The sequence below is a fragment of the Sarcophilus harrisii genome, chromosome X (genome assembly GCF_902635505.1).
Source record: "Sarcophilus harrisii chromosome X, mSarHar1.11, whole genome shotgun sequence".
Lineage (NCBI taxonomy): Eukaryota > Metazoa > Chordata > Mammalia > Dasyuromorphia > Dasyuridae > Sarcophilus > Sarcophilus harrisii.
Genome location: NC_045432.1, coordinates 4,666,586 through 4,738,674, shown reverse-complemented (window position 1 = coordinate 4,738,674; position 72,089 = coordinate 4,666,586). Strand labels below are relative to the sequence as shown.

General features: G+C 37.7%; 1 protein-coding gene across 1 annotated transcript; it reads left to right on the top strand.

Annotated features, from left to right (window-relative positions):
• Positions 1–26,261: 26,261 nt before the first annotated feature.
• On the top strand, positions 26,262–44,526 carry LOC116420293 (transcriptional regulator ATRX-like). The gene is made up of 6 exons (XM_031944717.1): positions 26,262–26,302; positions 26,599–26,705; positions 28,513–28,626; positions 34,214–34,320; positions 35,402–35,466; positions 43,731–44,526. The coding sequence occupies exons 2-6, from the start codon at positions 26,609–26,611 to the stop codon at positions 44,524–44,526; spliced, it is 1,179 nt and encodes a 392-aa protein (XP_031800577.1). The 5' UTR covers positions 26,262–26,302; positions 26,599–26,608.
• The last annotated feature ends 27,563 nt before the right edge of the window (positions 44,527–72,089 follow it).

Genomic DNA, 72,089 nt, shown 5'->3' with positions numbered 1-72,089 from the left:
GGTTAGAGAGATGGAGGAAAATAATAAAGAGAAAAGGAGAATGTTTAAAAACATGTTAAAACATGTTTAAAAACATGTTAAAACAAAAAGATTTCTTTGTTAGGATTGGGTAAGAAATATTTCCTTGTTCATAGCTACAATGTGAGGGCACCCGCTCTATCCAACCAGATTTGTTATGTTTGGGTACTTAACCCTCTCTTTGCTTTCTGTACACCACCTCTCATTACTGCCAGTCCCCCCTGGTGGGGCGAGATGCCCAGTTCTCCTGAGATGTGATCAAATAAATGCTTCTGTTTTCTACTTTGAAATACCTCTCTTTTTAATGGAGTTGGTGGACTTGTGACCTACCCGTTTTTAGGGGCTCGTCCGGGAGAACTGGGCAGAGCAGGGAAATCTGATAATCTCAGAAGGTTGTGCATACCTTTGGACAATCTCAGGTAAGGTATGGGTGGGAAATGTCCCTGGGATTGGATTATGGTAGGGATTCTTCTAGGGCGGAAGCAGCAGCCACATGTGCATGGAAAAACTAAAGGGTCCTGTTGGTCCAGTGAAGTTCCTGAGAGAAAGGGACAGGATATCTGGGCTAGGGCAGATGCTGTGACTCCATCATTCCCATCCCAAAGAAGTGAGATTTAAATTCATTTGGGGCTAGAGATGGAGGACTCATCTTCCACAACAGCTTCTGACTGATAAAGGGGGAGATGGATGTGAATTGTCCCCAATTAGCATCCAAAGGTGAGATGGCCCTTGCAGAGGCTGAGGTATGCAATGCTATCCCTCCTGCAAGGCCATGTGAAAAATGATTGAGGTAAGTCTGGAAGACACAAATCTTATGAAATTAAAACTGGGGATGTTGGGGTTACAGTACTACCTCCCCCTGCTGATCAAAGCCATATCGTTTGTAAGGAGAATGTGCTCAGGTTTCACAGTCCCATTAGACATGGTGAGATTGACAGAACCTTTGGCAGCAGTGAAACATCAAGTGGTGTTGATGAAGGGGCTCCAGAGGAGAGTCACCCACCCTGCGAGTGAGGTGGTCTCTGGAGGGTAAGTGGTCACTGTGGGAAACATCTTGGGAGAAAATGAATACCCTAAAAGTCTCTCCTTCAAACCCCACTGAATTCATTTCTTATGTACTGTCAAGAAATAATAGAATAACAGCTAGGTCATAAGGGTGAATAGAACATTATCCATACATATGTTTTGGAAACAAAAAGCTTTAAAAAATAAAAACAAAAACCAAGAAGTGTAATGCAGTTAGTGATACCAGAGAACTCCTCAGACATTTCTGAGACAGCTAATGAAATGCCAGGTAACCAAACGCACAGATGACTTCTAGAAAAGAAACACCTAGGGTGCAATTCCCAAGACAGGTCGTGTTTGAATTTAATAATTCAACTGAGAAACAAGTAATGATGTTGCTCCTGCCAATCGGTGATATTGGTGGGAGCACAAATGGGATGGTAAATGGGAAGGGAACAAAAGGAAGTGTGAGATGCCTGTGGGTCAAACAGCTTTGGCAACAAGGGCAAGTTAAACCTTGTAGTCTCAAGAATTAAAGAGTCTTCAGAGGATGGGAGAGGAGGTGGAGGGAGGAAAGATATAAAAAGGCAATGAGGGAGGCCTTGTTATGGTCTTAGGAGGAGGAATTTACTTGAGGGTGCAAAAGGGGAAGAAGCAGGTAATGTGAAAAAATGAGGCAAAAAAGGAACTAAGAAGCAAACACCTAAAGAGTTCGGGATAACAGGAGGAGGTGGTAAGAATTGAGGATAAAAGAGCTGTTGGGAAAAGGACCATTTCCTTCTCCAAGTTATTTTACAGATGAAGAACTGAAGTAAAAAGTGTTAAGTGATTTGCCCAGGATTCCACAGCTAATACGTGTCTGAGCCCAGATTTGAATTCTTGAAGAGTATTCCTGGGCCCAGTGCTCTATCCACTGAGCCACCCAGCTGCCCATGGTTGTGCTTTCATGTCCCCTTGGGGTCCCTCTGATGCAGAGGTGAGTGTTCCTACAGCAGGTGGATTGCAGGGAACACGCTGGCCTGGCAGAGCTTTCCAAGGTCTTTGGTGCTGAAGCGATAGAGAAAGCCTAGGGTGTAGTCAGGAATTCTGCCAAAGACATGAATTCAGGGCAACAAGTGGCTGTTGGACGTTCATGAGGTGAAACTGGATAGTTTTTTTAGAAATGACACATGAAAAAGAAAGTTTCCCCTCATTCTTCTAGTCCTATAACACCTAGAGAAACAAGGGTACACCAGGGAGATGGAGAATAAGAGTCCCCAATGGCCAAACTGCTCAATTTTGAGTGGGGAAAATCTGGGTTGACATCCTACCATACATGCTGTGGACACTAGCTTGCTGTGTGACTTCAGACAGCTCCCACCACCACTCTGGGGTCTCTGCACCCATTTGGTATCTTGAAGTAAAAACCGGGTGACAAGACAACTGAGGCAGCAGATAGAGCACACACATAAGAGACTTGCAGGGGAGGCTTTGTTTGGGAAGAGACCACAATTTCAGAGGCAAGATTGGTGGATATAGAATTAGAGGAGCCAGCTTGGAGTTCCGCCTCTACAACTGATGCAAAGATACATCTCAGGTCTTCCTCGGTGTCTGATTTTCTGTATACTGTAAGGCTAATTTTTCTGCACGACTAAATCCTTTTTGTTCTTCCTTTCCACCTCTTCATTAATACCCTTCAGATTCTTGCCCTCATTTAAAAATGTTCAAGGATGTTTTCTGTTTTCTTTTCTTTTCTTTTTTTTACATCACATTATTTTACGTATCCCTCCATCTTCCTTTGCTTCCTGAGAATCATTACATGTGACAAGTGGTATTTTGTGTTTTAGGAAGGAAAAAATCAACACAAATATATAGTGAGAGAGGAAAAGATATCTGTGGTGGGAGACAATCTTTCTGGGAACACTCCACTTACTACAGCCTTGCTCTCTATTGAAGCACATCGAATGTCTGAACACTTGGAAGAAAAGGCAATTGTGGTTAGAGACAGACTTTCTGAGAACATTTCACTTACTACAGGCTTACTCTCTGGGGAAGCACATCTAGCATCAGAATACTCTGTGGATGAGATACTTATGTGGGGAGACACCTTCTCTAACAACCTTCCAGTTACTACATGCTCACTCTCTGGGAAAATACATGTACTCTCAGAACATTCAGAGGAAAAGACACTTGTGGCAGGAGAAACTCTCTGGGAACATTTTGGTGTAAGAGAGAGACTGGGAAGGCCTTCTGGGCAAAGAAACCAATCTTTCAGAGAAACAAGGATGGCTCTATTTTCTGTCCAATACGATCTAAGACCTCACCTTGTTTCCCTTAATAAAGGTTGGTTCCTTTGCCCAGAAGACCTTCCCAGTGTCTTTCTTACACCAGTTGCTTCAGGATTGCTCTCTATGGAAACACATCGAGACTCAGAACACTCAGCGGACAAAATCTTTGTGGCAGGAGACACTCTTTCTGGGGACCGTCCACTTACTATGGGCTTCCTCTCTGGGAAAGCCCAGCAAGAGAAAAATAGGACATTTAATGAAACAGAGGCCGCTGAAGCATTCCTGAAGAAAAGACAAGTGGTGACTTTCAAATGAGTCAAGAGAAGCATTCAAAGGTAAATATGATAGAGACATCATAAGTAACTCCATAATGTTAAACTGGGTACTCTTTTGAAAGGGAAGATGATAAACATGTCTCCTACAAATTTTATCAATACTAGAGCAGGTAGAAGGATTGTACCTAGAAAGAGGGCTTCAGAATGAGACATTTAGTTGTGGATAATGTAAAATATATGGACAGGTGAGAAATATCGATGACCTGGGAGATGGTAGAATGGAAAGAAAGAATGGGGGGAAGATCTCATAAACAGGCAAGCAAGGAAGAAGTTTTATCTTAGAGTGGAAAGAGATGGTAGTAAGGGAGGGAAGACACCATTGCTTGAATCTCTTTCTCATCAAAATTTGTTCAAAGAGGGAAAATATCTATATCTATATGGACCATTCAATTGGTCATAAAATGTATTTTGCCCTACAGCAAAGTAGGAAAATTGGAAAAGGGAAAGAAAAAGTATTGGCAAATTTTGGGTAGCTAAAAAATCCAATGGTCATCCAAAACAGAAATTAGAGAGGGGACAGGATAAAAAGAGAGAGAGAACAAGAAACAGAGGTAAATAGCATGGAGGGAAATGCATAATCATGACTGAGTGAATGGGAAGAACTCACTCATAAAATGGAAGGGAGTAGCAAAATGAATTAGAAGCAGGAATTTAACAATGTTTATTTATTCATTGATTTTACAAAAAAAACACAGTTGAACTAAAGAGAGAACCAGAATTAAATTTTAGGGGACTGGAGCAGAAACTATTAGGTCCTACATGAAAAAAATGAAACAGTAGCACACATGATATCAGGGGAAAAAAAAGCCAAAGCAAAAATAGCCATGATTAAAAGAGGTTAGCATAGAATCTAAATCTTGACCAAAGGAGCTCCAGACAATGGAATAAAATTTGGGGATAAAGCAATATGTGCACAATGGCATAGGATTCAAATTCTCCAAGGAAAATTTTAATGAATTACAGGAAGAAGCAGACAGTAAAAGTATAGTAGTGGAAGACCTCATCTTTTCCCTCTGAGAGCTAGATAAATGCAACTATAAAATAAACTAGAAAGAAATCAAGAAGAGTAATAGAATCTTAGAAAATTTAGATATAAAAAACCTCTGGAGAAAACCCAATGGGAACAGAAAGGAGTACAGATACATGTTGTTTTATGTCAGTTCACCTTATGTGAATTTGACTATGTAAGGAATTCTCCAAGAAACCTGCATTGCCAAAACCACATATTTCAACTGTACCAATTAATACTGGGATCTCTTTCTGCTCCTGCCCCTCAGATCGGCACCCTCCTCTCCCCAATCCCCCCCTCCAAACCATCAAAAACATTCTCCAGCAGAAAGCAGAACAGATCTGCAGAGAGATAGCCAGCACCACTGATGGATCTGCATTTGCCTTATGACTTCCAGTGCTGAGGGAGGAGATCTTGGTTTCAGTGGGCCCATCCACCTGAGAGTTTGGTCCTTGCATTTGGGCATTTTGTCCATCCTCATTGGGGCACCATGTCCATCCCATCCCACAGGTTTCCCTGCCCGTGCCTCCTGCCATGGTCTATCTTTCAGCTCTAGCCAAGCTCTCCTGTAACTGGTCCCTGCACAGATGTGCTCCTCCTGCTCTTGATTCCTTGTATCCAGTCCCCATCCTTGACCCATGTGACAGCCCCTCCTCCATGGTAGCATATTCTCCTGCCCTGTTCCACAGTCATGGGTAAATTACATTATATAAAGTATCTGCAGAATGATTCACTTAAAAGAGTTATTGACTATTTAGCTCCCCCCAACTTCTCACTTGTCTTCCAGTTTTAACTGCATTGATTTTACTTGGAGAAAAACTTCTTAATTTTATATAATCAAAATTGCCTGTTTTGTCTCCATTGACACTGTCTTTTGCTTTTTCCTGACTTCCTCCCCTGTTTACACAACTTGCAGTTCATTTTTTCCATGCGCCTCTCTTTATGAAGTTATCCTTTAAGTCCATACACATTTTCAGCCTGATTGTCTTTTCTGGGAAATGTTCCGACCTGAGGTTCTGCTAGGCCACTTGCCAGTTTCCCTAACAATTTTTATTTCATGGTGAATTCTCCCATAGCCAAGATCATTTGGTTTCTCAAACAAGTGGATACTTTGCTCTTTTGCTCCCGATTATTTTGTAGCTAATTAGTTCCAAAGATCAGTGTTTCTGTTTCTTTTCCAGTGATACATTTTTAATGATACTGGCTTTAAAATGGTAGTTTAAGAATCTGCTACTGCTAGGCCCCCTTTCTTCCCATTTTCCCCATTAATTTCCTTGATCTCTTCAGTCTTTATTCATCCAGATGAATTTTGTTACTTTTTTTTTTTAACTATCTCAACAAAACCTTAGGTATTTTGATTTTTATTGCCCTGTGCTAGTTAATTAATTTAGATATTATTATCATCTTTAGGTATGGATTTGGCCTACAAGTGAGCAATTTATATTTCTCCATTTATTTAGATCTGCTCTTATTTGTGAACTGTATTCATTCAGTTCCTTTCCATACTTTGGCAAGTAGACTTCCAGTTATTTTATAGTACCTGTAGTTAGTGTCAATAGAATTCACCATTCTCTCCTGATAACTTACAGAATGCTGTTAACTTTCTTGTGTTGTTTACATCTTCCCTTCTTTCTGTAGTTATTGTGTTTCATTTACATGTTTCGTTAACTCTTTAGAGTACTCTCAGTAAACAATTATATCATCTGCAAAGAGTGACATGTTTTCTATTGTTTGTCTCTTTGCAGATTTTTTTTTTCCTTTACTTTTCTACGGAATTATTTTTATAGCTTGCACTTCTGGTGCAATATTCTTTTGTAATAGTGATCATGAGTATCTATTATATGCAAAGAAGAAACATTTTTTGAGGCTTACTGTTTCTGGGAAATGATGTAATAGCAAGGTCAGCAAATTATCATCAAATCAGGGCAGCTAAACCCTTGGCGATTGGTGACAATTTGGTAGGTTTATAGAACTTTATGTAAAATTGCATGGAGGAAAGAGTCTCTTTCTGTACCTTTCTAGCAGCCTTCCCACGAGGGTTGGGTGGATTGAAAAGGGAAAGAAACAGGCAGTTTTGGGGAGTATTGGGGAGGAAAATTCCAGAGAGAAGGCTACACTCTGAAATAAGGACTGGCATTTAAATCCTTTCCTGCTTAAAAAAATTTCTGAGTGAATTTGGAACCTATCAAAAGGTTTTATTGTAATATTTAGCTAAAATTCAGAAGTTGTATAAATTAAAGATCAGTGCTGGTCACTTGTTCTTTAACCTTTTAAACTGTGTGTGTGTGTGTGTGTGTGTGTGTGTGTGTGTGTGTGTGTGTGTGTTAGAACTGGAAATGTGATTGGAAGTTAGAAGCTCCTTTTCTTTTTTGTGATAGATTATATATTATTTGAATTTTAATGATTGTGTTGTTTTTTTCATCTAAGAAAAGTGATAATTAAGGGAACAGGAGAGGGAAGCCTAAATCTTTCTTAGAACTCCCCAAGCTACAATAACTTGAAGAAAAGAAAAATAAAATCTTGCCTTGGGTCTACTACTGAGTGATGACACTCAGTAAATACAAAATGCTATGGAATGGGTTCTTTCTGAGACTGTAGAATCCTGATTTTGCTTGTCATCCAGCAACCTGAATGTCATGAACTGAATAACTAAAAGAAAACAAAGTTTGCTTGAACCCTCTTACGCTATTTTATCAGTCTTGACAACCCTGTTTTATAATGTTTTATAACTGCAATTTAAGGAATTGGATTTTTTTCACTTTTGCTCATAAGTTTGAAGGAAGTTAGAGATCAGACAAATTTGCCATCACTTATGAAAGTTGTAAGATTCTTAATTCTGTTTTTTGGAATTGTCATAAGGTTAAAAAATAAAATTGGTGATTGCTGCTTACTGAAAGGACTTTACCTTAGGTATGAGAGTATGCAACAGAATTAGTCTATTTAAAGTATCAAAGAGCATAGCCTGTGGGCCACTCTGAGAACACATAGAGTGTGCAGTCAGGAGCAGCAAGTTCATGCATTTGTCTAGGATCATTTTTGATTCCCCTTATTTATAAAGTCGTCAGGCATCTTAAAACCATATTGCAAGATGGTATAGGTAATCAGCCTTGGAAAATGCAATTGTCATGGCTGATTAAATTCCCAAACAAGAATTAGGTTTAATGAGAATCTTGAAGTCTTTTTATTAAATACAAGGGATTTTAATGATTGTTCTTTATATCAGGATTAATTTAAATTAGAAAAGTGTTGGAATCTTTACCTCTAAGTTTAACTTAACTCCAATGTCTTTAACACTTTGTAAAGAAATGTCTTAACACTTTAGTAAAGATTCCAACAGAAAAGAAGGAAAAAAGTGAAAGATGTTAAATGAAATCCCTTATGGGTACGAGTCCTGGTGAAGTTTGTTATTGTGATAACGCCAGTTTAATTACTTCTACTGAGTTATCTTAAAAGATGTTCCCATCTTTAAAAGCATTTTGATAATAGTACTTTATATTTAGCAAAACCATTTGTCTAATATTATAATGTAAAACCATCTACTTAGATATCAAGTATTATCTGTGGGTAATTTCTTACTGTTATCAATGTGAGGTTATGGTCAATACCTATTATTTGGGGTATTATTTAGGATCCTTTAAAGCTGAATCCACGTGAATTTCTAATGATGACATTTACTATTTGAGATAAAATCTCTTAGGACCCCTTGATACTGTTTTGAGTTTTGAATTCAGCTGTGATTGCTTGATGGTTCATGAACTCACCATTTGAGAGAAATACCACAATTAGTCACAAGAATGTGATCCTGAACTATATAACATGTGAAGGTGTGTTATCTGGACAAAAGATGGGAGGACAAATTTTGGCTTGGATTAACACGAGATCCTCCTCATTCAATTTGTCAGTTGTGGTTCTGTGATTAGGCTTATTTCCCACCTGATGATTCCTGAGTCTGGATATGAGGTGGAATTGTTACTGCATGTTTGGTTAACAATTGTGACTCTTATCTGAAGTCAAACAGAGCTGAGTGCTTTATTCTGGCACACATGTGCCTTCGATCTTAAGGCTGCAGGACCAGTTTGATGCTGTTATAATCATGTGCTTCCTTTTCCTTTTATATCTTTTTTTTTCCTATAGTCAGAACCAATTTTCTATAGAAGATATGAGCACAGTATAAGAACTTGCTGTTTTCAGTCTAAAATATATAGTTGTATCTTGAACAAATGAGTACTTGACCTAGTCTTCTGCCTGTTACTATGCGTGTATATGCATATATATGTGTGTATATGTTGATGTGGATGTACATATGCATATGTACACATGCTTGTATGAAATAAGGTCCTTAAATATTTCTAAAATGATGTAAGAATAATTGGGTATTGATACAACTATTTGTGTGATGATAAAGATGCACGGGCTCCAGCAGACAGGTTTTATAACCCATCAGAAGAGCAGTGTCCAATGCGAGCAGCTCCACTATTTTTAGATAATCGCCAGGTGATGTGGAGAGATTTTGGAATCCTAGTGTTAACTCAACTTGAAACAAGGTTCTAAATGGAACTGAGAAACAATGCTTGTGTTCACACCTGTACTCACTGGAGCTCACACGTTTGGGAGATTTCAGAGTTTAGTATGAGATATCCAAATTCACACCTCCCTTGAAGCTCTCAGGGCCAGAGAGCACTCAACCCCCGAGAGAGCCTCTGTCTGTAAACAGACTGTCTGTTTACAGACAGAGGCTCTCTCGGGGGTTGAGTTGAAAACATTGAGAGAAGAGTTCAGCTGAATTAGATTGGAGAAGGGAGCGTCAGTTTAGTGGAGGAGAAGCCCTCTCTTGGAGGCAAGAGAGATTCATTCCATCTGGAGGCTGAAGAAAGCAAAGGCAAAGGACAAAGCTGCAAGAGCTCTTAGAACCAAGGAGAGAGAGCAGAGGTAGAAGCAAGGGACAATCTGCAAGAGCTCTTGGAACCAAGCAGAGAGATAGGCCTCTGAGCTACCCGGGCCTAAGGAAAGAGACAAGACTTGGAAGGAGAAAATAAATGTTTGCATTTTATCAGCTGGATGCATTTTGGGTGATTATTTACTTGTAACTGAAACTACAGCTGCCTCCAGAAAACCTCCCCAAGAAACCTTTCTCCCAGAGAGAACCATTATTATTTTAAAGAACAAGAACACCAACAGTGTGACCTACCTGTTATTCTGTTGATTATTGAAGGTAAATCAGAAATGTTTTCAGTGGAGTTTGGAGAAGAGAAGAGACTTTTAGTGCATTCACTTTTCTTAGAAGAAGGTTCCCACAGATGACCACTCACCCTCCACAGACCACTTCCCTTCCAGTTTTGGTGAGTCTCCTCTCGAGCCCCTTGATCATCACTACCCATTGTTTCCCTTCTGCCAAGGATGCTGTAAATTTCAGTGTGTCTAATGGTATTGTAAAAACTGACCACATTTTTATCATACTTGCTTGGGTTTTGAACATAAATGGACGACACTGCTGTAACCCCAACATCTCCCTTTTTAATTTGAACAATGCTGGAAGTACTTTTTGATATTGATCTACTCATGGTTCCTTATACAACTTGGCTCCTCTAATGCCCACCTGCCAGCCCTTCCTAAGCAATCTACCCTCACTCAGTGTCTGTCTCCCAGATTCAATATCAAGGCTATTTTTATGGCTTTTAGGGAAGTGGGTAGACTATCTTTGTCCCATACCTTGGTTATTTGGAACTTAATGTTGTCTCTGCTAATCTTATCAAAGCACTGGAAGAACTCACTCAGGTCAACTCCCAGTCCCTCAAAGATCTGCAATCCTAGACAACTGCATTGCTTTAGACTATCTCCTTGCCTTTAAAGAGGGTGTCTGTGCTCTGGCCAATAATGGCTATCTTGTTTACACCAACACCTCCCACCAGGTTGAATTACAGCTGACCCATTTCTTAGGAGGCCAATTGCATGACCTGAACTTCATCAGAAGCTCCTTTCAAAGGGTTGGGGACAAGCTCCTGGGGAGCTACTGTCCTCTCTTGTGATACTTTCCTAATTGTTATTTTGCTTTTGATATGTAGACTTTGCATTTTAATAAGATTTGTGTCTTCCAGTCTCACCTCAATCATTTTTCACGTGGCCTTGCAGGAGGGATATCACTGCATACCTCAGCCTCTGCAAGGGGCATCTCCCCTTGGCATACTGCTTGGGTACAATTCACATCCATCTCTACTGTTAACAGTCTGAAGCAGTTGTGGCCCTATCCCTAGCCCCAAAGGAGAAAAAGATGGAGGTACAGCATCTGCCCCAGCCCCATAATCCTGTCCCTTTCTCAAAGGAACTTCACTGCCCCAAAAGGACTCTGTAGCTTTTCCATGCTTCTGTAGCTGCTGCTGCCCCAGCACCAGAATAAAGGGGCTTTTTATATTTTTTCATGCAAATCATAATCCAATCACAGGAAGATTTCTTATGCATACTTTACCTGAGATTTTCCAAAAGTATTCAGAGATCATCAGATTTCCCTGCTCTGTCCAATTCTCTTTAATTTTTTTTTAACTTCCTTTTCTTTCTGTATATGAACCCTCATCTCACTCTGCTGGCTTTCTCCTCTCCTTTAGGTAGGGAGCTTGTAGGGTGCATCACCCCTAAACGAGCAAATGCCCAAATAAATGCTTTGCTTGCTTTAGAGATGGTTTGAGTGTGAATCTTCAGGGACACGACCACACGTCAGGCCCACGACCACACGTCAGGCCCACGACCACACCTCAGGCCCCAGCTCTCCAACATCTTTGGCGTAGCCCCACTTTGAGTTCTTCTGTATAAAAGCCCCACCCTTGTGAAATGTGAATCCCTCTAGGGAACTTTGCCTGCCTTCTGGCATCAATAAAGCTTTTTGCTCCTTGACTCTAAGACAACCTGAGCCTGTGACTTCTTTCTAGCTGACTCCCTACATTTATGACTGCTTTTCCCCATCATTTCCCTGGAATGGGGATAATTTGGGCATGGTCTAAACAAGCGTGCAGAGGCCTTCCCAAAAGAGCAGAAGGCTGGGACAGCATGGAGCCATATAAGAAGTGTAGTCCTGTGCATTGGGGCAGGTCAAAGGCAAAGGCGCTGGTGTAAAAGAACAATTCCCAGAGGGAGGGAGTTAAACTCATGGAGTAGAGTGCTTCCAGGCCTGGGTATTTAGCTGGATCACTGTAAGGAAACAAAGGGCATTCTGGGAATCCTACACTGATGTGGAAATAGAAGACTTGGCAGTGACCTTTCCTGGGGACCAAGGTCAGAGGTGTGATGTTTGGTTTGGTAGGGGAGGGTCTGCACTCCACTTGTTAGAGAAAGCATTGGGAGTGTCCTAGAAAAGCCGGGGCCACAGAAGCTGGCCACATGAGGCCTTTAGGGGAACAACCCACCAGGATTTTAGAATGAAGAAAAAAGTACATTGCATGTGACTTAGGGACTCAGAGTGTCTATGTTGTTTGTTCCCAGGACACAAAGTGGAGCCTGAGTAGATCTGAGAATACCTAGAGAATTTAGCAAGAGAGGTTTCAAATATCCAATGAACTCTTTTCACCCTCCCTGATGACTGGGGGTGGGTAATTGCCTAGTATAAAAGCAGCTGAACTAATGAAACTCTTGTGAAGTGGGTACCTATGTATTTATTTAAGAATCCACCAAAATGGACTACGTTTTTTAAATTGTACCTTTTTATTTTCAAAACATAGGCATGGGTAATTTTTTTTAACATTGACCCTTGCAAAATCTTCTGTTCCAAAAATTTCCCTCCTTCTCCCCTAGATAGCAAGTAGTCCAAAACATGGTAAATATGTTAAATGCATTACATGTATACATACTTATACAGTTATCATGCTACACAAGTAAAATCAGATATAGAAAGGAAAAAAAAATCCTGAGAAGGAAAACAAAAATGCAAGCAAACAATAAAAGAATGTGAAAATGCTGTGTTGTGGTTCACACTCATTTTTCATAGTTCTTTCATTGGATATAGCTGGTTCTATTCATTATTGAACAAATGGAACTGATTTGATTCATCTTATTGTTGAAGAGAGCCACGTCCATCAGAATTTATCATCATATAGTATTGTTGTTGAAGTGTATAATTATCTCCTGTTTCTGCTCATTTCACTCAGTATCAGTTCCTGTAAGTCTCCCCGGGCCTTTCTGAAATCATCCTGCTCGTCATTTCTTACAGAGGAATAATATTCCATAACACTCATATACCACAATTTATCCAACCATTCTCCAATTGATGGGCATCCATTCAGATTCCAGTTCTTTACCACTACAAAAAGGGTTGCCACAAACATTTTTGTACATTGTAGATCCCTTTCCCTCTTTTTATATCTCTTTCCGATATAAGCCCAGTAGAAACACTGCTGGATCTAAGGGAATGCACACTTTGATAACTTTTTGAGCATAGTTCCAAATTGCTCTCTAGAATGGTTGGATCTGTTCACAATTCCACTAACAATGTATCAGTGTCCCAGTTTTCTCACATGGGAAACTCCACTCCAACACTCATCATTATCTTTTCCTATCACCTTAGCCAGTCTGACAGAAGTGTAGTGGTATGTCAGAGTTATCCTAATTTGCATTTCTCTGATCAAGAGTGATTTGGAGCACCTTGTCACATGACTAGAAACAGTTTCAATTTCTTCATCTGTAAATTGTCTGTTCATATCCTTTGACCATTTATCAATTGGGGAATGGCTTTATTTCTTATACATTTGTGTCATTTCCCTATATATTTTAGAAATGGGGCCTTTATCAGGACCTTTGAAAAGTAAAAATGTTTTCCCAGATTATTGCTTCCCTTCTAACCTTATCTGCATTAGTTTTGTTTGTACAAAAATTTTTTAACTTAATCAAAATTATCTATTTTGTGATCAATAATGATATCTAGTTCTTCTTTGGTCACAAATTCCTTCCTGTTCCACAGATTTGAGAGGGACACTATCTTATGTTCTTCTAATTTGTTTATAATATCATTTTTATGTCTAGAACTTGAACCCATTTCGACCCTATTTTGGTATATGGTGTTAGGTGTGGGTCAATGTCTAGTTTCTGCCATACTAGTTTCCAATGTTCCCAGTAATTTTTGTCAGATAATGAATTCTTATCCCAAAAGGTGAGTCTTTGGGTTTGTCAAATACTAGATTGTTATAGTAATTGGCTATTTTGTTCTGTGAACCTAACGTATTCCACTGATCAATTAGTCTTTTTCTTAGACAATACCAAATGGTTTTGGTGACCACTGCTTTATAATACAGTTTTAGATCTGGTACAGATAGGCCAAATTCTTTTGCTTTTTGTTTTTGTTAATTCTCTTGAAATTATTGACCTTTTGTTTTTCCAGATTGTAATGGGCTGAGGTTTGAGTTGATGTACTGAGGTCCCAAGTACGTAAGGCTAAATAGTAATTGGGCTATACTCTATTAATATACATGATTGGATAAAGAATGGTCCCTGCCCACTTTCCGTGCAAGTCCTGATGTGTTATATAGGAAATGACGATTTTGGTGGGTGGAGGCAGAGAGAGACAGGAAGAGAAGCTGGGGGAGATTGGGCCTGGGTTCGATACTCCGAGCTGCTGGTCCTGTGGCTGCTGGTCTAGCTAGCTTCTTGACTCAGCTGCACACATTGCTATCGCCGATTCTCTTCCACCTCCAATCCTTCTTCACTGAGAATAAAGATTGACGATTTTCCCCTAATCTGAATTCCTGACTCTGGCTGATTTTAAAATACGCGATCTTCACACAGATAAATTTTGTCATTAATTTTTGTAGGTCACTAAAATACTTTCTTGGGAGTTTAATTGATAGAGCACTAAATGAATAGATTAGTTTAGGTAATATTGTCATCTTTGTTACATTTGTTCAACCTATCCAATAACACTTGATATTTTTCCAGTTATGTAGATCTGATTTTATTTGTGTGTAAACTGTTTTGTAGTTTTGCTCATATAGTTCCTGACTTTCACTTCGCAGATAGATTCCCAAATATTTTATCCTATCGACAATTATTTTGAATGGAATTTCTCTTTGTATCTATTCTTATTGGATTTTGTTAGTGATATATAAAAATGCTGATAATTTTTGTGGATTTATTATATAACCTGAATCTTTGCTGAAGTTTTGGATTATTTTAATAGTTTTTTTAGTTGATTCTCTAGGGTTCTCTAAGTATACCATCATATCATCTGCAAAGAGTGATAATTTGATTTTCTCTTCACCTACTCTAATTTCTTTAATCACTTTTTCTTTTCTTATTGCCAAAGTAATACAGTATTGAATAGTAGTGTGATAATGGCAACCTTCTTTCACCCCTGATCTTATTGGGAATGGTTCCAGTTTATCCCCATTACATATGATGTTTGCCGATGGTTTTAAATAGATGCTGCTGACTGTTTAAAGGAAATGTCCATTTATTCCTTTACTCTATAGTGTTTTTAATAAGAATGGGTGTTGGATTTTATCAGATTTTTTTCTGCATCTATTGAAGTAATCATATGGTTTGTATTAATTTGGTTATTGTTATAGCCAATTATGCTAATAGTTTTCCTAATATTGAACCAGTCCTGCCTTCCTGGTATAAATCATACTTGGTCATGGTGTATTATCCTGGGGATGATTTTCTGTAATCTCTTTGCTAATATGTTATTTAAGATTTTTGCATTAACATTCATTAGGTAGATTGGTCTATAATTTCCTTTTTCTGTTTGCATCCTACCTGGTTTAGGTATCAGTACCATGTCTGTGTCATAAGAGGAATTTTGTAGGACTCCTTCATTCCTTATTTTTTCAAATAGGTTATTATATTATTTGAGTTAATTGTTTTATAAATGTTTGGTAGAATTCACATGCAAATCCATCTGGTCCTGGGGATTTATTCTTAGGGAAATGATTAATAGCTTGCTCTATTTCTTTTTCTAAATTGGGACTAATTAAGTAACTTATTTCCTCTTCTGTCATTGTGGGCAATCTCTATTTTTGTAGGTAATCCTCCATTTCATTTAAGTTACCCAATTTATTGGCATGAAGTGGGGCAAAGCAATGCCTAATTATTGCTGTAATTGCCTCTTCATTGGTGGAAAGTTCTCCCTTTTCATTTTTGAAACTTACTATTTGATTTTCTTCTTTCCTTTTTCTAATCAAATTAATTAAAGGTTTATCTATTTTGTTTTTTTTTTCATAAAACCAACTCTTAGTTTTATTCAGTAATTTAATAGGTTTTTTCACTTTTGATTTTTATTAATCTCTCTTTTTAATTTTAGAATGTCAAGTTTGGTATTTCACTGGGAATTTTTAATTTGTTCTTTTTCTAGCTTTTGTAGTTGCAAGTCCAAGTCATTAATCTTCTCTTTCCCCATTTTACATAAGTAAGCTTCTAGAGATATAAAATTTCCCCTTATTACCACTTTTGGCTGAATCCCACAAATTTTGATATGTGGTCTTATTATTGTCATTCTCTTGGATGAAATTATTATTTGTGTTTATGATTTGCTGTTTTACCTATTCATTCTTTAGGTTATTTAGTTTCCAATTACTTTTTGGTCCATTTCCCCTGGATTTTTATTGAACGTAATTTTTATTGCATTGTGATCTGAAAAAAATTTATTTCTACATTTGATTTTGAGGTCTTTCTGTCCTAATATATGGTCAATTTTTGTATAGGTTCCATGAACTGCTGGGAGGAAAGTGTATTTCTTTCTGTCTCCATTTGGTTTTCTCCAAAGTCTATTATACCTAAGTTTTCTAGTATTCCATTTACCTCTTTAACTTCTTTCTTATTTATTTCATGGTTTGATTTATCTAGTTCTGAGAGAGCAAGGTTGAGATCTCCCACTATTATAGTTTTCCTGTCTATTTTGCCTTGCAGCTCTCTTAACTTCTCCTTTAGGAATTTTCCATGCTCTACCACTTGTTACATATATATTTAGTATTGATATTGCTTCATTATCTACGTTCTCCATGCTCCAAATAAGTTTCTGAGAGTACAAACTGCAGGCAGAAAATGTGTCAATGCAGAGATTTTCCTACTTTGGGAAGCCCCCTCCCCCACCCCGCCCCAGCTCCCCACATGTTCATTTTATCCCTGCAGCTCTCTGATCAAGATGCTTTCTTCTCAATCCCCAGGAGTTCCTGGCTAGATGCTTGAGCCCCCTCAGAAGTTACAGGTGCTCTATAAGACGCTTCTTCTGGGTAGGGTAGCCTCCTGGAGCCAGGGAAAATGCCCAAGCTTGTGCCTCAACTCTCTTTCATTGGGGGAGGCAAAGGTGGCCAGCAGAGATTGCCTCGTTTCCTCCAGACCAGGCTTGGTCAGGGGCAGACAGGATCGCTGGCCAGATTCTTGATCCCTTTCTAAATTTTTGAATTCATGTTTTCTGTTTCCATTACCAGAATATAGGATATATCCCCCCTCTCCCAGTCCTTGAGAGCCATGTTTTATGACAAATCGCATTCTTTTGTTTTAGGGAGGAAAAGAAAAAAAAGCACAATACCCTTTGATCCAGTAGTGTCTCTACTGGGTCTGTATCTCAAACAGATCATAAAAAAGGCAAAAGGATCTACATGTGCAAAAGTGTTTGTGGCAGCCTTTCTGTAGTGTCAAGGAACTGGTAACTGAGGAGATGCCCATCAGTTGGGGAATGGCTCAATAAATTATGGGATATGCATGTAATGGAACATTACTCTTCAATAAGAACTGATGAGCAGGTAGATTTCAGAAAGGCCTGGAGAGACTTACATGAATTGACGCTCAGTGAAGTTAATAGAACCAAGAGTACATTGTGCAAAGCAACAACAAGATTATATGTGATGATCAACTGTGATGGACCTGGCTCTTTTCAATAATGTGGTGATTCAAGGCAATTCCACCAGACTTGTGATGGAAAGAGCCATTGGCAGCCAGATAGAGGACTATGGAGACTGGATCACAGCACAGTATTTTCACCTTTTTTATTGTTGTTTATTGGCCTGTTTTCTTTTTTTTTTTTCTTTCTCATTTTTTCCCTTTTGATCTGATTTGTTTTTTTCACTATTTCAATCATTTTTATTTAGAAGAAAATTTAAGGCCAAAAAATCAAAATATAACCATGTTATATTGACTACAGATATACTGTCATACCCACAACTGTCTAAACTTTATAATGGGTCTTTAATTAAAATCAAATTTTTATTTTATTAACTCAATTTTAAACTATGCCTAATTGAGAAAGTTGTTTCTGAGTTGAAATTCTTAAAAATAACTTATTAGTTTCTGGGATTGTTAAGGTAAAATAAAAAGTAGATGACTGAAATAAATGCATATTCATTATTTATCTGTTTTTTGTTGCAATCAAAAACCATGAAAGTTCCAAAAAATGCAAACATAATAAATGTTTGTTGTTTAAAAAACCCTGGTATTTTCTGTTCTCTTATCTAGTCCATGCTGAATATTTTAATTCTACAGCTTATCTACTTAGAAGTTTTGAAACATTTGGGGCTGTAAGAAAGGAATGAGGGATAGGAGGAAAGGCAAAAATCTTACAGAAGCAAATAACATTCTCTTGCCTTCAGTAACTTTGCGTAAATGAATTTCTTGCCTTCAGGAATATTTAAATTAGACTAACTTGTTACTACAGTAAACAGATGCATCATATCTGACAAGAAACAGTAAGGCTTAAGTTAATGTTTGCAAGAAAAGGAGTAGAAGAGACATATTTTAGCCAAATAAGGAAGACTGGCTCTGGAACAAGAGCAATAGCATATTATGGGAACTCAAACCCATAGATACGGCACTGAAATATTATTTTTTTTATCATATGAAATACTAGAAAAAAAGAAAGAATAGATTTGGTTTTAAAGTCATTCATGTTTGCCTACTTTATTATGAATAGTAAATGTACTCAACTTCTTGGGAACCTATTCATGGCTTAGATTTTAAGGAAGAGGTACTTTCTTCTTCAAGTTCTTTGGGGGATAGATCCTTGGCTTCTTAAATTTGTCACTCCAATCTTTTTCAACTTTGTGGAAACTTGTTAAGTCTGCTTTCAGATCTCCGCAACCTTGGAGGCCCTTTCTCTTTTTACTTGTGGTGTTTCAGCACTGATTCCTGTAGAATCCTTTATCCCAGCTTGCTCTGTGAAGTTTTGAGCACTTTCTTTCAGTTCCAGCCAGGCTCTCCTGTAACTGGTCCTTGTTGTAATTGTGTTTCTCTTGTTCTTGATTCCTTGTATCCAGTCCCCATCATTGACCCATATGCCAGCTCCTCCTCTGTGGCAGCAGTCTCTTTCTTGCCTCCCTCCTGCCCTTTTCACATTCATGGGTAAATTACATTATATAAAGTATCTGCAGAATGATTCACTTAAAAAAAAAAAGTTATTGACTTTTGCTATTCCCGCCCCCCAAATTGTCATTTCTCTGCCAGTTTTAGCTGCATTGATTTTGGTTGGAGAAAAGCTTTTTAATTTTGTGTAACCAAAACTGTTGATTCTGTCTCCTTTGAACCTCTCTGTCTTTTGCTTGGTCATGACTTCTTCCCTTATTTATACAAGTGACAGTTAATTTCTTCCATGTGCCTCTCTTTATGAAATTAGCTTTTTAGTTCATGAAATATACCCAATTGCAGCCTGATTCTGGTCTTTCCTGTGAAATGTTGTTCTAACCTGAGGTTCTCGTAGACTACTTGCCCATTTTTCCTAGCAGTTTTTATTGAATAGTGAATTCTCCCATAGCTAAGATCATTTGTTTTCTCAAACAGGTAGATACTGTGCTTTTTTGCTCCTGGGTATTTTGTACCTGATTGGTCCCAATAATCAATCTTTCTTTCCCAATGATAAATTGCTTAATGATATCGGCCTTGTAATGTGGTTTTAGGATCTGGTACTGCTAGAGTCTCTTTCTTTCCATTCCCCCCATTAATTTGCTTGCTATTTTCAGTCTTTGTTCCTCCAGATGAATTTTTTTTTTAACTTTCTCAAAAAAATCTGTAGGTATTTTGATATGTATTGCACTGTGTTAGTATATTACTTTACATAGTATTATCATTTTTATGGTTTGGATTTTGCCTTGTAGTGAGCAATTCATATTTCGGCAATTATTTAGATCTGCTTTTATTTGTGAAAAAGTGAACTGTATTCATTCAGTTTCTGTCTATATTTTGGCAAATAAACTTCCAGTTATTTTATACTACCTGTAGTTACTTTCAATGCAATTTATCTTCATTTCTCTTCCTGGTGGATTTTATTGATAATTAACAGAATATTGATAACTTGCTTGGGTTATTTATACCCTCCTGTCTCCCTATAGTTGTATTTCATTTAAGTTTTTAGTTGATTCTTTAGAGTTCTCTAAGTAAACAATCATATCTTCTGTTGTAATCCTGGAGAAACTGAGGCAAGACAGAGATTAGGTTTTAATTCTTTAATAGTGAAGATTTTGGATTAGCCAAAGCCAGCTAGCTGAAAGGGACTCTTGTCTCAAAGCATCCAGCCTCCAGCAATTAACACCAGAGACTTTTATCAGGCTCCAGCTATCAGGGAAACAAAGGGGGGTGGGTGGGAGAAGAACACTGGGTGAGTGGAAAGCCATAATTTCAGGAAAGGATCATAATTCAGTTTTGACAGGATGGGGGTCAGGAGACATTGAATCTAGGGCAAGTGATATGCAGGCATTTGAGGAAAGCCATCTAGATTTTCATGACTCTTTGGAACGTGAGAGTGACCAGAGTTTTGAGGACCCAATTCTCTCAGTCCCAATGGGGCAAGGAATGGGGGTGGCCACAACAATTCCATTCAGGGTATAATAATTTTTATTTAAAGAAATTTTTATTATAGCCTTTTATTTAAAAAACATATGCATGAGTAATTTTTCAACATTGACCCTTGCAAAACCTTGTGTTCCAACTTTTCCCCTCCTTCCCCCCACCCCCTCCCCTAGATGTCAGGTAGTCCAATACATGTTGAATATGTTAAAATATATGTTAAATACCATATTTGTATACATATTTATACAGTTATCTTGCTGCACAAGAAAAATTGGATCTAGAAAGAAAATAAAAAAATCTGAGAAGGAAAACAAAAATGCAAGCAAACAACAGAAAGAGTGGAAATGTTATGTTGTGGTCCACACTCATTTCCCATAATTCTCTCTCTGGGTGTAGCTGATTCTTTTTATTATTGAACAATTGGAACTGGTTTCAATCATCTCATTGTTGACAAGAGCAGGACATAATAATTCAAAGAAACTGAGGCAGAAAAATTCAGGGAAATTGAGGTATTATCATTCGGGGAAACTGAGGCAGGGAAACTGAGGTATTCCACTACAAAAACTGATTTTCTTTTCTATGGAGTTATTGTTATAGTTCGAATTGATAGTACAGTATTCCATTGTAATGATGATCAACAATACCTATTATATGTAATGAAAGAAAATTTTCTGAGCCTTATTATTTCTGGGAAATTATTTAATAGCAAAATCAGCAAATTACCATTAAATCAGGTCAGTTAATCCCTAAGTGATAGATGACAATTTGGCAGGTATATAGAGCTTTCTTTATAAAATTGCATGGAGGAAAGAATCTCTCTAGCAGCACTCCCAGTAAGGAAAGAAATTCAATGGGCACGTTTGGGGAGTACTGTCAGTGAAAATTCCAGGATGAAGGCCACACTCTGAAATAAGAACTGGCACTTAAACCCTTTCCTGGCTCACAAAAAGTTCTGTGTCATTTGGGAAACAATCAAAAGGTTTGATTGGAACATTTAGCTAAAATTTAGAGGTTGTAAAAACGAAAGGTGTGTGCTGGCCAGTTGTACTTTAACCTTTTAAACTGGGTGTCATCCAGCAACTTGAATGCTATGAACTGAACAACTAGAAGAAAAAAAGGTTTTTTTTAAAGATTGTTTAAAACCTGTTATTGCTAAGTTGATGTCTTGCTGTGCTATATGCTCACCTGTTTAAGAGACTTTTGTTTTGGGAGCCAGTGGGTCTTCACAGGTGAATTGCCCAAGGCTTTAATTATTTTTGGCTCCCTGCTGTGAGCTCTCTTTATTCCTCCTCCTTCTCTTCTTCTTCCTCTTCCTCCCCCTCCTCCTTTTTCCTCTCCCCCTGCTCCCTCTCCTCTTCCTTCCTCTCTTCTTCCTCCCTCCCCTTCCTCTTCCCTCTTCCCCTGCTGCCCCTCTTTCTCCTTCTCCTCATCTTCCCCCTCCTCCTTGTCCTGTTCCCTGTCCCCGTGCTCCCCCTGTCCCCCTTCTTCTCCATCTCTTCCTCCTCCTCCTCCTCCTCCTCCTCCTCCTCCTCCTCCTCCTTCTACTACTACTACTACTACTGATAAGGGTGTACTATGAGGAGGTTAGGCAGGAATGGGTGAGGTTCCTTCTCTCCAAGACTCGTGTTCTGAGCGAAAGAATTCGCTAAACCCAGAGGCTATGGTAAAAAAAAAAGCATTATTGGTAAAGAAACACTGAAAAGGATTCTCTTGGTGGGCCTATCATTCTCAAGAGAGAATTGACCTGCAAAGAATCATTTTTGAAGACCCATTTTATGTATGAGTCTAAGGGAAGTTTGATAATTCTCAACTGAATGTGAAATCTTGCCTGGGGTTGTGACTTCCTGACAAGAAAGCTTATCTTGCTCTGAGAGGATGTGAGACCATTTGGGTTTGTAGATCAAAGGGGACATGTTTTGTGGTGATTTTATATAATTTTATAGGGCTCACTCAGGTCATACAGAGTTCACTCTCATCGTGACTACTACTACTAGTACTACTACCACCACCACTGCTACTATTGCTGCTTTGGCAATTACTTCCCTCGCATCCCAGCGAGACAGACGTACTTCAGGTGAATTTTGATGGGAGATAGAAATTTTGAGGCACAAAATAACCATTTTTTCAGATCTGTGCAAAGGTTCAGGGACAGGAAATCGAACATAAGGTATAAAAACTTATTAGAATGTTGCTTTATTACTATCTGAATGATCCTGGCTAAGTCAGGATGGCTAAGGGATGACATGGAACTAAATTTAGCAATTATTTGACTATTTGGAGTAAAGATTCAATGGTGATTTTTAAAAATCAAATTTATTTTGTTATTATAGTATTTTAATTTTCCAAGTATATACAATGATAGTTTTCAACATTCACCTTTGCAAGTTCCAAGTTTTTCTCCCTACCTACCCTACACTCTCTGCTCCCTAGTCAGGAAGTGATCTGATATGGGCTAAATATGTGCAATTCCATGTGCATCAATGATGATTCCGACTAAAGTTTTAAAAGGACCAATAGCATTGCAACGGGGAAAAAAGAGGAAGGATGAAAAGCATAAGGGGGAAATAGGGTTCAAGAGTGAGAGACAGGAAAGGGAGAGGGGAAAATGAGAGACAAGGGGGAGGGAATTAGGAGGGAATCAGAGAGAACAGGAAGAGACAGTGAGAAGGGAGGGGGAAGAGTGAAGAGGAAGCAGAACTCGGTTTCTATGGTAACGACCAATCCCAGAGTCCTGGTGTGTTCTCAAGACTCTCCGGTCTCGATGATTGGCTTATTCGTTGTCCAATCATCTTCGCCCGTTCCGGTTGCTCGGTGGGTGGGTCCCATCTCTCCCAAAGTAAGTTGGCGTCTCCTTAGCTCCAGCCCCTGAGGTAAATATTTCTGCCTTTAGAGACGTGTGTTTTCCTTTTCGTGTTCACGGAGTCTCGTTCCCTTTAGTTAATTAGTGAAAATAAATCCTCTTGATGTTTTCCTGAAGAATTTTCCTTTCATTTTCAGTGCGTCATTTGCGGCTTTTCCCGCTTAGATTCGCCCTCATTTACTTCTTGCTTTTCCTCAACCATTTAGAGTTAGTTTAGTAAGTATCTTTCTTGAAATAGAAAATGCCATATTATTTGATTCTCCTCGACAGTATTTGTTACATTTTTCGGTTTTTATATTATTGGAATCAATTGCTCTTTAACCGTTTCATTGACTTTACTTGTAAAACGTCCTATTTTTATGTTTATTTTCTTTTGTTGAAGTCATTGATAACGGGAATTGATTTATTTTGATCTTACATCTTTTTGCTAGATAAATTCTGCGGAAAATATAGTGATCATTTTCAATGGAAAATCCCAGTGGTGAGGTAAGCATGATTTCTCAGGCTGTAAATGAATTTTAAACATTAAAAAAATCATCATTTCTGATTCTGTGGTAAAATATTTTATGAATCTAAATAAACGACCCAGGCAAGGAAAAGTGGATTTTAATCACTGGTGGGCGTGTTTTTGATTCTTAATTCTTTGGCCACAGGAGAAAAAAAAGGCCTTTTATGACGTGTAACCCACTGAGATTCTATATGACTCGTGCCTAGTTACCATTAAGGCAATATACTATGTGTAATAAAAATCCATGTTTCCTGATAAACGCTTGTTCTGTGTATATTAAAATGTTTATTGACATAAGTTCTCTTTTAAATATATAATTTATAAGTGTAAACATATCCTTTCCTAATTATACCCTGCTTGAGGGTGATTGAGGAAGTTGAAAGGGGAAAAAGAATGAAAAAGGCTCACAGCAGAGAACAAAAGAACAATTAACAAGGCAGTGAAGAAAAGATGGACACTTATTAATATAATTTCTTCTACTAATATATGTGTGTGTATATACATATACATACATATATATATATATATATATATATATATATACATACATACATACACACATACACTTTCTTAAACTGGTAATTTTTTGGATATATTTTGAATCCTCCCTGATGTTCTGCTGGACACATGACAGTGTTCTCTATTGTTTTATTTTGTTTCATATTTCTTTTCTGTTTTTCTTTTTTATCAGTCTGTTTTTTAAAACGAAATAAATTTTTAAAAAATAAAGTATATAAGGCATTAATTATTAACTGACTGAAAAAATGGCGACTCAGGAGTATGATGGTGTCCCTGACGATTATAAGGAATAAATTATTACAAACAATGTAGGTCAAAATATGACAGAAAATATATTAAAATAAAATTTAAAAAAATTTCAAATAAGACATAGGTTAAAGCAGAAATGCTTGTTTTCAGTGCTATAATTCAGCCATTCCAGAAATGCTAACTATATTAGCCAAATTAGTAAGTTGTAGATAAACATATGCATGGACAAAGATGAAACTTTTTTAGATGAGAGAATAGGATACAGGGTAATATTAAAAATTAATGGTTGCTAATTTATTCATAAGTAAACAAAGAACAATAGAAAAGAGAGAGAAAAGTGGGGAGAAGATCTGAAAAGTCCTTTGATCCAAGAAATAATAGATGAGATGTTTAGGGTCCTTGCACTTACTCTGTTAGTTGAAGTTAGTTATTAGTGTAGTTGAAATAGGGAAGAGACTGGGAAATGGACAAAAGAAAAGGGCAAATAATGGGAAGAGCTCAGGCACTCAGCAAAAACATGTCTCCTGACAATAGATTCTATAATGTGACAAAAGTGCAAACTCACTTTCTACCTCCACCTGCCTTTCACATGTCTAGAATTGCGTGTGAAGGAGACATCTTAAACCTAGTATGTGTAAGATTATTTTTCTTATCTTCCCTGTTTCTGACAAGGATACTATCACCTTACTGGCTTACAGACTAGGAAGTCATTCTCACCTTCTCACTGTCTCTTACCCTCCATATCCAAGTTGTTGTCCAGGCATATTGATTTTACCTTCTTAACCCCTCTCAAATACTCCCTTTCTTTCCCCTTGTACAGGCCCTCGTTATAATTTCACACCTAGACTATGGAAGTTTTTACCCACTCCACTCTAATAATCTTTCAATCATTACAGTGACTTTCCTAAAACACAGTTTCAATGATGTCATTTTCTATTCCTTAGCTCCCCCACTCCCCACCCCATATCAATAAACTACAGTGGCAAGACCAACTACAAAATGCTTGGCCATTCAAAACCCATCACCCTCTATAATACAGTTACACTGGCCTCCTGGCCATTCTCTGAACAAGACCCTTTTTCTCTGGCTATTCCAAATTTTCCCCATCCCTGCAATGCCCTCCTTACTCATTTCTAGCCACTGATTCTATTCCTTTAAGTCTGAACTAAAATCCTGCCTTCTCAGGAACCTTCCCTAGTCCCTCATAATCCCATTGTCTCCCTTTGTGAACTTTCCCCATGTATCCAGCATATAGCTTATTTATTATATTTGCTTGTTATCTTGCTATTAGCTTGTCAGCTTCTTGAGTACAGGGACCATCTTTTTGCCTCTTTCTATCTCCTGTGCTTATCTCAATACAATTGGAAAGTCTGTTCTGTAATTTAGTGAAGTAAACTCAGGGATCTGTTAGATAATGTCATGAACAGTCTGACACAATGACTGAACAAGAACACCTTTGGATAGCTAGGTGACTTAGTACAGAATGGCCTGGATTCAGAAAATCTTATCTTCCTGAGTTCAAATCTGACCTCACAAATTTACTCATGGTATAATCCTGGGTGAGTCACTTCACCCTGTTTGTCTTAGTGTCCTCCCATGTAGAATGAGTGGGAGAAGTAATGGCAAAGCACTCCAATATCTTTGCCAAGAAAACCTCACATGAAGGTCACAAAGAGTTGTATACACTTGAAAAACAAAAACCGTGAATTCACTGACACTTGTATTTGGTTTTTCTTTTCAGGGTAGTGGCCATTCTGAAGAACTGAAGCCATCATGCCCTGAGAGGTCAGTTAGTGTTTCTGACCAAAATATGTGGATTTACTTTAAAAGTACAAATATGTCAAGGATGTTGTCCATCTAACTGCTGTCTTTATGTCTCTTTTTTCTACTATTTCTCCTTCTATATCTTTGTGAAAAATGCAAGGTATGAAGTGCTGCAAGTTAGTACTAAGTTGGGTATGAAATATGAATATTGCTTGAAATATTTTCATATCAACTTTATTAACACTCACCAAGGAAGCCAGTTTTCTGAAAACTTTCACTTGTTTTAAGTATAAACATAGATTTTAAATTTTCTTTAGGAAAGAACATATGGACTCTGATGATGGAAAGACGGTACATGAATCTATCAGTCCATTTCATTCAGATGAAAATTCAGATATTCTTGTGACAAAAAGCTTCTCAGAAGGTATGTTGTATCATAATTCTTTACATATTTGAAAGTTAACACTCCTGGTTATGGGTAGAAAATTTGGTCTTATTTGTATAAAACTAATTTTCATTATCATAAAGTTTTAATCATAGAAGAACTAGATTCATAGCCAGAAGGGATTTTAGAATTCATCTAAATCCTTGAAAGTACAGATTAGGAAACAGGTACGAAAAAATAACATGACTTACTCAAAATCATGTCATTATATGACATTCATAGTCTTTTTGGTATATAGGCCTTTAACTTAAACTACCTGGCAAATTAGTCATTTTTGAAATGGCTTTGGAATAGGGAGGTTTTTTAAAGATGATTTTTATGTTTTTTTGTTTGTTTTTTTGTTTTCAAGTTAAAAGCTGCTGGCTTTTATCTTGGGGAACTTTTGACCTTTTTTTGCCACTTCTTGGATTGTCTCCTGACTTTGGGGTCTGCTTCTAATATTCATCTTCATTTTCTACCCACTGTTAACCTAGACACTGACCTTGGAGTGTGTCAGCCATATACGTGAGCTTTGAACTTACCTCAGCAGGGAGGGGCGCCTCACTTCCTGCTCATCTCTTTTTTCCTTCAAGGCTTTGGCCTTCTACTTCATTCAGGTTTTGCCTTATTTTCCTGCAGTTGTAGACCTAGACACCTAAATGCTCTTGCCAAAGTGTCCAAGGGCACTTGAGCTGCCAAATCTAATAGTTGTCCTTCTAACCTCCACCTCAGTCCTAATCCTATTTTTAGCTCTATGCTGCAATTGATACTCCTCTTTTCTTGGACTCATTTTCCTACCTCTCTCTGTTCTTCAGTCTCTTTCATTTTTTGCTTGCTTATTATTTATATTGCACATCTACTTCTCGGCTTTGGGGCCTTTCATTTCTCTTGGTGAGTATTCTGCACTAAAGGGTTTAATTTTCATGTATATACAGATGGCATCTTGAGTTATGTATCAAAAGCCCACTATACCTCTTGAATTTCAGGCCAACATCAGCTGTCTGGCATTATCCCTATTTTCACAAATTAGGAAACTGAGGCAGACAGAGGTTAAGGGACAGGTCAATTCTCCAAGGTCCTCCACAGCTGTTCCATCATATCTGAAGGAGTTGCAAGGAATCCTTTGCTGACACAGGTGTTGCGGACTGGGAATGAGATAAATTGGAAGCCGAGGAAAGAAGAGAGTGGTCAGAGAATAGCAATTGCCTCTCAGTCTCCTTGTATCATCCTCTCACAGGAGGAGATCCATTCTGCAGGTCTGGGTTGGATCTCCAGCAGTCACTGTCACTTGGCTCCTGCATTACAACAGACAGAAGCTAAATGACAGTCTGATTTACAGATCACTCTCCTTTGTGTGCTGTCACTGATGAGAATGAGAGCTTCTTGAGACCTGATTTTCTGTGTTTGTTACCAGTGCTTTGAAGTTAGGCCAGAGGGCAGGGAATATTCTGAACCTTTGGTCTTGGAGAATAAAGCTTAAGGTTCTAAAAGGACGTGGGAAATTCTAAATCTTTGGAGTGGCTTTTCCCACTAAAATCTTAGTTTGGGAAGAAGAACAAAAACAGAATATTACCGCTCCACCTTCCTCCTGTGGCGTTTTTCTCAAGAATTTCATTTTGAATATCACAGTTCTGGTTTTGGAAACTTCCAGATTGTAAGAGGGTGTGATGAAGTCCCTTAGCATCTTGGAACAAACTTGTCATTTTATTTTATCCAGTGGTTTTTAAAACTTTGTTTTTAATTCTGATATTCTGGGTGGATTCAGTGTTTTCACATAATTAGCATCATGATTGTTATTAAATTGTAGGTAATGTGGTTGTACAACCAGAACCAAAGAAGGAGGAAGACAAAGATGATTTCCAAGAGCCCGAAGTTAGACACAAAAGTAGAATGAAAACAAAAAATTCCAAAAGACATGTTGGTAAGTAGTTTAGTTTAAAATTAATTTCAAAGGATATCTTGTATAAAGTATAAAGAATGTTGAAAATCATTGAAAGATATGCACTAATACAAAGAGACTACAATATTGTAATTGGAAAGAACATTGAAAAAGAAATAGAACACTTTCTGTAACCATAAAGAATTGAGGAAAAATATGTTCTTCTTGTGATGGAGATAAAAATGGAGTGACAATTCCTGTGTCTATGATGGAGGTGTAAGGACCCTGGGTGAGAGGTATTTTTCTGCAAGCAAACCAGGAGTGTTCAGGCTAACATTATTCCCTGGGATGGGGGGAGTGGTGGGGGGTTGGTGGCCAGGGTGTAGATGGTGACATTCAGGCATGGGGCCTTTGCTGATGGTGCCTCAGGTCACAGATGTCCATGATTTTGAGGAAAAAGTAGTACAGGAACGTGGAGAATAAAATACTTAGGGAAATGGCCAATGAGCAAAATAGGAGAAATAATGGTAGAGAGATGGGAAACATCTGGAAAGGTACTAAAAGGATTAGGAGTAGGAGAATGATGGCAAAATAATGTGACAGGCAAAAAAGAAGAAATAGGAAGAGGGAGCAATCAAGTGACAAAATTTTTGGAAAATAATGGAAGGATAAAGACTATTGGACTTAAGAAGTGAGGAAACTATCGATAAACTATCAATCAATAAACATTTATTAAGCACCTGTTATTTACCAGGTGTTATGCTGAGCACTAAGAATGCAAGGAAAGGTAAAACAGAATCCTTTTCTCTCAAAAAACAAAACAAAACAAAAAAAAACCAAAAACCAAAACAAAAACATTGTAGTCTAAAGGGGAAGTAACTTGCAATCTACCTTTATTTGAATAGTTTAATACTTCAATATTCTTCTCCCTTTGCTCCCAAACTTCTTCCTTAAAATTTTTAAGTCAAATAAATAAGTACCAGTTTTATTCTATAAGATTTAAAATGTTCCTAAAACCCTTGTTTGTGGCCTACTTCTGATTTCCTTTGATACAAGCAAATTGGCATTAGCAGATGGGCTGTAGCCCAGTCTAGTGTTCTGTCAGGAAATAATCAGCCTGACCTTTCTATCCAAATGTTTCATACAGCACTGTAATCAAATTACTTTGCTATCTTTCTCAAAAGTTGCAGCTCTTTATTCCTAGCAAATATAGTCAATTTTTGGTCACCATGAATCATTTCAGGATGGTTTGTGCTTGGAAAAAGGTTAATTTTTCTTTTCATTGGGAGCTTGCTTCATTCTGAACTAACAGAAATCTTGCCACAATGATGATGAAGTGCTTTTTGGGTTTTATTTGAACCTGTTAGAAAGTAGGTTACATTTTTAAAAAAATCTTTCTGTTTGCTTTGGCTCCTGCTGTTTGGAATTCACCTTTACTTTCTTGTTGATCCCTTTTGTAAATGCATTTTCTTTCTCCCCCATCTAAATTTGCTGATCAGTTGTGTCTGAAACTCTGAGATTCTGCTGTCTGTGAGGTTTTCTTTTTGTTTCTCTTCCTTTTGAAAATATATTAAAAATCACGATTAACATTCCAGTTTTTTCTTATGTAATACATTCTGCTTTTACTCTTTATTTTATCTGTGCATATCTCATTTTTATATGATAGGTATTATGTACACACACACACACACACACACACACATGTCTCCTTTTGCTTGAAAGCAACAAGCTGTTGTAACTGTTGTAAACAACAGTTTAGTCTGTTCTCCCTTTCTGCCTTATGAGTAAATTGATGCTTGTATTTTCCTCCTTCCAATTTCCCAACTCTCCTCCTCCACCCCATTTGCCCTCTCTCTCTTCGTTGCTGTTTTACTTCTTCCTGCCACCTTGCCCTCCTACTCCTTCTCCCTTCTAAGACTTCTTCTTTCCTTCCTGGTAACAACAGTGAGGTTCTTGCACTATCTGACTCCCCCCAGCTTATCAGTTCTTCCTTTTGTTTCTCATTTGTATGAAATATTTGCTCTTTTTTATCTCTCCCTACACAGTTTTATTATTTTAGACTTGATCTCTTCTACTCAGTTCAGTCCAAACCTTTCATTTATTATTATTATTATTATTATAGATTTTTATTGACAAAACATATCCATGGATAATTTTTCAGCATTGACCCTTGCAAAACCTTCTGTTCCACCTTCTCCCCTCCTTCCCCCCACCCTCTCCCCTAGATAGCAGGTAGTCCCATACATGTTAAATATGTTCAAGTGTATCAAATCTTTCTTTAAAAAAAGTTTTTGTTTAAAACTTTAAATATTTAAAAGAAGCTAAAAAAGAAAAAAACTGTCATTTGCATAGCAGAATGGCAGGGAGGGTTCAAAATTCCATTTTAAGAAAACCTATGTAATAATGAAGGACATTATACTCATAACTGTGTGTCTTCTTCCTAGTAGGTTTTCTTTTGTTCTCTGTTGTGTACTTTTTACTTTATCCTTTTCCACCTTTCCTCCCTTGCACATTCAGTCAAGCAGGCTGCAGTAAGTATGTGTGTGTATATGCATATATATATATGTGTGTGTATGTATGTACAGATATATGTATATATAATGTGTATACACATACATATGTACATCTATACATCTAAGACGTTGTTAACATGACTGGCACGTAATGTAGATTTCTGTACTTTGAATCTTTCAAGAAGTTTTGCTCCTGATTACTGTTATTATTTTTGTGTGCATCTCTTATTTCTTATCTTCCAGCTCCCCTGCTTTATTACTATCTGCCCCCTGGCCTTGCTAGTACTTATACTGCCCAAGAATCCCTCCCTTATTCTTCCCCCTACCCATTGTTTTGTCTCTCTTTCTTCCATTATGACTAATCTACAAACCTTCCTATTCCCACTTATTTCTTTATCCCCTTATAGATGTACATGTACCATCCTTTCATTAACCCATTTCTGATATGAGTAGGCTTCCAGAAACATCAGTCCTCCTCACCTGTCTAATTCCCTGCTCTTGCCCCTCATCTGTGAAATGGAGTTATTCCTTTTAACTTGTCCTTCACCATTTTGCTTTTCAGAATCACATCATCTTCTTCTCTGCCTCTGGCTTTCTCTCAAACTAATTACTAATGACAGTCACAGACATAGGGTGTACATCTCCACATAGGAAACACATAGTCTCGCCTGACTGAGTCCCTAGTAATTCATCCCTGATGCTCACTGGATGTTTCTCTTGGATCTTATATGTGTCTTTCCAACAAAAACCTGAAAGCCTGGCAGCTCATGGAATATTCCTTCTCTTAGTTCAGAGTTATCCTTCACTTGCTGGATATGAAAGTTTTGGCTGTAATCCCTTCGTTCCTTGATATATACTGTCCCAGGACCGTAGTCCCTTAGAGCAGCCGCTGTGTGGTTCTCATTATGGCAATGTCATGTTTGGTTTGCCCATCTCATGCCTCTCTCCTGGGCTCATTCAGTTCTGCTTTGTGCAGCCCTGTACCACTGAGTGAACATTCATTCAGTTCTACCATTCCATTTTCTCCAGAGTTCTAACTTTTAAAAATATTGTTCATCTCTTTAACTTCTTTTTTGTTTGTTTTGATTAACTTAGTTCTCAAAATGGAAAGTTGAGGGCCCTCATTTGTATAGTGTTGTTGCTTTTCCCTTATAACTCATTTAACTTTTTCTTAATTAATTTAGATATTGCATCACTTGGTGCATGTGTATAGTGTTGATACTATTTCATTTTTTATGTTACTTCTTAGTGAAAAGTCATTTCCTAATATCTTTTAATTAGACATGTTTTTGCTTATACTTTATCAGAAATCATAATTACTACCCTCTGTTCCAGGCCTTACCTTTACTCTGTGTGTGTCTCTTTGCTTCCAATGTATTTTTTACTTTTTCATCCACTTATGTTTTGTGTTTAGGTTTATCCCATTCATATTTGCAGTTAGGTTACTGTGTAGTTCCCTTCAAATTATCTTTCCCTCACTTACCCTTTTATCCTTCTTTCACCCTGTCCTCTTAGTTTATGCTCCTCTCTTCCACAGACCCTCTTTCCCTTCTTTCTTCCCTACCTGCAGAACTAGATGGGTTCCTATAAGCAATCCGGGCTGTTAGGCTCTCTGATCCACTTCCAGCAGGAGTGACGTTCATGCATTTTTCCTCATTGTAAAAGCTCTTCTTGTTTTCCACTTTTGTGTAAGATAATTTGCTCCATTCCCCTTCTTCCTTGGAGGCAGAGTCTTTCTTGAGTTTTTCAAATTGTCTTAGAACAATTGTTTGACTTGTTTATTTCCTCTACTCTGTGAGGCAATATTCTGTCTTTTCTATGTAAAGGAAATTTGATTTTCTGATGTGCTTTCCTGTCTTCCAGAATTCTCTTTCCATGGTATTTTCTTTATAAAAATACTTTGCATTTGCAGTTTTCTTCCTCTTATTATTGCTTGGACCAGAGCCATACATTTCATACACTCGGCCATTGCTCACAACTCTTGTAATCTGGTGACATGTGGTGATCTATGTTAGAGGGCACTCATTCCTCCACCCAGCAAATGCTCGTGGATCTCCCAGGATCTCTTCTGTCTCGCCTTTTCCTTGGACATTATGATGCTTTTCCCTCAATAAATATTACTTATCACTTTAATACAAAATGCATTTATTATTATGCCCTAGTGCTTTTTAATAGGAACGACTAGGTCTTGTTTGGAAAGGTATTTCCCTGCATCTGTGAAGATAATCATATGACTTCTCTGGGATGTTCTTTCTTTGGAGTCTGCTGTTCCATTACAATTGTCTTATTATGCCCTGTCTTTAATTCCTTATCCATCCTCTTTTTTATACCTCACCATTCTCTTGTGGTGTCCTCATTTTCATTTTTAACTAGCTTAACAGTGCAGAAACTCGATAACTCATTTCTGTCCTAATCTTTTTCAAATATCTGTTTACAACTATTGAGCAATCGCCTACATTGAGCACTCTAATTCAAGTCCTCCACATCTTTGTTGCTATAATAATTTTCCTTAGTGATTGATTTACCTCTGTTATTTCTTTACCTAATTAGTCTCTAGCAAAAAAATATAAACCCATCATTTTGATTTTTAAAGGCCTGCAATATTTTCCATTCTAACTATACTTGCTTTCCTTCCCCAGCTGGCCTTCTATTTCTCCTACTAATGGTTCATCTGTTTCTGTTCCTTCATTGTGGTTATTGTTCCCACTCTCTGTCTTTCTTTTAAAGTTTTTGTCATGTTACTTGTGTCTGACTCTTGATGGCCACATTTGGGGCTTTCTTGACAAGAATTCTGGAGTGGTTTACTGTTTCCTTTTCTAGCCCACTTTAAAGATGAGGAAACTGAGGCAGAAATGAATTGAGGACAATGTATGATGAGATGTCTTCCAGTTACAAAATTTATTAGTTTGTGAAATTTATGAAACTTATCCATAATTTTGAGTAAGTATGCAACAGTAAAATGATGTGAATACATATATCTTTGTAAATTCCTATTGATTAAGCAAATAGGACATTGCATTTTTATAACTCAGTATCTTTTTTTGGCCGTTTCCAGGGTTTGATGGAATTTTAAATTTTATTTGTGAACAGACTATGTTTATAATTTATTTGTTTAGGGGAAAGACTTCATGAGATTGTGTGTTGTACTGCTTGTGGTCAGCAAGTGAACCATTATGAGGATTCAGTATATAGACATCCTGCACTGAATGTTCTTATTTGTAAGGTATGTAGTTATGAAGTGGATGATGATTTTGTTATCTGTAAACTAGTATGCCTTTTGTTTGTGAATAAAGGACAAATTCTCCTGTTAGAGTAAGAAATCTTTTTTATTTATATGAATTCTATAATGATTCATTTCAAAAGTGAAGATTCTCGCTGTAGTAATGAGATGCAATAAGTGCTGAACTTACAAAATCAGACTTGATTAATAAATTGGTTACATTAGATAAACTTCAGTTTTTAGTATACGTGAGGACAAACAAAGACTATCTGTGCCCGACCTGTGAGCTCATACTGTTCGGATCAGTCATAGTGAGCTATAAGGTGTCTTGACCCTATCATAGTGAGGTCATTTTCACCCTTTTTGATTAGTAAGAATATTGTTAATTAAAAAAAAAAACTCAGTCCTATTCATGTTTGACAGTATCTGGTAATTTTTGTAATATTTTGCTCTATTTTTCCTACTTCTGGTGAGAGGAGAACATTTCAAATGACCTCTTTGGGGATCAGTGTTTATTGAAATAATAAAAGTAGTTTTAATAATAGCTTCTTTTCCTTAACCCTTTAAGATTTATAAAGAGTTGTACACATGTAAACTTGTTTGATGCACAATAACCCTGTGAAGCGAATAAGTTATTTGAGAAAGGACTCCATGTAAGCTCTTTCAGACTCTATCACCATATAGAGTGTGTTTGAGTGCAACAAAAGTTGTGTTTTTGTTTGTATTAATAATGTTTTCTGTTGTTCCATGGGTGCTGTTTATTTTCCATTTATCCATTTTTGCTTTTTTTTCCTTTGAACATGTTTTGAATTTTCTTTAAATCAGCTTATCAGTTAACAAAGTGAATTCTTCATAGACATTTTGTTCCTCTGTTCCCCATGATATGTCCTTACTTTGTTGGCAGTTCTTTACTTTTGCAAAATATTTCATTTTTTCAGTGTCACTAAAGTTAACATACCTGTTTTATGTTTAAATGTAGTGTATGCTTAGTGTGGATTTAAGCATTTTAAATTTTATGCTTTGTGAATGTTAATATTTTAACAGATTTAAAACATTTAGAATTGAATGTTAATTCCTTTTTTAGAGCTGCTACATATATACGAGTGATGACATAAGGCATGATTCTACTAGACCTCATAAGCACTGCAGGTAGGAATATATCTCCCAAAATAGAAAGCATTCCTCTTTTGGGGATCTCTTAAATAGTTTTATTTATTTATAATTTATTTTATTTATTCTCTCAGTGAGTCTTCATTGTGTTGTCAAATGTCAGAGATTATAGCATATATTCAAAATGAGAGGTATACTAGTTTTAAATGTATAACTACCGATGTTTTCTCATTGAAGAGAAAGAGGCATTCAACTTGTTATGGTTTCATTTTTCATTTGGATTCAGGTCTTCATGAGCTGCTCATGATTTTACCAGACATTGTTAACCGGGTTCCTTTTAGTGAATTTCAGGGTATCTCTGAACTTAGACGTTGAAGAAATTTATACATTTATTGTAATTGACATTTAAAATTAAATCTTTTTAAGAAGTTAAAAAATTTCATGCTAAAGGCATCATTATACCCTAAAGGTTTCCATAACACAAAAAATACTAACAAAGTCTAGTTCATACTGAATTTCCAACATAACTGCCACAATCATATTCTTTATTATTGAGTCATTTCAGTTGTCTCTGAAATTTTTAAAATAAATTTATTTTTAATACACATTGTTTTATGAATCATGTTGGGAGAGAAGAATCAGAATAAAAGAGAAAAACCATGGGAGAGAAAAAAAACTGAAAAAAGATGTGAACATAGCATGTGTTGATTTACATTCAATCTCCATAGTTCTTTTTCTGGATGCAGATGGCATTTACTGTCCAAAATCTATTGGGATTACTTTGGATCACTGAGCCACAGAAAAGAACCAAGTCTTTCATAGTTGATCATTGCATATTCATGCTGTTACTGTGTACAATGCATTCCTGGTTCTGGTTGTTTCACTCAGCATCAGTTCTTGTAAATCTTTCCAGGTCTTTCTAAAATCAGCTTGATCACCATCTTTTATATCACACCAATATTCCATTACCTTCATATACAACTTTGTTCAGCCTTTCCCCAAATGATGAGCATCTACTCAAAATCTGGCCTGAGATTTCTCGAAAAGTACTGGGGTCTCTACCACTCTTGGGGCCTCTAGTACATCGTGTGCAAGGGCTGCATCATATCAGAGGGACCAGGAAACAGATTTGGGAAGGATGACAGTCTGGTCATCCCAGTTTTTCTGTCTCCCCTTTGGGGATGTACCTAAGTCAAGTGTGTTGGCATTTTTTCACTCTGACCTTGGCTTCCTCTCTTTTCAATAAGTACTTCCTTAATTTCCTCTCAATTTAACCCTTTAGACTTGTTCTCTTCTAGTTTACACTTTTAAAAATACCTTTTAAGCTCTTCCAAGATTTTTTCAGGGATCTGAGAACAAATTACATTTTTTGAGACTCCAAATATAACCACTTTGATACTGTTGTCCTTTTATAAATATACCTCGATCTTCCCTGTTCCTATAATAACTTTTCATTATCTTTAGAAAGTAACTCTTTCCCCCTACTTTTTTTTTATTTTTCCTTGCATTTCCTTTCTTCTTTTTTTGACTCAGATTTTTTTATGTGGTAGTTCTGCTCTGGTCTTGTGCCATCCTAAATTTCGGTGCTGCCTGCTGCTGGCTTTCAGGACTTAGGATGGTGGTGGGGGTCTGCTTTCCCTGATCACCTCCCTGGGGTGTGGAGTTTATTTAGCTCTTAGGCTGCCCCACAGGTGGGGTGGGGTGGGGAAGGCCCTTACTGATGGTTTCTGTGGTAACAGAATCTTGCTGGTGGCTGGTTTTGGAGGAGGGTCCAGATGTTAGTTACAACTAACTGTCTAGCTTTCAATGCCCAAATTGATGGCACTGAGCGCAAGGATCAGGGGGCTTTTGGTATTGATGCCCTTTCAAAGGCTGCAATATGACCTGCCATGTGGTTATGGCTGCAATGACCTGCCCTGTGGCAGTGGAAACAGGCATTATGAACGTGAATTTATTAAATTTTATTTTCAGTAACTTGACAGTTCACCTTAAATTTCCTGTTCCTGCACCTTTGTATTGCTCTGAAATCTTTGTTTATTTGCTTTTCAAAATACCCATCTTCCATTAAAGTTTAGCTGAAGTAGATGTGTCTCACTGGGGTAAGAGGTACACAAGTGTCAAATGTTGTATTAGTAGTAGTATTAGTAGGTGGTAGTAGGAGTAGTAGTACTAGGTAGTAGTAATAGGTAGTGGGTAGTAGTAGTAATTAGTAGTAGGGGTAGATTGTAGTAGTAGTAGTCACACTACACAGCAGGGGGCCAAGAAGAGTTCCAAATTTAGGGCAATTACCTGTGAGGACCCACCTTCTCCCTAAACAACAATCTCTTAGAAGGTGATTGCTCGCCTGCCTTCAAAAGAAGACCTCAGTGTCGGCCCCTCACCCCCAGAACAAGGCACCAGCCAGATCTTGACCCCTTTGCTGATCAACATAGAGACTCCCCCTTGCCACTTGGGTACAGAGAGGCCTTGTTTCCATAGCAACCCAGGAGGAGGGCCCAGCCCAGCAACAAAATATTTGATATTTTATTTATTTTACTTTTGATGGAATTGAATGCTATTTTCTTAGATTTGGAGGAACTATCCTGCTGATCTATCTGTGGAGTTCTTCTTTTTCATTTAGCAGCTTCTGAATTTCCTCCATCATTTGCCTCAAACCAGTCTTTGAAATCAAACATTGCACTCAAAACTTAGGTGTTTCTTGGTAGAGGGCAATCTATTTTACAGTATCTGGATTCTAGTTTCCCCTTCAATATTAGTTCACATTTATTCTGTATTAAAATGTGTGTGTGTGTGTGTGTGTGTGTGTGTGCTTTGTCTCCTCCCTAGGGAATCTATGTTCCTTGAAGGCAAAGCCTGTTATATATGTGTCTTTTGTGTTATTAATAACTAACACAAAGTATTCCCTAAATTCACTAAGTGCTTTTGGTTTTCTTCCTACAAGACACATTTTGCCCTTTGTGCCATTTAGTTTCTTTTTTTTTTTTATTTAATAGCCTTTTATTTACAGGATATATACATGGGTAACTTTACAGCATTAACAATTGCCAAACCTCTTGTTCCAATTTTTCACCTCTTACCCCCCCACCCCCTCCCCTAGATGGCAGGATGACCAGTAGATGTTAAATATATTAAAATATAAATTCGATACACAATAAGTCTACATGAGCAAAACGTTATTTTGCTGTACAAAAAGAATCAGACTCTGAAATATTGTACAATTAGCTTGTGAAGGAAATCAAAAATGCAGGTGTGCATAAATATAGGGATTGGGAAATCAATATAATGGTTTTTAGTCATCTCCCAGAGTTCTTTTTCTGGGCATAGCTAGTTCAGTTCATTACTGCTCCATTAGAAATGATTTGGTTGATCTCGTTGCTGAGGATGGCCTGGTCCATCAGAACTGGTCATCATATAGTATTGTTGTTGAAGTATATAATGATCTCCTGGTCCTGCTCATTTCACTCAGCATCAGTTCGTGTAAGTCTCTCCAGGCCTTTCTGAAATCATCCTGTTGGTCATTTCTTACAGAACAGTAATATTCCATAATATTCATATACCACAATTTATTCAGCCATTCTCCAACTGATGGACATCCATTCAGTTTCCAGTTTTTAGCCACTACAAAAAGGGCTGCCACAAACATTCGTGCACATACAGGTCCCTTTCCCTTCTTTATAATCTCTTTGGGATATAATCCCAGTAGTAACACTGCTGGATCAAAGGGTATGCACAGTTTGATAACTTTTTGAGCATAGTTCCAAACTACTCTCCAAAATGGTTGGATTCGTTCACAACTCCACCAACAATGCATCAATGTCCCAGTTTTCCCACATCCCCTCCAACAATCATCATTATTTTTTCCTGTCATCTTAGCCAATCTGACAGGTGTGTAGTGGTATCTTAGAGTTGTCTTAATTTGCATTTCTCTGATTAATAATGACTTGGAGCATCTTTTCATATGACTAGAAATAGTTTCAATTTCTTCATCTGAGAATTGTCTGTTCATATCCTTTGACCATTTTTCAATTGGAGAATGGCTTGATTTTTTATAAATTAGAGTTAATTCTCTATATATTTTGGAAATGAGGCCTTTATCAGAACCTTTGACTGTAAAAATATTTTCCCAGTTTATTGCTTCCCTTCTAATCTTGTCTGCATTAGTTTTGTTTGTACAAAAACTTTTCAGTTTGGTATAATCGAAATTTTCTATTTTGTGATCAGTAATGATCTCTAGTTCTGCTTTGGTCATAAAGACCTTCCCCTTCCACAGGTCTGAGAGGTAAACTATCCTATGTTCCTCTAATTTATTAATAATTTCATTCTTTATGCCTAGGTCATGAACCCATTTTGACCTTATCTTGGTGTACGGCGTTAAGTATGGATCAATGCCTAGTTTCTGCCATATTAGTTTCCAATTTTCCCAGCAATTTTTATCAAACAGTAAGTTCTTATCCCAAAAGCTGGGATCTTTGGGTTTGTCAAAGACTAGGTTGCTATATTTGTTGACTGTTTTATCCCTTGAACCTAATCTATTCCACTGATCAACTAATCTATTCCTTAGCCAATACCAAATAGTTTTGGTAACTGCTGCTCTATAATATAATTTTAGATCTGGTACAGCTAAGCCACCATCATTTGATTTTTTTTTCATTAATTCCCTTGAAATTCTTGACCTTTTGTTTTTCCATATGAACTTTGTTGTTATTTTTTCTAGGTCATTAAAATAGTTTTTTGGGAGTCTGATTGGTATAGCGCTAAATAAATAGATTAGTTTAGGTAATATTGTCATCTTTATTATATTTGCTCGCCCTATCCAAGAGCATTTAATATTTTTCCAATTGGTTAGATCAGACTTAATTTGTGTGAAAAGTGGTCTGTAATTTTGCTCATAAAGTTTCTGATTTTCCCTTGGCAGATAGATTCCTAAATATTTTATATTATCAGTAGTTACTTTAAATGGAATTTCTCTTTGTAACTCTGACTGTTGGATTTTGTTAGTGATATATAAGAATGCTGATGACTTATGTGGGTTTATTTTATAACCAGCAACTTTGCTAAAGTTGTGGATTATTTCTAATAACTTTTTAGCAGAATCTCTGGGGTTCTCTAAGTATACCATCATGTCATCGGCAAAGAGTGATAATTTGGCTTCCTCATTGCCTATTCTTATTCCTTTAATCTCTTTCTCAGCTCTTATTGCTATAGCTAGCGTTTCTAATACAATATTAAATAGTAACGGTGATAGTGGGCAACCTTGTTTCACTCCAGATCTTATTGGGAATGGTTGCAGTTTGTCTCCATTACATATGATGCTTACTGATGGTTTTAAATAGATGCTGCTGATTATTTTAAGGAAAAGTCCATTTATTCCTATACTCTCAAGTGTTTTTAATAGGAATGGATGTTGGATTTTATCAAATGCTTTTTCTGCATCTATTGAGATGATCATATGGTTTTTGTTAATTTGGTTATTAACATGGCCAATTATATTGATAGTTTTCCTAATATTGAACCAGCCCTGCATTCCTGGTATAAATCCTACTTGATCATAGTGTATTATCTTGGAGATGATTTTCTGTAGTCTTTTTGCTAATATCTTATTTAAGATTTTAGCATCAATATTCATTAGGGAGATTGGTCTATAATTTTCTTTCTCTGTTTTCAGCCTACCTGGTTTAGGTATCAGTACCATGTCTGTGTCATAGAAGGAATTTGGTAGGACTCCTTCATTCCCTATTTTATCAAATAATTTATATAGCATTGGGGCCAATTGTTCTTTAAATGTTTGGTAAAATTCACATGTAAATCCATCTGGTCCTGGGGATTTTTTCTTAGGGAGTTGTTTAATTGCCTGTTCTATTTCTTTTTCTGAAATGGGACTATTCAAGCAATTTACTTCCTCCTCTGTTAGTCTGGGAAGTCTATATTTTTGGAGGTAGTCATCCATTTCACTTAGGTTATCAAATTTATTGGCATAAAGTTGAGCAAAATAAGATAGTGTTTTTGAAAATTTTTAAATTGAAAATATGTTTACTAAACATTTAGTATTTGCAAATATCTTAGAAATTTGGACCCTAGCATCAGTGATCTGGAAAGAAACATTTCGACTAATAATAATAGTATGATAATGATGTTAATGATGATAATGATACCTGATATGTTTAAGGACTGGTTGCTAAGCTAAGTCACACAATCCTGAAACATAGGTGCTATTGTTACAGTTGAGGAAACCAAAGCAAATAGACATTAAGTGGCTTGCCCAAAGTCAAACAGGCAGTGATGAGGTTGTGGTGGCAAAAACAAGTTCAGAAAAAACATGAGAGAAATTCATGATGGCCATTCTCTATCAAAATAAAGTGTTATTTAGGAGAAGAGATTACAAAGCAGAGATAAAATAGGCCCCTGAAGTGGCCAATATGGAATAGAGTTGGGAGAGCATCTAGTTGGAAAGGAATTTGGAAGGATCCGGGAAAGGAACATAGCAGGAGGCCTAAGCGTGCCATTGATGGGTAGGTTAGATTCACAGAGGAGTTTAGTAGAATCACCAGTTAGAGTAAGGACAATGGCACCATTGGAAAGAAGGAGGGAGAAAGAAGAACCTCCTGGTGGGCTTAGTCAGGAAGAAAACTTGGCAAAGGTCTTTATCATAAGCTGATCTTTGATAAAGGAAATATAACCTTGGGGAATATCTCAGGGATAAAGGTAGGAACTCAAGTTGGTGAGGATCAAGGAGGACAGGAAGTGGCGGGGAGCTCAAAGGTGAGGGGTATCCAGGAAGTAGATGGAATATACTTGGCAGACCAGGGCTGGGACCTGTCTAAAGATACGATAATCAGCATCTCTAAAGATTGTATAAAGATGCACAGAGTTTGAGGGATGGACAAAGGAGTTTTATCCTCACAATCATTCTCTAAACAGAATACTCTTAATGAAATTGTTATAACTGATAAGAGTCATATGGGCTTCTTCCTGAGCTTACAACATCCTGTGAGGTAGGTAAAAACTAGCCAGGGAAAGTGCTTGTTCAGGGGTTCATATCTACTTTAAATTTACTGGATTAAAGCTAAAGCTTCATATTCTTTGTCACAAAGGTGCTTGCAAATATCTGCTTCATAATTAACAAACTTACTTTCATCTTCTATTGAGAAATATCACGTTATTTTCATTAAGTTCCATTTGTCCCATTGCAATTATCAAGGCATTGTGTTCTTCAGTGAACTTTTCTTTTTTTAAAGAAGTTTTTTTTAGTGAAATTCCCAATTTTGCTTTCTAAAATATTTTTTCTCATAAATGCATTTTTGCTATCAAGATGTTAACTTTTTTCATGATTTTCTTGCATCACTTTCACTATTTTCCCCAACTTTTCTTCTACCTCTTTCCTTTCCTGTTGGGATCTTTTTTTCAAGCATTTTTCAGTGATTCTTTTTGATGTGTTAGACTAATTCAAATTTTTTTATGACCTTGAATACTTTGACTGTGTTGATATTTTCTGATTTTGTGTTTTGCTCTTCCCTGTCACCAGAGTAATTTTTTATGGTCATGTCCTTTTTAGTTGTTTACTGATAGGCTGGAAAAATCAATCTTAAGTTCTACCTTTATAATAAAATTGGGTCCTGAATGAAGAGAGCTTTGCCCCAAGCTTCAAGTGTTTGTTCTGTTAGTTCAGAGTTGTTCCTGGGCATCTGTAAGTTCTCTGCTTTTCTAGGGTGTTATGATCTAAGGAAAGGTTTAATCCCTGATTTTCTGGTCTGAACTTTAAAAATCTGTGAATGACCATAAGCTCTATTTGCTTAACTGGATCTGTGAACTACCCCTTGGATGCTAGTCTTCGTTCTTGCCTTAGGATGGTAATGTGGATCTCCATATGGCCAATGCAACAGAGTCCTGGACCCAGTGCCAGCTAAGGATCCACTTTCTGACCAGTTTCTCAGTCCTTACTGAGAGCCCTGGAAGCATCAGCTGCTGCTGATTCAGTTGCCTTTCAAGGTCATGTGTGGAAGGCCCAGGAGTGGTTACATAAGTTTGGTTTTATCCTTTTCATTTGTTGGTTCTTTCCATTCCACAATTAATTTGGGGCAATATTTTAAAGTTGTAAAGATGTTTCATTTACAGAAATTGGATAAGTTCCTGCTTTTACTTTTATAATTACATGAATAATTTATAAGAATATATGTTGAAATATATTTAGTTATATTAAATTTTTTTTAATTAGTAAAATTGTTCCTGATTAACCTTTTGAAAAGACTTTAAACAGTTGACTAAGAATGATACTTCAGTGTTTCTGTTTGTTTTTTACATTTCAGATGGTGTGCAGAAGGCAGAGATTTAATTTTTTGTGATTTCTGCCATAATGCTTTTTGTAAGAAATGCATTTGGCGCAATCTAGGGAAAAAGGAGATGTCAAAAGTGATGGATAAGAACACTAAGTGGAGTTGTTACATTTGTCAGCCAGAGCCTTTATTGGATTTGGTTGCCATATGCGACTGTGTATTTGACAATTTATCAGACTTAGAACAGCAGTCTAAAAAGAAAAAGTTAGTATGTGAAAAGACTGATAACACATGTGATCATTCAGAGAAATTAAAGCATGGAAGTTGCGCTGAAGAGACACATCAGGTGTATAACCCTTCCTCTGATACTGCACAACGCCCTTTTCACACATCACTGATTCCAAAAGCCTTGATTGAGAAGACAAAAGCATTGGTTGACAACTTGAGAGAAACAAACGCTACTTTGCTGAAACATATGCAACAAACATTCCATTGCTCAGAACTTAGCCCAAGTGAGAGGGACTGTCAGTATGAAATTATGAAATACATGATAATGGAGATATGTAATGCTCTGGAGGCCTTGGAAGATTGCCTGATTAATGAAGTAATTAAATTGGTTAAAGAGATGGGACGGCACCCGCTCTATCCAACCAGATTTATTATGTTTTGGTACCTAATCCTCTCCTTGATTTCTGTATGCTGCCTCTTGTTACTGTCACTCTGCCCTGGTGGGGGGAGATGCGCAGTTCTCCTGAAATGTGATCAAATACAGGCTTCTGTTGTCTACTTTGAAATACCTCTCTTTTTAATGGAGTTGGTGGACTTGTGACCTACCCGTTTTTAGAGGCTCGTCCGGGAGAACTGGCCCAGGGAAATCTGATAGTCTCAAAAGGTTGTGCATCCCTTTGGACAGTCTCAGGTAAGGTAGGGGTGGGAAATGTCCCTGGGATTGGATTATGGTATGGATTCTTCTAGGGCTGAAGCAGCAGCCACATGTGTATGGAAAAACTAAAGGGTCCTGTTGGTCTAGTGAAGTTCCTGAGAAAAAGGGACAGGATATTTGGGCTGGGGCAGATGCTGTGACTCCATCATTGCCGTCCCAAAGAACTGAGACCCAAATTTATTTGGGGCTAGAGATGGAGGACTCATCTTCCACAACAGCTTCTGACTGATAAGGGTGAAGATGGATGTGAATTGTGCCCAATTAGCATCCAAAGGTGAGATGCCCCTTGCAGAGGCTGAGGTATGCAGTGATATCCCTCCTGCAAGGCCATGTGAAAAATGATTGAGGCAAGTCTGGAAGGCACAAATCTTATTAAATTAAAACCAGGGATGTTGGGGTTACAGTACTACCTCCCCCTGCTGATCAAAATTATATCGTTTGTAATGAGAATGTGCTCAGGTTTCACAGTCCCATTACACATGGCGAGATTGACAGAACCCTTGGCAGCAGTGAAACATCAGGCAGTGTTGATGAAGGGGCTCTAGAGCAGAGTCACCAACCCTGTGAGTGAGGTGGTCTCTGGAGGGTGAGTGGTCACTGTGGGAAGCATCTTGTGAGAAAAATGAGTTCCCTAAAAGTCTCTTCTCCAAACCCCACTGAAATAATTTCTGATGGACCTTCAACAAATAATAGAAAAACAGCTAGGTCCCATAAGGGTGAATAGAACATTATCCATACATATGTTTTGAAAACAAAAAGCTTTAAAAATAAAAACAAAAACCAAGAAGTGTAATGCAGTTAGTGATACCAGAGAACTCTGCAGACATTTCCAAGACAGCTAATGAAATGCCAGGTAAGCAAACGCACAGATGACTTCTAGAAAAGAAACACCAAGGGGGCAATTCCCAAGACACGTCCTGTTTCAATTTACTAATTCAACTGAGAAACAAGCAACGATGTTGCTTGTGCCAATCGCTGATATTGGTGGGAGCACAAATAGGATGGTAAATGTGAAGGGGACAAAAGGGAGTGTGAGATGCCTGTGGGTCAAACAGCTTTGGCAAGGAGATCAAGTTAAGCCTTATAGTCTCAAGAACTGAAGAGTCTTCAGGGGATGGGAGAGGAGATGGAGGGAGGAAAGATATAAAAAGGAATGAGGGAGGCCTTGTTATGGTAGTGGGAGGAGGAATCTACTTGAGTAACTGAGAGGGTGTAAAAGGGAAGAAGCAGATAATGTGAAAAAATGAAGCAAAAAAGGAACTAAGAAGCAAACACCTAAAGAGTAAGGGATAACAGGAGGAGGTGGTAAGAATTATGGATAAAAGAGCTGTTGGGAATAGGCCCATTATGATAGAATGGAAGGCAGCCCAGGACTGGGCCCAGTGGGACACTAGGAATGATCTGCATGGGGATCCAACCAAGGACATTGATAAGGAGTGGCCAAGGTGAGGGGGTACTCAGCCGATGCTGTCTTTTAGCTTTGGTTATGTTTCCAGGGCTTAGCTCAGTACCTGGTACATCATAGGCACTTCCTAAATGTTTGTTAGTGATTAAAAGGAGAAGTTGTAAGGAGTAATTTCAGAAAAACATAGAGAAAAGTATCAAGAGAAGGGCTAATAACAGTTCAAAGGCTGCAAAGTAATGAGGAAAGGTGAAGATCAAGAAAAAGACATGAGATTTGCCATCAAAGAGATCATGAGCAACATGAGAAAAATTTCAGTGGAATGATGAGAGCAGAACATAGATTGTAGAGAACTGAGAGGAGAACAAGTAGAGGTGACTATGATAAATGGGAGGGTAATCACAGGGGAAGGAGAGACCAAGACAGATGTTTTTAAGGATGCTGGAGACAGACATGTTTATAGGCAGGGGAAAGTAGCCAATATCCAGGGAGATACTGAACTGAGAGAATGGACGTGATAGAGGAAGTGCTCTGCTGGAGGAAATGGGTTGGAAGGGACCATCATGCAGGTAGCGAGGAATTTGGATTAGTAAGCCCTAAGCTCATATTTATGTGTGAAAAAGGCATGGAAGAGGAGACAGAGGCAGAGGGCAGCTGAGTGATTTGCAAGGAAGGGGAGGGAACAAGAGGGAGCTCTTAGAGAATGACCTGTGTATTTTCAGGAAAATATGAGACAAGGTTCTCAACTGAAACCATGGGGCGAGTGAGAAGTAGTTATGGGAGATTTCAGGGGAGATGAAAATTTTCTTTTTGTTTATTAAAGCTTTTATGTTTTCAAAACATCTGCATGGATAATTTTTCAACACTGACCCTTGCAACACCTTGTGTTCCAGATTTTCCCCCTACTTCCTCCCCTACATGGTAAGTTATCCAGTATATGGTAAATGTGTTTAAATCTTCTATACATATTTCTACATTTATCGAGCTGGAAAAGAAAAATCAGGTGAAAAAGGGAAAAAAATGAGAAAGAAAATGCAAGCCAACAATAGCAAAAAGAGTGAAAATTGTATGTGGTAATCCGCAGTCCGCGTAGTGCTCTCTAGGTGTAGATGGCTCTCTTCATCACAAGATCATTGGAACTGGCCTGAATCATCTCACTGTTGGAAAAAGTCACGTCCATCAGAATCATACAGTCTTGTTGCCACACATAAATATCCCCTGGTTCTGCTCATTTCACTTAGCATCAGTTCATGTGAATCTCTCCAGGCCTCTCTGAAATCATGTTGCCAATCATTTCCTGTTGAAAAATAATATTCCATAACATTCATATACCACAAATTATTCAGTCATACTCCAACTTATGGGCATCCTCCATTTCCAGCTTCTTGCCGCTACATTTATCTATTTAATTACCCATATCTATGAGAGGCACATGGTTTTTAGTTACATGATGTTTTATATTAGTGATATATCCAATTAGACTATTGTTCTTATGTAAGCCTAATTACTGCCAAGGTGCTTTCCAGTTTTCCTAGTAGTTTCTATCAAGTAGTATATTTCATCTGTGTAACTTAAGGTTCTCAGTGTATCAAACACTATCTTGTTGAGCTCTATTGTTGCCGCTTTTCCCTTTTCTCCTGTACATTTTTCTGTTGCTCTACTCTTTAACCAGTACCGTATAGTTTCGATGACTCCTGTTTTGTAACAAAATATGTGCCCTGGAAATGGTATACACACTCCACCAATATTCTCATCCATTTCTCTTGGTATATTGTATTTGAGTTTTGTTATCCTTATATATAGTATTCTTTTGGGGAATATCTAGATAGGATGAAGAGGATGGTCAATACTCTAAAATTCATGCTATCTGAAGAGGAAGACAACTATGTTGTCTCAATTATTCTTTCAATAAACATCCATAAAGGACCAACTAAGTTTCAGTTACTTAGGAAGAAAAAAAACAAAAAACATTGAAAGACTCCCTTTTCTCAAAGACCTTTCTCAAAGATTCTACTAGGAGAGGCAATATGCAAATTGCTAAAATACCAACAAACCATATAGAGAATAAATTAGAAATAAACAAGAGAACAAGGATCCTAGAAGTAAGAGGCCCAGGAAAGGTTTCATGTAGAAGGTGGGATTCTAATTGGCACCTGAAGGAAATCAAGGAAACCAGGAGGCAGAGATCAGGAGGGAGAGCATTGCAGGGAGCAGGGACAGCCTGTGAAAATGCCCAGAGTCTGGAGGTGGATCGTCCTCTGCAAAAAGCAGCAATTGGGGTGTCACTGGATCAGATACAATCAGGAGGGAGATTGTAGGTATAAGAAATGCACAGATCAGGGCAGGTTGTGGTGGGGTTTGCACGACAGACAGGATTTTATATCCAATCCTTGAGGTGAAAGGGAGCGGCTAGGACATCTTGGGGATGAGTGTGTGTGACAAGGTCAGATCTGGTGTTAGAAAGTTCACTCTGACAACAACATGGAGGACAGACTGCAGTGGGCAGAGACAGTGGCAAGGCCACCCAGCAGCTATTGGAGTCCAGGCAGGAGGAGAGGAGGAGTGTCTGCCCTGAGTCCTCTCCAGAATTACCTACCTCTTATCATGTAGTATCTGGAAAATGCCTCTTCTGCTCCAAATCTTCTTGATTTTTCACCAGTCTATGTTCTTTGTGAGGTGCAAATTTGTTCTATTTGTGGGGGGAATTGGGAAAGCTTGAAATTTACCAACCTACTCCACTCTCTTCCCAGAATCCTCTTTCTTCAGTTTCTTTTATACCTAGAGCTGACATGTCTAGTATAGTAATGGTGGTGATAATGAGCATCTTTGCTGCCTGCCTGGTGTTACTGGGAGAGCTTATAGCTTAGCCCCATTACAGATAGTGCTGACTGATGCTTTTCAACAGAAACTATTTCTCATTTTATGGCAGGCTTCATTTATTCCTATGTTCTGTAGTGCTGACCTGAGAAAGGCTGGGCTGTAGAAGGTGTCTTAGATCAAGGACTGTTAGAATCGGGAGAATTGTTATGTAAAAGTGAAGAGCTTTATTGATAATCCCACCCTCTTCAAAGTCAGAAAATAGTTTTCTTAGGGAAGAACAGTTTTTAACTGCTATTAACCAGAATCAAGTGATAACTGATCTATATATCTCTTCTGGAATCAATCAAAAGATCTGCCTTAAGGGATCTGATCTGTCTTTAGGAACTTGTTTAAAAGTAGAGACCCATCCCAGAAAATGATAGAGAGTCCTAGGATGTGGAAGGAGGGAGCAATGAGCAGAGTTAAAGCAAACTGAGCCACAAACTGGCAGACCTGGATCAACCAGCACCAAGAGAAAGAGAAGGAGGACTAAGGTCTGGCAGAAAAGGAAACTATCCAAGATGGACAATGGCTGTGTGAGGATCTTAAGGGAGAAGACTAGACTGTTGTCACCAGTGAACCCACCTACTCGAGGCTTAAAGGAAGTCCCAAGACCTCTTCTTCCCCAACAGGGGAAGTTTCCTGGAAGAGAAGCACTTAAATACTCACTGAATGTATTTTCTTGGCTCACACAGTTTGTGCTTTAGATCTTCCCAATTAGGGGGTGCAACTGAGATAAAGTACTTGATGAATGTGCCTAAGATCTTTGCTCATTCAAAGCTGATTAAGACCAAACTCTTCCTCCAACCATCTGACCTCAGGTAAAAGTTGGTTTTGTAAGGGGAAAATGCAGTCTACCTAATCCTGGATTGATTCTTTAGTAGTAACTGAAAACATAAGCAAAAAGGAATATTTTCTTTGCTCCATGATACAAATAAAGTTTCATTATCCCAGCAGAGTTTAATCCCTGTAACTGAATGAATGACTGATGCTTCCTAGTTTGGCGCAATCATTGTAAATTATTGAGCTGAATCTTTTAATCAATATAAAGGAGAAAGTGGAAACAGGCTTATTGAAGCCTTTGTGCCAAACAGGCCAACTACTGGGTCCCTGGATGTTTGCCTTTGTCTTGCTCAAAGAGCAGGGAATGGGATGTGGACTTACATTTCTTCCAGGTGAAATCCGGATCAAATCGGCCATCCCACTTTTGGTCCAATATAATCTTTCTAGAGGCAAATGTTAGCGTCCAACTAGGAAGCAAAAACTAATTCCAATCACTGGTTTCCATACTGACTGGTCATTGCCAAGGATACCTGGAATCCTGATTTTCAGGTATTCAAACTACCTCTTTATTAGAAATCCATTATGATCCGTTAGGAACAGAGGAGAGCTTCTTCCCAGCTTCTGCCTCTGCTTTCTTCAGCCTCCAGCCAGCACCGAGTTGGAAGATGCATTGAATCTCTTGCCTCGAAGATAGGGCTTGTGGGCTTCCTCCCAGAGTGCTCCTCTCCGACCCCAGTCAATGTTCCCAAGAAAAACTCTCTCTCAAGCTCTAAGAGCTTCCTGTATATATATGATCTCCCAAAGGTTAACTCCTCCTTCTGGAGAGAGAGGGATTCTGGGTTATCTCCCAGAGTGCTCTCTGCTCCTAAGGGAGGTGTGAATCTCATACTAAGCCATACTAAGCCCTGAAATCTCCCAAACGTGTGAACTCCATTGAGTACTTAGATACTTATGAGATCTCTAAAGGTGTGAACACAAGCATCGTTTCTATCAGTTGTACTTAGTACCTTGTTTCAAGTTCTGGCCCAAAATATCTCCTTCTAAGATCAAATCAATCATATTGAACCATGCCAAATTAGATAATTATTGTCTCTATCAACTCTAATGGCTTAACAATTTGTAAAGATTCCAACAGAGACCAAACAAGGTTATGTTGTTGCCCAGGGTCACACAGGTACTATACACCACTTGAAACCAGGTCCTCTGACTCGTAGAAGCTAAAATTTTTTTTTTCCCCCAGAATTCAATTCTGCCTCCCTGGGGATCTTTCCTCACTACACTGAGATTTCCTCAGGGGAAATCAGAACTTGGTTTGTAATTCTCCACAAAGAAAAGGTAAAGGACTTTATCCTTACATTTGTGCAATCAGGCTAATAATGACAAATACATTTTATAATTACCTGGTGAAAACAATAAAGTACAAAGGAATTGTACTTGATCACAATTCCTGGCATAACCACAGCTGGCACTTACGAAATGCTTCTTTGATAGGCTGGGTCCATGAAAGTCATCACAACTCTTCTTCCCTCTACAGAGGATCTGCCAATCTCCCCAGAGTTTTTCCTTTGATCGAGATCTTCTATACAGCAAGGAGAAATTCCCAGTGCATTAAAATGTGCCCCTTGTCCTCCGTTGGGGTTCTCCTTCCAAATTATTACTGTCCTTGGGTCTCTGTGTTGTCTTAGTGATGCTTGGGAGCGATTCAGTGATGGGACTCTGGCCCCAGAAGTATATTTAGACAGGCTTCCACCTGAGAACATGAGCTGTCTTCTGTTAAATGCTGTGTTTCTACTTCCAAACATCTATGCAGCTCTAGGGGTTTCCTTTATTATGATTACTTAATGTTTTGTTTTTCCCCAATACACACAAAACAGTTTTTAGCATTTGTTTTTATAACCCTGATTTCCAATTTTTTCCCTTTCTCATTCCTTCTTCCCACCCCACTCACTGAGAAGGCACATGTGAAGTCATGTGAAACATTTCCATAAAAGTCATGGTGTATGTAAAAGAAAATAGCGCCAAAAATACCTCAAAAAAAAAAATACAGTGAAAAGTATCTGTCAGTGTGTATTGAGATAATATCAGTTGCTTCTCTAGGGAAGGAAACACTTTTTTATCATAAGATATTCAGAATTATTTTGAATATTGTACTTCTGAGAATAACCAATTTATTCATGACTGATAATCTTACAGTATTGAAGTTACTATGTAATTCGTGCTTTTCACTTTGCATGAGCTCATGGAAGTTTTTCCATGTTTTTCCTAAAAACGTCCTGCTCATGACAATTTCTTATAGCACAATAGTATTCCATCATAATCACACACCACAATTTGTTCAGTAAATCCCCAATTGATGGATATCCCATCAAATTCCAATTCTTTGCCCTGAGGGAAAAAAACAGCTACTATCGATATTTCTATACATACAGGTACTTTCTTGATTATCTCTTTTCAAGTGCAGACCCAGAATGGTACTGCTAGGTCAAAGGGTATACAAGATTTAATAGAATTTTTAGAAAAGTCTAAATTGCAACATAAAGTACATTATTGAACACAAAATAGATTATTTTGATTATATTAAGTTAAAAAGGTTTTGTACAAACAAAACTAATGCAGACAAGATTAGAAAGGAAGAAATTGTGAAAAAATTACATTCAAGGGTTCAGATAAAGGTCTCATTTCTAAAATATATAGGGAATTGATTCAAATTTAAAAGAATTCAAGCCATTCTCTAATTGATTGTAGAGGACCGCAGATTGTGTGGGAGCTCTGGGAAAGGTATACTGGATGCAAGATAGTTACAACAGGGTGTTTACTCAGCGTGATTTATAAGTTAATGGGTCTCTAGTTCACATATACTTGGTGTGAGTTAATGATGTAATCACTCTAGCTGGCATATACTTAGTGATATGGTGATGTCATGGTTCTACAGTTGGCATATGCTCAGTGTGCTGTAGTGATGTAATCATACTAAGGTATTTAAGGGCTGAGAGGACTCGAAATGAACAGACTCGAGACTCCAGACTCCATCCTTGACCATCCCCATGGTGGCTCTACTGCCTTCATCACTTCTCCACTTAAGACCAAAGCTCGTCCAGAGATCCTCCAGAAAGCTAGTCCGGACATTACATTTTGGAGCCCAACGTGGGGCCCTAGACGTGAGGCTCTGGATGTAAGGACCTACAATCACAATTTGACTGGCATAATCGTAAGGTCAGTGGACAAGTCCCTGTGACCCGGAAACAAAGTGAGTACCAAAATAGAAAAGCGGGAACCTTTGGGAAGGGCTAAACTAGTCACTTTCGTTTTTCAAATGAAATGGGGCATAAAGAAAAGAGCCTTCCCCCACCCCGAGAGGAGTGTGAGCATGCAGAATTAGGTTCATAAAGAAGCAAGGTTTGTTGGTAACTTGGAAGCACATCACTGGATTCTTAAATATATTAGAGTGCACGTCTCCTTGGCTCTCTAAGGAAGAAAAATTAGAGCCAGATATAGGGAAAATAGTGGGAGAGCAACTAATTGAATATAACGAAGCTATGGGTCTTGATTCAATTTCTGAAGAAACATTCCTTATGCACAATATAATATAATTGGCTTTAAAGAACTCCACAAGTTCTAAAAAAAGGAAAAAATTTAATAAGAACAACCAGACAAGGAAATATGAGGAGAAAGAGCAGGAGGGGGATGATACTGACAATGCAGCTGGAAGGCATGGAGAGTTGGGCAAGAAAGGAGTTAAGTACAATGCTGATGAGCTTAAAGAGTGTGGTACTTCTCACTTTCACAGCTTAGTTTCACTTCCACCTACACCCCACCAAGAGCCCTTAGGGCATTCCTCATCTCCTGGCTGTCCTCCCTCAATTTCGCCTTCCTGGGGAGAGGGAGGAGGAGGAGTGTGAGGGAAAGTGATACCGTCAGCACCACTCATGCAGCAGTACCAATATTTGCCATGGAAATACCTGTCCCCCACATCTAAAAGTCCTTTAGAGGGACCACGGGTGTTTACTGATGCCAGAAAAAATGGCAAGGCATCCATTTGGTGCCCTCAAACAAAACAACAGTGGGTCCAAAATACCCCTTACACCCCTACACAAAAGAACGTACTTTTTGCTATAATCCAAGCTATCTTAAACTTCTTTCAATTGTTTAATATTATTACTGGTAGCCAATATGCTGCTCAAGCCATTCAAAGATTGTCTTCTGCATATATAGAGCCAGAACATACCACTATCTGTGCCTTATTGCTTGAATGAGCCCTATTGGCTCATTCACACCCTGTATATATTTTTCATGTTAGATCACACACAGATGATCTGGGTCCCATATTTGAAGGTAACAACATAGCTGATTCTCTCTTATATCCCTTAGAGCCTGCTCAAAAAGCTCACCAGCGCTTTCACCTCTTGGCCCTAACCCTTAGACTGCTTTATGGGATAAAAAAGTCACAAGCATCAGAAATAGTTTTTTTTTTTTAATTTAATAGCCTTTTATTTACAGGTTATATGCATGGGTAACTTTACAGCATTAACAATTGCCAAACCTCTTGTTCCAATTTTTCACCTCTTACCCCCTCCCACCCCCTCCCCCAGATGTCAGGATGACCAGTAGATGTTAAATATATTAAAATATAAATTAGATGCACAATAAGTATACATAACCAAACCATTATTTTGGTGTACAAAAAGAATCAGACTCTGAAATATTGTACAATTAGCTTGTGAAGGAAATCAAAAATGCAGGTGGGCATAAATATAGGGATTGGGAATTCAATGTAATGGTTTTTAGTTATCATCCAGAGTTCTTTCTCTGGGCGTAGCTGGTTCAGTTCATTACTGCTCCATTGGAAATGATTTAGTTGATCTCGTTGCTGAGGATGGCCAGGTCCATCAGAACTGGTCATCATATAGTATTGTTGTTGAAGTATATAATGATCTCCTGGTCCCATCAGAAATAGTTAAACACAGCATCCCATGTGCCCCATTCTGCCCCTCACCCCCAGTTGGAACAGCAGTAAACAAAAAAGGTGACTTCCAACCAGCTGTGGCAAATGGATGTTACACAGTTGAACACACAATGTATCCATGTCACTGTTGACATCTCCTCAGGCTTTATATGGGTTACTATACAGTCTGGCAAGACCACCGCCATTCCATTGCCCATATGCTCCACTATATTGCCTCCGCAGGCCTCCCAAATGAACTTAAAATAGACAACGCACCTGCCTATATTTCTAAAGCATTTGCCTCCTTTGTGGAAAAGTTTGTCATCCATCATGTCACTGGCCTCCCCTATAACCCTACAGGAAAGGCTATAGTAGAGAGAGTCAACCAAACAATCAAAACTCTCATTTTTAAACAGAGCGGGAGTGCTGAAGGCCCCAGGAAAGGAAGCCAAGGGGAAGCAGAGAGTTACCCAAACAGAACCCGACATAGCATGTTATACACACAATTTTCTTCAATTTTTGCATAGCACCACACCAGCCATGCCATTATTTCATTACTTTAGCTGGCCCATTTCAGACAGTAGATCACACACCCCACAAACAGAAACACGGGTAATATGGAAAATCCCAGAGGGTCACTGGCTGGGACCAGGGAGGGCAGTGGTATGGGGATTGGGTTATGCTCTTGTCATTCCAGATGACCAGGCTGAAAAGGAGATGAGCTCCTAGGTGCTGACCCGATCCCTCGAATTACTCAGAGAAGAAGAAAAGGTCCAGAAGGAGGAGAAAAAGGAGGCCAAGACTTCGAGGCTGGTGCCAAAAGATAAAGATGCCGAGACAGCTGGTACTCATGATAGCTGCTTTCTTGATCACACTGAAAATGAAAGCAGAAAACTGGCTGACCCTCACAGATACTGAACTATGGAACAATGACTTGCAGGAATACTAGACATGAACAGTCCTTCCCCACTCCCCCTATTGTCAGTATGGTCAGATGGGGTGAAACAACCCCCAGTTTCCCACTGGAAGGAAATGAGACCAAGTTAGTGGGAGAACAATAGCAGGAGGGCCCGTGTTGGGATCAAATAGTTAATATAACTCTTCTCTTCTCTCCTGCTGATTTGTGTTTATGGCCCAGGAACAAATCACACGCCAAGATGCCTTCTGCTATTATTGAAGAATTATACAGCAGATGGCACAAGGTGGCCACACTAGGCCAACACCCCACCAACCTTAACGTTTTCATGTTTGCCATTCCCCATGAACCCTACTTGTGCTCTGGAGGGAATTACTCCTTGATACACCAAACTTTTAATCATACAACAAAATTGAAACCTTCTGGTTGGGGGTCCCCGGATGTCTGGATGCTTTTTAGCCCTTGCTCAACTGGCATCCCCAGCTGCCTGAATGCCTTCTGATGGATCAGCCCTGTGAGACTGACATTTTGAGATGGCACATAATGTCATGTTGTTTACACAAGCCCGAGCCCCCGCACCAATGGCGGAACCATGGGGTATGTTACATGACACTATTTGGAAATGGGGACTGGCGTGGACCACAAATGCATCCATAGCCACTTACAAATGCCCCGTAAAGGATGAGGGAAAGAACTGCACAGACTATCCATATGCAGTCTGGTATGTTGTCTTTGGAAACGACCTCAACTATACCAAAGGATGTACCGACAGCCGTGACATTTTTAGATATATGTTTCATACTACTGTAAAAGCCCCCAACCCCTATGCCTTTCTCCGGTGCCCAATAGAGAACATATCCTCCTTAGGGAATTCTTCAATAGAAACTTGCAGGTTGAAGGAACAAATTGCAGCCTCACAAATTATCTTAGGGAGGGACCAGAGGGATATATAATGCTTGTTAAATGACCCTTCTATGACCTCATGCCAACAAAGCCCCTTGGGCCCAATACCCTTCCAACTTACAATGGTGAAAAATTTAAAAAATCACTCAGTAGGCAAAAGAGGGATGATTTTGATACCTTTTTAGGAATAGCTAATCTAGCACCCTTGCCTTAGAGTAACAGACCTTTATGATAAAAATGGCCCAGGCCTGGTCCAATCAAGTGTCTATAGATGTATACCTCCAACAGGAGATCAGTGGCCGTGAGGCCGCAGTTGAATGGATAGGAGATGAACTGGCCTTGCAAACTATTATGAGTGCCTTACCCTGTCATTATAAGTATCTTCCTGTATGGGGGTCTATTGGACCCCCAGAATAGTTACAGTTTAAGCACGTACAGGTGCTTAAGGGTATGATGGATTGTCTCTCTGTTCTTTGTAAAACCCCAACCTTGCCTTTGACCGTTGCCTGGAAACAGTACATACCAAGAGGGATTAAGAGGAGCCCTGGGCATGTATTCTGCTGATGTGCATTTCCGAGTTTTGATTAAGCGAGACAAGTTTCTCTTAGGTGGTCAAGGAAACACAGAGCCGTCATGCATTTAATATGTGCCAATAACGGAAGAGCACTCCCCTCAGATGGTGGTACTCTTGTTAGGGCAACGAAGGGGCAACAAGGAAAGAAGATATAAGCAGGGTACAGAGAAGGGGAAAAGAGGGAAAGATGTGATATTAATAAAGAGACTGAAACTTTTCTCGGGTGTGGTGACTGACTCTCCTGCCAAAGTAATCTGGAGACGTCCCAGGGGTTTTAGTGGTGACCAGCTAAGGAAAGGTGCTGCCCAACTCAGGAAGAAACCTGAGAGGAAGGGAGAGGAAGGGAATGAAATTTATTCTTCTCAGAATTGGATCAAAGAAAAAATAACTTACACACTGAATATGGGTATAAAAATCTATCTTACCCTTCAGGAAAGTAGGAAGGGAAAGAAATCTGAGAAGGGGTAAGGGTGATAGAAGAGAAAGCATTCTTGGGGAGGGGGTAGTAAGTAGGAAAACACTTTTGAGGAGGATCAGGATCAGAAGAGAGAACAGAACAAACAGGAGGGAAATACAATTAGCAACAGTAATTGATTTTTAAAAATCTGAGGCAAGTTTCTCTGATGAAGGCCTCATTATTCTAATGTTTAGGGAACTGAGTCAAATTTATTAAAATAAAAAGATATAGAATGGTGAAAAGATACAAACTATGCCTAAAGGCCTATAAAATTGTGCATATTCATTGACCTAACAATACCACTACTAGGCATTAATCCTAAAAGAGGTTGTGGTTTTTCTTTTAAAGGAAAAGGACATATTGTAATAAAAAAAGATATTTACAGCACCTCTCTTAACAGAACAAAGAAATGGAAATTGAGAGGATACCCTTCAACTGGAGAATGGCTAGATACATTGTGGGGTATCATTATGATGGAATAGTGTTATTCTAAGAGAAATGATGAGCCAGATGCTCTCAGAAAAATGTCCTCCAAGACCTCAAGCAAGGTGCATGTACTATATACAAATTAAGTGTCTGTTGTGGAATGATCACCTGAGAATCACTTTGCTATTTTCAGCAATAAATTGATCCATGACCGCTCTGAAATATATATGATGAAAAATGCTGTACCCACACAGAGAAAGAACTGATTGTTTCTGAATACAGATTGAAGCATACTCTTTTTCTTTTATTTGTTTTTGAGAGGTGTTTTTTTTTGGGGGGGGGAATAGATTGGGGGTTTTTTCACAACATGATTTTTAAGGAAATATTTTTTGTAACTTCTCATGTGTCTTCTTAAAGGGGGTCCAAGTTGCAGTGGAAGGGAGAGAATCTGGAACTCAAAGTTTTAAAAATAAATGTAAAAATAATTTACATGTAATGGTAGAAAATTAAAATATTAAATATCAAAAATACAATTTTCAATTTATATTTTTCAGTGAGAAAGTGTTAATTTTCCCTTGTCTTCCTTCCTTTCCTCATATACTAAGAAAAAGAAAAAAAAGTATACTGTTTTGAAAAATACGAATATATTCTCAAGTCATACAAATTCCCCTATTGACCACACCAAAAATATGTTTCATTGTGAACCTTGAGTCAGTCCATCACCTCTTTTCTAGATGGGTAAAATGTTCATCCTCATTGGATGTCTGAGATCAATCATACTTGGTTATGACATTGATCATCTTTCTTAAGTCTCAATATTGTTTCTCTTTATAAGGTTCCTGTTATTGTACAAATACTTCTCTACTTCTGCTCTCTTCTCTTAGCACCAGTCTTCTCAGATTTCTCTAAAACAACATTTTTTTTGTTTTTAAATAAATGAAAAGACAAGTAAAACATATATATTTTTAAAAAATATGAAGTTTCAAATTTTCTCTCCTCCCCCTTTCCACTTCTCTAAGCTAGTAAGCAAGGTTCTATATGTGCAATCATATAAAATATATTACAATATTATGTTGGTGAAGAAGAAACAGACCAAAAGAATCCCTCTCTCCACCAAAAAAGTGAAGAACATGAAAATAATGTGTTATGATCTGGATTCTGAAACCACCAATTCTTTTTCTGGATGTAGATAGAAATTCTCCTCACGATACATTTGTAACTAACTGTCTTAGACCACTCTGTTGCTGAATAGATCTAAATCATTCATACTTGATCATCCTACAATGTTGCTGTTAGTGTGTATCATATTCTCTTAGCTCTGTTTACTTCACTATGCAACAGTTCATATGAATTTGTCCATTTTTTCCCCCTGAAATCGGCCTGCTTATCATTTTTTATAACAAGTTGTATTCAATTATGCTCTGTATCCCAAGTTGTTCAGGTAGTAATCAGTTGATTGGCATGCCATCAGCGTCCAATACTTTGCCATAACAAAAAAGAGTTATTGTAATGATTTTTGTACAAACACGTCCTCCCCCCATCCCACCTTTTTTGTCTCTTTGGAACACAGATATATCAATGGTATTGCCAGATCAAATATATGCACAGTATAATTGGCCTTTGAACATGGTTTCAAATTTCTCCAACATTTATTATTTTCTTTTTCTGTCATGTTGGACAATCTAATAGGTATAAGGTGGTACCTCAGAATTGTTGGAATTAACATTTCTCAAATCAATAATGATTTAGAGCATTTTTCACATGAGTATAGATAGCTTTGATATCAGCCTGTTCTTATCCTTGGACCATTTATATACTGAACAATGATGACATTCTTCTAAATTTGGCTCAGTTCTCTATATATTTGAGAAATGAGGATGTTGGTAGGGATATTTTCTATAAAATTATTTCCCAATTTTCTGCTTTTCTTCTAATCATGTCTGCATTGGTTTTGTTTGTTTAAAAACTTTTTTGTTCACTGTCATCAAAATGACCCATTTTATATGATATAACTTTATCTCTTGTTTGGTCCTGAATTTTTCCCTTCTCTACAGATCTGACAGCTAAACTATAACAGGCTCTCCCAATTAGCTTATGTTATCAACTCCTATAGACATAGGAGTCTAACTCATGTATCCATTTTGAATTTCTGTTGGTGTACATTATAGGTAATAGGGCTATATTGACATTCCATAACACTGTTTTCAAAGTTTTTCTAGAAGATTCTGTCCCGGAGGTAGTTCTTGTCATTACCAAACACTGGATTATTATGGTCATTTACTCCTGTGTCTTAGGCATCTAGATTACTATTCCATTGATCCATTACACTATTTTTAAACCAGTACCAGGTAGTTTTGATGATTACTACTTTATAATACAGTTTGATATCTGGTATGATTAGTCAACCTATCTTCTCACTTTTTGATTAATTCCTTTAATAAAAACTCTTGAACTTTTGTTTTTCCAGACAAATTTTTAATGATTTTTTTCTAGCACTATAAAATAATTTTTGGTAGGTTAACTGGACATAGCATTTAATTGCTTAAGTATAGATACTTTAGTACAAATTACTTAAGGCAGAATTGCCATTTTTATTATATTGTCTGAGCCTGTTCATGAGAAATTGATATAGTTTCAAATACTTAGATCTGAATTTATTGGTGTGAAAAGTATTTTGTGTTCATGTAGTTCCTGAGTTTGTCCTGGCAGCTAGACTCCCAAGTATTTCAAGTATTTTATAATATCTGCAGTTATTTATTTATTTATTTTTCTTTTTTATTATTAAAGCTTTTGATTTATAAAAAACCTTGTGTTCCACATTTTCCCCTCCTTCACTCACCCCATTCATTAGATGGCAAGTAATCCAATATATGTTAAACATGTGCAATTCTTCTATACCAATTTCCCGAATTATCATTCTGCAGTTATTTTAAATGGCATTCTTTTCTTTCTTTTGCTGTTGGCTTTTCTGGTTATATATAGAAATACTAATGATTTACATAGGCTTACTTTATATCCTGCAATTGTACTAAAGTTGTTAATTATTTTGAATTTTTTAGTTTATTCTCTAGAACTGCCTTTTCTAATTTCTTCAGTTTATTTTTCTTCTCTTATTGTTAGAGCTAAGATTTCTAGCACAATATTAAATAACAGATGTGATGATGAGCTTCCTTGCTCCATTCCTGATCTTATCCCCATTATAAATAATGCTCAATGATGATTTTAGATATTTTATAGAAAGTCCCATTAATTACTTTCTTCTGTAATGCTGGCCTAAGAAGGCCTAGGATGGGGAAAATTTTTTAGGTCATAGGCTATTAGAGCTGGGAGAATCCCATGGAGCTTTCCATGATTACCCTCTCCCCTTCCCTCCCTCCCCCCAACAAAGAAAGTAAGCACCTTTCTTAGATGAGAGTAGTTATTAAGTGAATCAATCAGAATCAAAATAGAAACAGGTCTGTGTCTACCTTCTGTAGATAATTAACAGCACTTCCTGAAGAGATTTGGTCATACTTTTAGAAAATTCTATGAAAGCTAGGAGACATGTCAGCAGAAAGATAGAGATTCCTTGTGTTTGGAAATAGAAAGCTAGGAACAAAGTTGAAGTAAAATTGAGTCAAGAAGTGGTAGAACTGGATCGATCAGCTACAGAAGAAAGAGATGATAGAACTGAGCACTGGCAGAAAAGGAGAATATCAAAAATGGACACTGAGCAATTCAGTAGGCCTAGATTGGGGGTAGCAGTGTATCCACCTACTCAAGTCCTTAAAATTTCAAGAAAAGGTCTGTTCTTTCCCCAGTTTCCCCTCTTAATACCTGTCATAGAGACTTGTAGTAATCTGTTTTTTAGTTACACAAAGTTTTCTAGTAATTTCAATTTTGGCTCAACCACAAAGAGGCTAGCGCTAACACAGAGATAGATAGAAATGACAGTTTTTGTGGAAAGCCCAACTTCTGCCCAAATGCTAGACAATTTCCTCACCCAAATATTTTTTTCCAAAATAAATTCCCTAATTGTGCAGAAGAAGGAACCATGTAGACTGAACTCATGGTTGTAATATGATGTTACACTCAGAAATCACAGTGTCAGAGCTGAAAAGGACCTTTCAATCCAGAATGTCACTGCACTAGGATGACCTGTGAATTTATACAGCATGGCAGCACTAGAAGGATCCTCAACACACACAAAGACAGAGCTGAAAGGGTCTTCAGAATAATTAATATCACTTGGAACATAACTGTGGGAAATAATTTCAGAAAAACTTAAAAGTATCAAGGGAGGGGCTAATAACAGTGTCAAGGTGGAAAGGTGGAAAAGTAATCAGGAAAGGTGAGGATTAAGGAAAAGACATGGGATTTGGAAACATGATGAGCAGCATTAGAAAAGTTTTAATGGAATGATGAGGGCAGAAGGTAGATTGTAGAGAATTGCGAAGAGAGAGGAGAACAAATAAAAGTGACTATTATTAATGGTCTTTTCAAGTAGTTTGGTTATTGTATTTCTTTAGAGCCTCAACTCCTTGGGTAAGTTCTCTAAGTCTGGACTAATTAACCTGCTTCTTAATTCCATTCTTCATGCCTTTGGTGAGGCAGGTTAGAAAATGATCCCTTCTCTTTCTGTTATTGCTTCCTTCCTGGTAATCCCACCCAGGATCTGAAACTGGGACAACAATAGCCTCAGGGGAATCTGCCAGAGGAGGAGGATGAAGCCATATCATCCCCAAACTTCTGGACTAATTCCCAGATTCTCTTTTTCTCCTCAATGGTGCAACAAGAGAAGATGATGATATTAACATCTCCCTAGGAAAGATCAAATTGGAGGGATATGGCTTTAAAGCCCTCAGTATATGTAATGGGGTCATGGCAGTAATGGCCAAGTTTTTCCTTAATCTGGGAAAGGTTGGACATAGAAAAGGCATGTGCACCCTGAATGTTCCACCCCGAGAGTCTGCTACTTCTCTCCATGGGCAGAGTTTAGAAAGAGAGGATGAATTAGGGTCCTGAGCAAGAGAAAATAGAGTCTTGCTCCTTGTATGGTAAGAATCGAGGACCAGGGGACTGAAATGTTTCAGAATCTGGCTCAAGAGGTGAAGGGAACTGAGTTGAAGAAATATTGCTGGACATAAGGTCCCAATCTTGATAAGGGGATGGTCCCAGAATGTAATCTTGGGCCTCTTGATAAGGACTGCATGAGGAGGCAGAGGTCATTAGAGGAATGAAAGGAGGGGGTCACCTAGAAGATCAGTATGTACTTTCAATTCCCCTGAAATAAATTTTACCAGCAGCATCCTGCAGTGCTGTCTTAATTTAGCATCTTGGGATAAGGCCACAAAGGCTTGGGCATGGGGAACTTCAGTACACTTGCCTTGTTTACAGCAAAACAAATCCAGCTGCAGGATAATGTTATAGTTAATGGATCCATTATTGAAAATTTTTTTCCTGGTCCCCCAAGGTATATTGAGGCCAGGCAGTATTGTAAAGAAAACAAGTTTCTTAGTCTTAAGATCTTTTAGACCTAAGTTGCCTCTTTTTTAAGAGATAAAGGAAGGGGGGATTCTTAGGAATGGGGACAGAGCTGAATTATCCCATCTTTGCCACAAGCCTTACAATTCCCAGTACTATAGCACCTCATCTTTTCCAGTATCTCACATAGGGTGAAAACTTGGCAGATTATCCCTGGCTAGAAACGAAGTATACTGAATTGCAAGAATTTCAAAATCTGGACATTCCCATTAAAGGTAAGTTTGCTGAGCATGGAGCTCCTGATGATCACACAAACCTTCCTAGGTGCTTGTGATTGTCTTAACTATTGGACAGTGTGGAGAAAACAGAAGAAAAAGATGAAAACCCAACAAACGGTTTACCTTCACAAGGAGGATAGACAGGTCATAAAATGCTACAGTTTAAGACACCCCAACAATGTTAGGGTAACCAGGTTACTATCAAAAGTATAACAAAAGAATTCACAAAGTCAGTTTGTCTCCAAGTTAAGGGGCAATGATATACTAATGTTAAGACTTAGAGGTAGAATTGAGGAGTGGCCTGGTAAGCGCCACATTGTTTGTTTGGGAAACCCTGTTATCACTGACCAACAGATTGTTATCAGGCAGCCACCATTGTCTGTGGAACTACAGCACTCCAAGGCCTTAGAGTTACTGCTATATTCCCCCCCCCACAAAAAAAAAAGCCATACCCCATCAAACCTACCCCTTTTTGGAGATAAGAAGTGTAAAGATGTTATAGATTGCACAAGTATACAGCTGTTTCAATGTAACCATAAGTTTTAAAGAATTATTTTTTTTTCTTTTTAAAAAATACTATAAGGGCCAAAATGGCGGAGAAGACACACGTGTCATTCTAAGCTTCTCTTCTACCCTCACTACTAATGACCAAATTCAGCCTCAGAAATAGTGGTTGAGTAGTAAAAATCCACTAATATTGGGAGTACAACAAATTACAAGGCAAAGACAATCTGGAAGATTGCCAGAAAAGGTTTGTCCTGATTGGCAGGAGCAGGTTAGCGAAGGCAGGGAGACAGAAGACAGAGGTTAGCACACTGAGTTGACCAGGGTGGGAGCAGTCTCCGCAAGTGGAAAATTTGCAGGGAGGACTCTACCACATGTTGGCTGCTCTGCTTTATTGCTAAGCAGTAGATCAGTAGAGAAGTTACACAAACACAAAGGTAGAGTGTACTCCAAAAAAGGCCAGAATTTAACAGGATCTGGGTACACCCACCCAGCACCGGAAGTGACTCAGCACAGACTACAGCACAGCTGTGTAGCCTCATTCTGCAGCACGGGGTTTTGCCAGGGGAAGTCACAGTTCTACACACCAGGGGGGCTCTCCCTGGGGCAGTAGAAGTTCCTCATAGAGGCCACATTTCCCAGGGCAGGGACAGTTCTGCTGCAGGGCTCTTCCCAAAGCACTTCCACAGTCTGGCTGCTCTTTGCAGCCTGTTTGCAGGACAGCTACTGTCCATATATCTATCCCTGTTCTGCAGGAGAAGCTGGTAAACTCCTTGCCCTGAAGGCAGACCCTGAGAGCTTTTAAAAAAAAAAAAGCTGTGTACTCTAACCATTGATAGTTCTATAAAGAAAGAGAGCATGTTTTCATCCCCAAGGAGACTAATAGCAGACAGTCTTCAGACAAAACCCCAAAGGGAGGTGTAACTTGGTTCCCATCACACAAGGCTCTCCTAGAAGAAATTATAAAAGATCTTAAAAGAAAGCTAGAAGAAAAATGGGGAAAGGAAAGAGAAGCTCTGCAAGAGAGTATGAAAAAGACATATAATTCAATAAAAGAAAAATTTGATAAAGTGGAAAAAGAAAACAACTTCCTGAAGTGTGAATTGGAAAAGGTAAACAACTCCTAGGGAAACAGAATTTCTGAATTGGAAAAGATAATTAACTCCCAGGAAAGTAGGATTTGTGAATTGGAAAATGAAAATAACTCAGTAAAAAAAAAAAAAATTAGTGAAATGGAAAAAAACTCCATGGAACAAAACAACTCACTTAAAAACTCAATTGGACATATATAAAAAGAAGTAAAAAAAAGCTAATGAAGAAAATAACTCATTAAAAATCAGAACTGAACAAATAGAAATGAATGATTCGTTGGGACATCAAGAATCAGGCAAGCAAAACCAAAAAAAGGAAAAAATGGGAAAAAATGTTAAATATCTACTTGGAAAAACAATAGGCCTGGAAAATAGATCTAGGAGAGATAATTTTAGGCTTATTGGGCTTCCTGAAAATTATGATGAAAAAAAGAGCCTAGACACTATTTTACAGGAAATCATCAAAGAGAACTGCCCAGATGCAATAGAATCAAAAGGTAAAATAATCATTGAAAGAATTCATCGAAGATCTTCTAAGAGACCCTAAAATAAAACCTCCAAGGAATATTGTGGCTAAATTTCAGAACTATCAAACTAAGGAAAAAGTATTACAAGAAGCCAGAAAAAAAAAACAATTCAAATACCAAGGAGTCATAATAAGGATCACTCAGGATCCACATTAAAGGATGAAAGGGCCTGGAATCTGATATTTCTAAGGGCAAAAAAACTTGGAATGCAGCCAAGAATAAACTACCCAGTTAAGCTGAGCATTTTCTTCCTGGGAAGAAGATGGACATTTAATGAAACAGGTGAATTCCATTTGTTTCTAATGAAAAAACTAGAGCTAAACAAAGAAAAATGATCTCTAACCATAGGACTCAAGAGAAGCAGAAAACAGTAAAAAGAACTCTTGGAACTGCATTTCTGTTATGAATATACATAAAGAGTAAATGTATGATTTGATTTTACTGTTATAATATAAAAAAGGAACTAGAGGTGGAAAGGGGATTGTACCAGAGAAAGGGAAAAGTGGAGGTAAAAAAAAAAAAAAGGGAAATTACATCTCATGTATTTGAGGGAAAGAAGGGAGGGGGATGAACATTGTGTGAATCTTACTCTCAGCAGAAGTAGAGGAGCTAAACTGGAATCCCAGCCCTCCTAATTAGGACAATGACTACAGCTGTAGCCACTCTTACTGATTTCATAAACTCCCAGGGTTTTCTTTTTAATTTACTAACCTTGTTCACCAAAGCCAATATTTATCTGCATGTCTCATTTGATAAGGACCAAGTCTCACTCTGATATTATTTTCATAAATTGCCTTCAAAACTATTGCCCTTGTTTTTGAATTTATTTTCTCTGAATATTGCTCTTGTGAGTGATTCATGTCAATATTTTATTAAATAAAGTAAAAGTAAAGGTGAAAGCAAATCTGTAGAGAGCTGAAACTCCAAAAAGGTATGCTTGAATCAGGCAACCCAGCATTTAAGACTAATTACCTATTTGATGTGAGACAATGACTCTATTAGCATATATTTGTATAAATGACTTTTCTCACGTTGGTGCTTGCTGAATGTTTGGTGTTAAGATAATCAGAGGCAAGGACTGAAGGGTGGAGGGAGAGAGGGCAGAGTGACTTGGCAGCAGGATGAGGAGGAGAGAGGCTGGTGACTCAGGACTCCAGAATCAAGGAGAGAACTTTGACAAGCCACATGGCAGTTTGCATGCCTCCTTCCCTTCTCCCCCAAAAGACCAAGGACTTTAATTTTTCTTGACTCTGGCTGACCCTGAAGCCCTCCCGGGAGCTAGCCTACTCTACATAAATCAGTGGTGTCTCTACAGTTACAAGTTCTCATGCTATATCAGATGATCATTGCCATCATAAAGAGTTTAATAGGTAATTTCAATACTGATGATTTGGTCTCCTTTCCTATGTACACTGAAGGAATTCATTACTCACATCCTGTCACAAATTCAGGACTTCATTTATTGCCTTTCTTTGTCCCCTGACCTGGAGTAAACTGTCCCACAGGTTAAAATAAATAAAATTACACTGTGGAATTCATCTAAGTGTAATATTAAGAAATACACATAATAGGATGTCCTTAAAAGAATGTTGGAGGGTATGTGGGAAAAGAGGGACACTAATACATTGTTGGTGGAATTGTGAATACATCCAACCATTCTGGAGAGAAATTTGGAATTATGCTCAAAAAGTTATCAAACTGTGCATACCCTTTGATCCAGCAGTGTTACTACTGGGCTTATATCCCAAAGAGATTATAAAGAAGGGAAAGGGACCTGTATGTGCAAGAATGCTTGTGGCAGCCCTCTTTGTAGTGGCCAGAAACTGGAAACTGAGTAGATGCCCATCAGTTGGGGAATGGCTGAATAAATTGTGGTATATGAATATTATGGAATATTTTGCTGTACAAAAAGATTCGGACTTTAAAATTGTGTACAATTAACCTGTGAAGGAAATAAAAATGCAGGCAGACAAAAATAGAGGAATTGGGAATTCTATGTTGTGGTTCATAGTCATCTCCCAGAGTTCTTTCGCTGGGTGTAGCTGGTTCAGTTCATTACTGCTCTATTAGAATTGATTTGGTTCATCTCGTTGTTGAAGATGGCCACGTCCATGAGAATTGATCATCATATAGTATTGTTGTTGAAGTATATAATGATCTCCTGGTCCTGCTCATTTCACTCAGCATCAGTTCATGTAAGTCTCTCCAGGCCTTTCTGAAATCATTCTGCTGGTCATTTCTTACAGAAAAATAATATCCCATAATATTCATATACCACAATTTATTCAGCCATTCTCCAATTGATGGGCATCTACTCAGTTTCCTGTTTCTGGCCACTACAAAGAGGGCTGCCACATTTTTGCAAATGTGGGTCCCTTTTTGTCCTTTAAATTCTCTTTAGGATATAAGCCTAGTAGTAACACTGCTGGATCAAAGGGTATGCACAGTTTGATAACTTTTTGAGTATAGTTCCAAATTGCTCTGGATGTGTTCACAATTCCACCAACAATGCATCAATGTCCCAGTTTTCCCACATCCCCTCCAACATTCCACATTATCTTTCCTTATCATTCTAGCCAGTCTGACAGGTGTGTAGTGATATCTCAGAGTTGTCTTAATTTGCATTTCTTTGATTAATAATGACTTGGAGCATCTTTTCATATGGCTAGATATAGTTTCAATTTCTTCATTTGAGAACTGTCAGTTCATATCCTTTGACCATTTATCAATTGGAGAATGGCTTGATTTCTTATAAATTAGAGCCAATTCTCTATATATTTTGGAAATGAGGTCTTTATCAGAACTTTTGACTGTAAAATGTTTTCCCAGTTTATTGCTTCCTTTCTAAGCTTGTCTGCACTTTTTACAAAAACTTTTCAATTTGATATAATCAAAATTTTCTATTTTGTGATCAATAATGATTTCTAGTTCTTCTTTGGTCATAAATCCCTTCCCCTTCTACAGGTCTGAGAGGTAAACTATCCTATATTCTTCTAATTTATTTATAATCTCATTCTTTATGCCTAGGTCATGGACCCATTTTGACCTTATCTTGGTGTACAGTGTTAAGGTGGGTCAGTGTCTAGTTTCTGCCATACTAATTTCCAATTTTCCTAGCAGTTTTTGTCACATAATGAAATCTTATCCCAAAAGTTGGGGTCTCTGGGTTTGTCAAACATTAGATTATTAAAGTTATTGACTGTTTTGCTCTTTGAACCTAACCTATTCCATTGATCAACTAGTCTATTTCTTAGCCAATACCAAATGGTTTTGGTAACTGCTGCTTTCTAATATATATTTAAATGTGGTACAGCTAGGCCACTTTCATTTGATTTTTTTTTTTCATTAGTTCCCTTGAAATTCTTGACCTTTACTTTTTCCATATAAACTTTTGTTATTTTTTCTAGGTCATTAAAATAGGTTTTTTTGGAGTCTGATTGGTATAGCACTAAATAAATAGATAACGTTAGGTAATATTGTCATCCTTATTTTATTTGCTCACCCTATCCAAGAGTATTTAATATTTTTCCAGTTGGTTAGATCTGACTTTATTTGTGTGGAAAGTGTTTTGTAGTTTTGCTCATATAGTTCCTGATTTTCCCTTGGCAGATAGATTCCTAAATATTTTATATACTCTCAGTAATTACTTTAAATGGAATTTCTCTGTAACTCTAACTGTTGGATTTTGTTAGTGACATATAGTAATGATGATGACTTATGTGGGCTTATTTATTTGTATCCTGTAACTTTGCTAAAAGTGTGGATTATTTCTGATAGCTTTTTAGTAGAATCTCTGGGGTTGTCTAAGCATACCATCATATCATCATCAAAGAGGGATAATTTGGTTTCCTCATTACCTACTCTAATTCCTTTAATCTCTTTCTCAACTCTTATTGCCAAAGCTAGCATTTCTAATATAATATTGAATAGTAATGGTGATAGTGGGCAACTCTGTTTCATTTCTGATGTTACTGGGAATGGTGCCTGTTTATCCCCATTACATATGATGCTCACTGATGGTTTTAAATAGATGTTACTGATTATTTTAAGGAAAAGTCCATTTATTCCTATACTCTCAAGTGTTTTTAATAGGAATGGATGTTGGATTTTATCAAATGCTTTTTCTGCATCTATTGAGATAATCATATGGTTTTTGTTAATTTGGTTATTAATATGGTCAATTATACTAATAGTTTTCCTAATATTGAATTAGCCCTGCATTCCTGGTATAAATCCTACTTGATCATGATGTATTATCCTGGGGATGATTTTCTGTAGGCCTTTTGCTAATATCCTATTTAAAATTTTAGCATAAATATTAATTAGGGAGATTGGTCTATAATTTTCTTTCTCTGTTTTCATCCTACCTGGTTTAGGTATCAGTATCATGTCTGTGTCATAAAATGCCTTGGCGGGAGGCAGAGTGTGTGGACCCTGGAAGAAAAGAGATAAGGGCAAGAGAGAGGGGACATGCAAAATGGAGGCAAGTCAAATCATTCTGATCAAGCCTCATTTTAATGGGTGCAATAGTACAGATATATATAGCAGTAGAAAAGAAGGCAGGGTTGTTCAAACACAATACAGGGTGGGGGTCCTAGACAAAGGGTTGGTATCCCGCCCAATGATGAGCTGCTCAGATGTTTCTGGTGGCAGGAAGCTCTATGATGCGATTAGGGGATGCCTAGATATCTGCCTATTCAAAGTTAGGATGTGATTAGGAGATTCCTATTCAGGAAGTCTTTGGTATAGTGTGATTAGGAGATTCAACCTATTCAAGGTTGGCCTTATGTGGCTGTAGATTAGTGCCGGCTCCCCACAATAAAAGGAATTGGATAGGGCTCCTTCATTCCCTATTTTTTCAAATAGTTTATATAGCATTGGGGCTAATTGTTCTTTAAATGTTTGGTAGAATTCACATGTAAATCCTTCTGGTCCTGGGGATTTATTCTTAGGGAGTTGATTAATAGCTTGTTCTATTTCTTTTTCTGAAATGGGACTATTTGAGCAATTTACTTCTTCCTCTGTTAATCTGGGAAGCCTATAATTTTGGAGGTAGTCATCCATTTCACTTAGGTTATCAAATTTATTGGCATAAAGCTGGGCAAAGTAACTTTTTATTATTTCTCTAATTTCCTCTTCATTGGCGGAAAGTTTTCCCTTTTGATTTTTAAGACTACTAATTTGATTTACCTCTCTCTTTTTCTAATCAGATTTACCAGAGGTTAATCTATTTTATTGTTTTTTTCATGAAAGCAACTCTTAATTTTATTTATTAATTGAATAGTTTTTTTTACTTTCAATATTATTAATTTTTCCTTTTAATTTTAGAATTTCAAGTTTAGTATTTGATTGGGGGCTTTTAATTTGGTCTTTTTCTAGCTTTTTAAGTTGCAAGCCCAATTCATTGATCTTCTCTTTCTCTGTTTTATTCAAGGAAGCCTCTAAAGATATAAAATTTCTTTTTATTACCACTTTGGCTGCATCCTACATGTGATTTTGGTATGATGTCTCATCATTGTCATTAACTTGAGTGAAATTATTATTTGTGTCTATACTTTCCTTTTTCACCCAATCATTCTTTAAGATGAGATTATTTAGTTTCCAGTTACTTTTTGGTCTATTTACCCCTAACTTTTTGTCGAATGTAGTTTTTATTATATCGTGATCTGAAAAGAAAGCATTTACTATTTCTGTCTTCCTGCATTAAATTTTGAGGTCTGTATATATAATATATGGTCAATTTTTGTATAGGCTCCATGAACTGCTGAGAAGCAGTTCTTCCTTTCTGTCACCAATCAGTTTTCTCCAAAGATCCATCATACCTAGTTTTTCTAATATTCTATTTACCTCTTTAATTTATTTCTTATTTGTTCTGTGGTTTGATTTATCTAATTCTGAGAGTGCAAGGTTGAGATTTCCCTTTATTATAGTTTTGCTGTCTATTTCTTCTTGCAACTCTCTTTTAACTTCTTTTTTAGGAAGTCAGATGCTATACCACTTGCTGCATATATGTTTAGTATTTATATTGCTTCATTGTCTATGCTACCCTTTAGCAAGATATAGTTTCCTTATTTATCTCTTTTAATTAGATCAATTTTTGCTTTTGCTTGATCTGAAATAAGTATGGCTATCCTGGCTTTTTTGACTTCGCCTGAAGCATAATAGATTCTGCTCAAACCTTTTACCTTTACTCTGCATGTATCTCCCTGCTTTACATGTGTTTCCTGTAAACAACATGTTGTTTACATGTTCTGACTTTTGATCCAGTCTGCTATCCGCCTCTGCTTTATGGGAGAGTTCATCCCATTCACATTTATGGTTAAA

What these genes read in the sequence shown, in the direction of transcription:
- LOC116420293 (XM_031944717.1), top strand. Translation starts at nt 26,609, where the DNA reads ATGGACTCTGATGATGGAAAGACGGTACATGAATCTATCAGTCCATTT. An exon ending in AAATTCCAAAAGACATGTTG is followed by an intron (nt 28,627 to 34,213) that starts GTAAGTAGTTTA and finishes TTATTTGTTTAG; the next exon opens with GGGAAAGACTTCATGAGATT. An exon ending in TGAATGTTCTTATTTGTAAG is followed by an intron (nt 34,321 to 35,401) that starts GTATGTAGTTAT and finishes TTCCTTTTTTAG; the next exon opens with AGCTGCTACATATATACGAG.